This window comes from Dipodomys merriami, unplaced genomic scaffold, assembly GCF_024711535.1.
Source record: "Dipodomys merriami isolate MVZ:Mamm:240054 unplaced genomic scaffold, mDipMer1.0.p SCAF_900, whole genome shotgun sequence".
In the NCBI taxonomy this organism is placed as follows: Eukaryota; Metazoa; Chordata; class Mammalia; order Rodentia; family Heteromyidae; genus Dipodomys; species Dipodomys merriami.
The window spans coordinates 241,973-309,750 of NW_027206514.1; the positions used below are offsets into that span (position 1 = coordinate 241,973).

Sequence of the window (67,778 nt, forward strand, 5' to 3'; positions counted from 1 at the left end):
GGTAAGGGCTGGACCCTGACACCCCAGCCCCCATCCACCCCCCAGTCCCCCATCCCCCCCACCTCCTCACAGTCCCTCAATCCTCCATCTACCCCATCCTCCCAACACCCCCCAGCCCTCCGTCCATCCCCTCATTCTCTTCATCCAGACTTACAAAAATAGCCTCACACCAATTCCTGCCTAGAACCCTCTCTTGTACCCCCCTCTCTGACTTCCTGCCACCAGTCACAGAGCTAGGCAGTAACATGAGGAGGATAGACTAGTTGAGACCCAGGGCCCCAGGGCAGCATCTTGGCCTAGCAAAGAAAACAGATGCAAAAGAGCCACTCTTGGGTGGGGAAGGTGGCTCAGTGGTAGAGTGCTCGCCTAGCATGTATGAGGCCCTGGGTTCGATTCCTCAGTTCAACATACACAGAAAAGCTGGAAGTAACGCTATGGCTTAAGTGGTAGCCTTGAGCACAGAGAAGCTCAGGGACAGTGCCCAGGCCCTGAGGTCAAGTCCCAGGACTAGCAAAAAAAAAAAAAAAAGAGCCACTCTTTCAAAACATCTTGCCTCTGCCCCTCCCTACCCACTTCTAGTGACCCTGGAAAGAGGATCTGCAGAAGGACCTGATTAGGTATTAACAACCAATCAGGATGGTGTGGGCCCTAACCAATAAAATGTTACCTTTCAAAACACCTAATTATAATAGGCGCAACCAATCAGAGCACAGCCCAGGGTATAAAAACCCCTAGACTCAGCCACCTAGGAAGACAGTAGACAGAGTAGTGTATAGCAAGTCTGTGGAATTCCTGAGTTAAAAACCTGAGGCGGGACAGTGCCAGTGAGCTGTAATACTGACAGGCATTGTTCACCACCGAGCTGCAACGCTGGCCAGTGCTGTCTGCTTACAGGGCTGCAACTCTAGTGGTCTGTGTGCCAGGAGGGCTGTGTGGGATCTGCCCACTATGAGCAATGTAAACAAAACTCCCAAGTCAATCCCCCTGAGGTCAGGAGGTCACCGGCATTGTGCCAGAAGCTTTTCCTATGCCATCCCACCTCCGGTGACCCCGTACTTTAGATCGCTACCCCCATGTATTTTGATTTTTGAGAAATGTCATGCTGGGTAACACAGGCTGGCCTCAGTATTGACAACAGAATTCAATCTTTTAAAAATTCCAGCCTTAGGGAAAAAATTGTTTTCCTAGGCCAGGCGCTGGTGGATCACACCTGTAATCATCACACCTGTATTCCTCAGGAGGCTGAGATCTGAGGATCATGGTTCAAAGCAGCAGGAGCAGGAAAGTCCATGCAACTCTAATCTCTAATTAACCAACCTCCAGAAAACTGGAGTGGCATTGTGGCTCAGTGGTAGAGCACTAGCCTTGAGCATAAAAAGCTCAGGGACAGGGGCTGGGAAGGTGGCTCAGTGGTAGAGCGCTTGCCTTGCATGCCTGAGGCCCTGGGTTCAATTCCTCAGCACCACATAAGCAAAAAGAAAAAGCCAGAAGTGGCGCTGTGGCTCAAATGGTAGAGCGCTAGCCTTGAGCTGAAGAGCTGAGGGACAGCGCCCAGGCCCAGAGTTCAGGCCCCATGACCGCACCCAAAAAAAAAAAAAAAAAAAGCTCAGGGTCAGCACCCAGGTCCTGAGTTCAAGCCCCACAATCAACAAAAAGAAATAAATAGAGAGAGAGGGGTGGAGGGAGGGAAGTTCCCACCTCTGTGGGTTGATATAATCTTAGAGGGGCATGGGAGGACAGATCTAAATTAAGAACTACAGTTTGAGTCAGTAGATCTTCTCTGGTTGGTCAACTGTCTTACACCTCATTTGCATACAACAAATCAGACTCTAAGACCTGAGATTCTGTCACTGAGAGCTGCAGCTGCCTTTGGCCAAGTCCCATTTTGCCTAAATAAAGCTCTTTTCACTCATCCTTTCTTGTGGATCTCATCTTGGAGTTCACAAAAGAAGAATCCAAGAAAGCAGCAGCAGCAGGTGTCAGGGAAGTAGTAACGCTACACTAGCAAGCAGGGCCACAGTCGCTAGAATTTCTGTAACGCTGGACTTTCACCACCTCACACACAGCAGAAGATCTGTATCAATCGCACTAGTCCTGTTGCTCTCCAAGCAAAAGGCAAACCATTGGAGCCTACTCCCACCCAGCCAAATGGAAGGGCTGTGTCTGCCTCAAACAGCTGGGTTTCCTTTCCCCTGTACTTTTTGCACACGCGATTTCCTTTGGTGTATTTTTTGCTCTCTTTTCTCCTTCACCTCTAGGCCAGCCAGTAGCGGCCTTCTCTGAAAGATCTCGCATCTCTTCGGAGCTCACAGAAGACACCATACTTGCTTTGGGCTAACACCATCATCCTAGCCTGGTGACATTTCTAGCATGGTAGCCCCAGGGTCCAGTATAGATGGAAGAAGAGCTTGAGCCAGCAGGGGTCCTCAGACTTTCAGCAGCAGAAGATAGCTGGATCCTACACGCACTCTCAGAACCAGAGTCCCAGGGGATGGGTCCTTCTGGGACCTGAACTTTAAATTAGCTCCCTTCAGAGATTCTCTTGTGCTCTGTAACTGGAGAAACTCTGACCCAGCCCAGTGCTAGGTCCTCATCCTACTCTTGTAGGATCCTAAGCTCAGTTATACAGTTTCAGGACAAAATTCTTCAGACTTTGGTGTATTGGGACTTTGGGAGAAATGCTAAGGTATGCTGACAAAGATGCCCAGAGTTGGAGCTGAAAGATCTCTGCACTAGCCAGGCTCCATCAGTGTACATGATCAATATTGCAACAGTCCAGGAACCAATCTTGGGACTCTGACTACCAAGAGCTACTAGCAAGCTGCTAGCTCTCACTTCTGGTGCCTCTGGTCTCTGATGAAACGCAGTGAACTCTGGCACCCTAGCCAGCCAGGGCAGGAATAGCAGTGTGGTCTTCCACACCTTGGAACCATTGCCTATTGCCAGACATTGACTCAGAGTCTTCCAGCCTGAGAATCAGACAAGGAGGGTTCTAAGGATGCTCTGCTGGACTCCACAGGTTTCCAAGGCAACCACTAGGGTCCATCCCTTCACCTCCTTCTCAGGAGGTGAGACAAATAGTCAGAGGCATCAGTGAGCAGAAGCCTGAGCTCTCCCCGCCAGAAGAACACCAGGACCATGTGATGTTCCATCAGATCCTTTTAATTTCGTTAATAGCTTAATGGAATGAGTGGGGGAAGGGTTAGCAAGGCAACTGGGTACTCACAGCTGCTGGGAACTCAACCACCATCCTCCAAACCACTGTGACTTGCCAGTGCATTACTCTCTCTTGTGGGCACCACACTATCTGCAAACTGCTCTGGAGGATCGAAAACTGTACCCTACTAAACATTAAGGAGAGGTTGCAAGCTAGACGTTTCCTTACGTCATTGCATCTTTTATTAAGAAGCTGATAGGCTGAATGCTCCCTAGAGGCCAGGCTGGATAGGAAATCCATGAGACTCTTATATCCAGTTAACTACTAAAAAGCCAGAAGTAGAGCTGTGGTTCAACTAGTTTAGCGCCAGCACTGAGCAAAAAAAAAAAAAAAAAAAAAATGTTCAGGATCAGTGCCCAGGCTCCAAGCTCAAGCTGTAGTAGCAGCACAAAAAAAATAGGGGTGCTGTCCCTGTCGGGAGGGCCTCTGAAAGGCTAAAGTGCCATGGGTGAACCACGAGCAGACGCGATATCAGCCTGGGCTTTGCCTCCCCCTGTGCCACACAGGCCTTTCTACCATGGCTCCAACTCTGTTCCAGGCCATCGCCCTTTACAGGGAACAACAGCCCAGCTGGGGAGAAATCTGTGATGCACAAGCCATAGATAATGAATGAGAACAGACTCCGAAGTACAGCCATACCTGCATAGTCCTGCATAGTGCTGCTCGGAAGGCATGCTGGTGCAAAGGCTGAGTGGTGGAGTCGTGCTGGGAACAGAGGCTCCGGGAAGCCTTCCTGTGGGCTGAATGCTTGAGTTCAGCCAATGGGCGTGTGATGTTATCTGGCAGAGGACGAGAGGAAAAACAAGCCCTGCAAAAAGGGAGCCATGAGCATGGCTCTGGTGGCTCACGCCTGTAACCCTAGCTACTCAGGAGGCTGAGATCTGAGGATCCCCGCACAAAGCCATCCCAGGAAGACAAGTTCAAGAGACTCTCATCTCCAATTAACAAGCAAAAGCCAGAAATGGAGGTGTGGTTCAGATGGTAGAGCATGAGTCTGGAGTGAAAAAGGTAAGGGGGAGTGTCCAGACACACACACACACACACACACACACACACACACACACACACACAAACACACACACACGCACAGAGGATGAGGGCATGATATAAATAAGAGCAAGAGCTTGGATAGCAAGAGACCATTGCAACTCAGAGACTAGCTAGGGACTTCCCAACATTTAAAACAAACATCCTTTTAAAAAATGATAGACTTGGGGGGCTGGGAAGGTGGCTCAGTGGTCGAGTGCTCAGTTAGCATGCATGGAGCCCTGGATTCAATTCCTCAGCACCACATACACAGAAAAAGCCAGAAGTGGCGCTGTGGCTCAAGTGGTAGAGTGCTAGTCTTAGGCAAAAGAAGCTCAGGGACAGTGCCCAGGACCTGAGTTCAAGCCCAGGCCTGGCACCAAAAAAAAGGCTTTATTTTGTCGAGCAGGTTAAGGGTTCCAGCAAAATTGAGGAGGAAGTGGAGGGAGCTCCCATAAGGCCCCTGTCCATACTGACAGCCTCCGGCACCATCTGCTGCAGGACAACCTGCAGGCACACTGCACCAGCAGCAAAGCCCACGTTTACTCTAGGCTTGGCTGTGACACTCTACAGAGCTTCACATACGTACACGGACACAATCCACTATCGTAGTATCACACAGAACCACAAAACCCCTCTGTAGTCTACTGCTCCTTCCTCCCTCCCCTCAATCCTCAGAAACCACTAGCTTTTTACTATTTAAAAAAAAAAAAACATCCTGAGCTTGGCAACAGTGGCTCACGTCTGTCATCCTAGCTACTCAGGAGGATTAGATCTGAGGATCACCATTCAAAGCCATCCTAGGCAGAAAAGTCTTTGAGACTCTTATCTCCAACAAACTACCAAAAAAAAAAAAAAAAAGCCAGAGGTGGTGCTGTGGCTCAAGTGGTAGAGTGATATAGCCTTGAGCAAAAGAAGCTCAGGGACAGCACCCAGAGCCCTGAGTTCAAGTCCCAGGACCGGCACAAACACACACACATACACACACACACACACACATACACACACACACACACACACACACACACACACACACACACACACACACACACACAGCCATCCTGGCTACATAATAAGTCTGATGTATATCCAGCCTGGAATACTCATCAAGACCCCATCCAAAAAAAAAAAAAACTAAGCATCAGCAGGATGTGTAGCTCAGTGGTAGCACACTTGCTTGGCATATACAAGATACTAGGTTTGGGGGGCTGAGAAGGTGGCTCAGTGGTAGAGCACTTGCCTTGCATGCCTGAGGCCCTGGGTTCAATTCCTCAGCACCACATAAGCAGAAAAAAAAAGCTGGAAGTGGTGTTGTGGCTCAAGTGGTAGAGCGCTAGCCTTGAGCTGAAGAGTTGAGGGACAGCGCCCAGGCCCAGAGTTCAGGCTCCACAACTGGACCCAAAAAAAAAAAAGATACTAGGTTTTATCCTCAGAACCCCACACACTCATCCTTTGTTATGTAAAAATAATTTAAATAGATAGGCCTCTGACATAACAGTCACATTTTTAGAATCCACAGATTGAAACTATGTTAGATACAGCAGCACTTTGTATGTATTATTAACTTTAATGACCTCTGTATAAATTATTCACATTCCATGTTCTTGATGCTAAATAAAGACCAAGATGATAGTGCTTGGTACATACATGAATTCACAGATGGCACAGACAGGCAACCTGAGGTCAGAGATGCTGTAAGAACTGCAGAGCTCCAGGGATCTTCAGGTGGGCACAGGACTAGTCAGATTTGCATTCTAAGGTGATCTTGCTGGGGGCTAGAGGAGTAGCTCAAATGGTAGAATCATTGCCTAGCATGTAGGAGGCCCTGGGTTCAATCCCAGTACCGGAATAAAAAAAAAGCAAACCAAAACTTTCAAGCTGGGCACTGGTGGCTCACACCTGTAATCCTAGCTTCTTAGGAGGTTGAGATCTGGACCCAAAGTTCAAAGTCAGCCCAGGTGGGGGGTGGGGGGAACCACTTTTCTCCATTTAACTACCAGAGGAAATGAAGCTGTGACTCAAAGTGGTGGAGTGCTAGCCTTGAGCAAAAGAGCTCGGGGATAGCACCCAGACCCTGAGTTCAAGCCCCACAACTGACCAAAAATTGATCCTTCTGGGCTGGATCCAAAATAAGACACCAAGATACCCTCCCAGTATCCCTGGAAAGTTATAGCCAAGCACAGTCCCACACATTCACACACGACCCACCCAAAAGCCACAGTGCCATCCAACCAAAACCCTTACCCAGGTTATGCTTCCAAACAAAAGCATGCATTAGATATCAAAACTGAGTTGCACTTTGGGGAAAAGAAAAGGACACATCCAACAACATTATCCTTTCCATCCTGCCAATGAGCAGTAGGAATGCCTCCAACATGGAGAAAACATTTCCGGTTCCCCTGCTTCCGGCTCTGAAAGTTGACTCTGCCTCACTTTGGCACTGCAGGACCCTGGTAGCTGCAGGATGCTGCATTTACATACTGCAATGCTACTGGCTGAAGCCAGATGGCAAGGGATGCTGGGTAACTAACTGCTGGCCTCTTCCCAAGGAATCGGAAGTATTATGAGCCTGTAATTCAGGAGGCATCAGTTTGCATACAGAGCAGCTTTTCCAGATGTGGCCCGTGGCAGGTTGAAGGGAAGGTGGCCCCTGACAGCTGTGGGATCTCTGCCTGGTTTTTCACCCCAAATATCCTATTTTTTTTAAAAAATTCTGCTTTCTGCTTGCATTCCACAAAGATGAGTCTTGTTCATTCCTAGGCATAGCTGATCCTGCCAAAATGGGGGGGAAAAAAAAAACGCCCTGCTAATTCATTTTCCCTGTGCTGCAGAAACCAAATCAGAACTCCAGCAGCTATTCGAGGCTTGATGCAGACCAAGAGAAACTGAGTTGGCCAAACCAAAACCCTGAGGTTGAGACCAATGGGCCAGGTAGCCCCACAGGCCATAATATCCCTGAGAATGTCCACCCAGAGCCACTGCCTGTCTGCTTGGCAGAAAGCAGAGGACAGATCCTGGCCTTCCCAGAACACCTACAACCTCTCCTAGCACCTGGGCTATGGTGGGGAAGATTGTTAGCCTTGATCACTCACAGCCTGCCACCAGAAAGCTCGGCACAGCTCCCCTGCCCCAGAGCAGAGCCCACAGAAGTTCAAACCTACTCATCCTTCCTCGCTCATCCATTCCCTTGCAAACCACATAGGCTCTTACCTCCTCCTGGTGCTGCTGATAGGCCTTGGCTTCCAGGTGTGAGCCCCACCCCATGGCAGATTTCTTCCTGAGATCTGTGAGGTAATAAACTGTCCTTCACTAGCAGCCGCCTCTGATCTGTTGATCTTGCCATACCTAAATAATCACAGCTTCATAGTGAGAACAATTATTTATTACTCATTACAAAACTCTATTATTTATAATGATCTATAATGAACAGTAAAAGATATAATTGTAACAAATAATAATGCTGAAACAATGACTTCAGGCTTCGGCTCCACCTTCTTCTAGAACCGGCCTCCACCAGGTGGCCAAAGCTCCTAGTTGCCAGATCTAATGGATGCACTCATTTCACATCACCAACCACGTCCTCCTTAGGACACACCCATGTCTGCCACGTCACTTTCCAAGTTCCATCCCTAGGGGCAATCCCCAGACCCTTCCCTTGCAGATGCTCCTATAGATGCTTTATAGGGTCCTGTCCTGTTTGCTTCCAGACCTACACATGCACGCCAGGTGATCATTACCACCAAATCAGCAACAGCCACAGGACACCTGCCCTCTCTTCCACACACATCCCACAGGCATCTCAAACGCAGCCCAGCCCAATCCTCTCCCTAAAGCCCAGTCCCGTCTTTCCCTCCTTCAGAGAAGCACACCAGAAACCTGAGCACCCTCGTGGCATGCAGCTCAGGTGCACACTCTGCAGCTCACCCCTCGCCTGGTCGCTGGCAACTGCTCCTATCCCCCTTCCAACCCCACCCCGAGGCCCAGGCTCCCACTAATCCATCCTGAATGCTCCACCATCGTGCTCCCTGTTTTAGGAGAAACAGCCTTTCTGGCTGCACACTACTTTCTGGAATGTCTGAAATCTGAACCTTTTAAATCGCATCTGGTTTATGATCTGGCATTTCTTCCTTCCCTGGCTGCACCTCTGGTCCTACCCTGTCCCTCTGCGCATTCTCCAGCCGCACTGTACTTCATACTATTACCCTTGCTTCTGAGATAGATAGATCTTGCTTATAGATGATAGAAAGACTGGTATTGGATAGGTAGGTGGACAGGTAGATAACAGATAAATGGATCTGTAAATTTCATAAACTAGTCACATTTCTAAAAGAACTCTGAGGACCAACAGAAAGTAGCTGTTTTTCCTTTGCCAAGTAAAGACATTCCCCCCCACACACACACACACAATCAACCATCATTAACTTCAGAAAAGTGAAAAGAAAGGTATAACCTGAGAATGGAAGTCTAGGAAGGCTAGAGGTGTGGTCTCAATTAACTGAAAATTAGGGCTCCGTATTATGTGTTGTCTTGACGTCTGATAAAATCAGAAAGGCCTCAAATGTCTTGACATCTGATCAAATCAAACCTCTCCTCCCTGATCCGCTGATAAGGTCCCCAAACAACCTTCTTGATCCTGAGGACTCAATTCCTGCTAATCCCCCAAGGCGTGGGTTTCTGTTCTCTGGCATTGTGCAGAATTAGTCAAACTGCAAGTCACAACCTCCTACAGAAAACAGCATCCCACCTTCTGATGCTACGAGGCCTGCCTCCCACAGGTCCCGGCTGTTCACACTGCTTCCAGTGTGAGTCCTGTGTGTGTAATAACTCACTGTATGCAGTGGCCCCCACCTGGGCCACATTTGTGACCAGTAAGCTGTCACTGATCCCATCTGTCTGTGGTTACTTTCTGTTCTGTCATCCCCATGATCTCCCTGGAGATCCAAAGGAAGTGGCTACCTGGCACCCCCAACCACCTGGTGAGAGGAGGGAACAGAGGCCTGAGGAGCCCTGGAGAGCCCGGTGTCTTGAGTCAGGAGACCTGAGCATCACAGCTGTGACAGGAGGGGTAGCTCTAACTCTGCCAGCTGTGTGACTGTCTGATGGGATCATGAATGGGAAGTGATGGCTGGTCCCCTCGGCTGTCCTAAATACACATGCATGTTCAGAGAAGTTGATATTCCGCGCATGTCTCTAGCTGGAGCAGCAGACGATGGTGGGAGAAGGAACTTGGAGGCTAACTAGGCAGCCTGTCTTGGGAAATCTTGCTTCGACTGAGTCCTTCCTGCTTTGGGTGCTCACCCCTGTCCATCAGTAAATGGGAGTTGATAAATCTCCTCCTGTGTGCCACTCTGTGTCCCTTTCCAAATCCCCGACTGTCTCATCTGGGCCCTGAATTCCAACCACTGCACACCTTGCTCTAGCAGGCACACCACCGCACATTCTGTTGGGCCACGTTCCCCCTCCCCTTCCTGAAGGCAAAGTGCCTGGGGACCCCGAAAGTAGGCCAGGTCCTCCTAACCTTACCAAAGTAGCACAGCTAGGCCCTCCACTCAGAGACAGGGCTTCAGGGAGGGAAACGAAGCATCCAGGGCCTCAGCCAGCCAGAGCCCCAACATCTGCTGCAGGTAAGGGGCTTCTGGGTATCTCCAAAAGAGAGAAAGAAAGGAAGGGGGAAAAAATGGAAGGGAAGAAAAGAAAGAGAATAAAAGAGAGGAAGCTGGAAGGACATGGCTCAAGTAGTAGAGCGCCAGCCATGAGTAAACCAGCTGAGCAAGTTGGAGGCCCTAAATTCAAACCTAAATGCTAGTAGAAAAAAAACTATGGCAATGAAAAGCCAGGTAGGCTGGCCTATGGTGGGGGGTGGGCTTCAGAGCCCTTAGCGCTGCTCAGCCCCCAGGACCTGACAGCTCCCAGGCTCCATGACCGGAAGTGTGGGTGACCAGGGAGGCAGCTGCATGTTCTTCAGATGCATGAGGAGCTTCCGTGATTTACTACAACTATGGGAAGGGCCCCTTTGGGTTGGACCTTGCACAAGACCCATTCCAGTTAGAATGCCCTATCACTTTAAGTGCTGGGAGACCCCCTCCCCCCCCCCCTCCAGCCCTCCAAGGAAACAGACAAGTGAACCTCCACTGGCCAGCCCAGAATGGGTTCCAGTGGAGCCATTACAGTACCAGAAACTGCAGCCACTGTGCCAGGACCGACTTTGATGAAGAAACAGGAGACTGGACAGGCAATGGCTGGGAGGCAGGGGTAGCCCACAGGAAGCCCCCATCAGAACGCCACCAGGCAGGAAGATCAAATCCAATACACTTTTCGTTTAAACAAAAATCACTGCTCCTGCCGGTATGAAGGATAAGCCATCTAGAACTAGCTGGTTAAAAAGAAAAACAAAAGACCCCTGGTGACATCAAGTTGGTGGGGTAGATAGGATACCCCAGGAGACCAAAAGCAGCTGGCAGATGATCAGCCCCAGGCCTTCCCCACGGCTCCCCTCTGCACTGGGCTCCGGGAAGGAGGCCAAGGCTCAGCCCTGGGGGCCTCTGGCTCTTTCCGGGTGAAGTTGCAAGGGCTGGGGTGGGGAAGAGCCAGAGCCAGTTGTCCCAGGGTGACACAGCCCTGCGCTTCGCCTGACCAATGCAATTGGTAGAAATCTGCACGGCTCCTTCCTTGGTCTGGCGACCGGTCAGTCCTCTGGAAAAGTGAGAAGCTTCTAGCTGCTGGGAAGTGGGAAGGTGCCAGCCTAGGAGCTGAGGAAAGCGCCTGCGTGTTCCTCTAAAGGGGAGGAGTGGGGTTGGGGGCCAGGGAAGGCCCAGGTGGGGGTGCAAGCCTGCCTTGCTTTCCCAAAAGGCTGCTCCAACGTGGAAAGCACCCAGGCGGCTTCCTTTGGAGAAAGTCGGGGATGCTCTGATGTCAACACCCCTCAGGAGGGGTGGATCGGGAAGAGAGCCTTGGCTCCCCGCCGGCATTCCTTGTTTGTGGGTTCCCACCCTGAAGACGGTGGGAAGAAGGGGGTGCAGCTTTAGGACGACAGCAATCACACGGGGCTGAAGAGGCAGCTGATGGGGGTGGGGGCCACCCCGAGGGCTGCCCCAGCCCTCCCCTCCCTCCCGCGCCCACCCGCCACCGGGCTGAAGTCCCGGTTGCTTGGCAGCCCGCCGCTTTCCCACACCCAGATGCAACCTCAGCGTCCTCCTCTTCCCCCTTCCCCCCTTCTCCTCCCTGCCTCCCCCTCCTCCTCCCCGCTCCTCCGTGTCTTCCCCGCGCCCCCCCCTCCTCCCCTCTCCATCCTTTCTCCTCCGCCTCTGATTGGCTGAGGCCCGGGCCCTCCTCGCTCCCCCCCCGCCCCCACCCCGGGTGAAAACTGCGGGCTCCGTGCGGGGCGCAGCTACTGGAGGCGGCGGGTGGAGCGGAGGCTGCAGCGGCGGAGGACCGGGCCCGAGCCCAGGTGAGAGGTGGGGCCGGAGGGGACCCGGCCCTGGGCGCCCCGAGTCGGAGGCGCACGGAGCGGGGCGCGGGGGGAGCTGCCTCACCTGGGCCCGGTGCTCCGCGGGGCCCGTCCGCGCCCGAGGACGCGGGGCCGAGGCTCGGGCTGCGGAGGACAACCGGAGGAAGGACACCGGGACAGCCCGTGACGGCGCCCCACCTGGCCGAGCCCCAGTGCGGCTCGCCGGGACGGGGAGGGGGCGGAGGGCCGGGTGGGGGTGGGAGTGGGCGCGGGCGGGCTGGAGGGAGCCCCCTCCCCTGACCCCGCGGGGAGCGGCGTGCGAGCGCCCGCACCCGGGCACCCGAGCCTGGCAGCCGCAGTGTGGCGGGCGGGGGCCGGACGGGGGAGGGGACGGCGGGGGGGGGGCCTCCCTTGGGAACTGGGTCGGGCGGGGCCGGGGGGGAGGGGCTGGTGCGGGGCCCGCTGGCGGGGCGGCGCTGGGGCCGCGGCCTGCCGGAAAACGGGGCGCCGGACCCGACCAGCGTCTGCCCCGGGGCCCGCGCCCGCCACTCCCTTCGGCCCCGCGGCGCCCAGCCCCGCTTCCGCCGCCCGTCCTCGAAATCCAAGCCCCGTGCCAACCCCGGGGCCCGGCCACGGCGGCCGGGCATCCGCCCCCGAGGACGCCGGCGGCGGCCGTGGCGCGGCCGCGGGGACCCGGGCCTCACCCACCCCGAGGCGGGGCGCCCCGGGGCGCCGGACTCCCCCGGCGCGGCGCGCGCGGCCTGCGCACCGGGGCGCACGCGCTCTGGCCGGCGCCGCTCCGCTGGGCCACCGGCTCCGGGTCGCCCAGAAGGGGGTCCAGCCCAGGCCGGGAGGCGGGGGGCGCTGGAGAGCGGAAGAGAACGGAAACCTGCAGCCCCCGAAGCCCCGAGACCCGGGCGTGCCGAAGCACGGTTGGCTCGGTGCAGAAGGCTGTGGCTTTTCCTTGCACACGTGTCCCGCGCAGGCCCGCGGGGGAGGGGGGAGGAGGGGGGCTCCTCGGCTGACACACCCCTGACGTCATCGCCGGCCGATGACGTTAACTTTGGGGGGCCGTGGCCCCGCCAGATGTTTATCACGTGTCGTTTTTTAATGGCGGGGGACTGGTGTCAGGCTTTGAACTCAGAGCCTCCAGCTCTCTCCCCTTCCCGCTTGCTTACAGCTGGCGCTCTTCCACTTGACCCAGGTCTCCAGCCCCATTCTCCTCATTTTATATTAGCATCGATTAGTTACACTTTCATTTTTCTTAATCCTCACCGCCACCCCGTAGGAATCTACAGTTCAAAAAGCTTCATTCATTCAATAGCTCTTTTTCCCAGCACTCATTCTGGAGACAGAGGCAGAAATCTTGAGTTCCAGGTCAGATGGGGATCATAAAATAAAATTTAAAAAATACAATAAACAACCGAAGGTCCACACATTCAGGAGATGGAGATGGAGAGGATCTCGGTTCCAGGCCAGCCCTGGGAAAAAGGCTGCTGGACTCCATCTCACTATGCTGGGCCTGCTCAGGCCCCAGTCATCTGAGCTACAGGAAATAGAGGAAGAGGAAGATCCTGGCCCGGTTTGCATAAATGGCTCGGGTGTGGCTCCAGTGGGAGAGCAACTGCCTAACTAGTGTAAGGATATGAGTTCAATTCCCAGTGCCGCGCGAATACAAAACAAATTATAAATATCTTTTGGAAATCTATTAGATGCCAGAAACTTTTCTAGACACTGAGGATTCTCTTCTAAACAAAATAAGAAGTTCCTGAGTGAGTGAGGATTTTTCTTAATGAGTACAAAATGTGTGTTTTGAGAGATAAGCTGGGCACCGTGGATCCTATGTAAAACCTCAGCATTTCAGGATAAAGAGTTGGGGGCAGCCTGGGCTACATATTGAGTTCTAGGCCAGCCAGAGCTGGTGAGACAGACTATCTCAAAAGAGAGAGAGAGAGAGAGAGTTCTGAAGATTAATTGCACAGAAATGGGAATGCAACAACACTACTGTGCACTTATAAAGTGGTTAGGACAATAAAAGTGTATTTTTTAACTTTTATTTTTATTTTTGTGATACTAAGGAATCAAACCCAGGGTCTCTTGTATGCTAGGCAAGCACTTTACTGCTAAGCCACACTCCCAGCCGATTTTACCAAATTTAATTTTACCAAATTAAAAATTATGAAGCAAACCAGGCACTGGTGACTCATGCCTGTAAATGTGTTTTATCAAATTAAAATTTTTAAAGCAAAGCCAACCCAGGAAGAAAAGTCTGTGAGACTCTTATCTCCAATTAATCAGCAAAAAGACAGAAGCAGAGCTGTTGCTCAAGTGATGAGTGGCAGCCTTGATCAAAAGAGCTGAGTGAAGGAGCACAAGGCCCTGAGTTCAAGCCCCGGAACCAGCACATAAAAGCGTTCAAAGCACAGTCCCTGCTCTGACAAAGAATAGTAGATGTAATCCCTTAAAGTCACTCAGCTAGGAAGGGCTCGATGGCCACACACACACACACACACACACACACAAACACACACACACACACACACACACACACACACACACCATTCCATGGTATGCTTCCTCTTCCCTTGCTTTCCCTGCTGGCAGAGCAAATAATACCAGTGTTATCTTCAAAAACAAGTGGTGCCAGTGGCTCACGCCTATAATCCTGGCTACTCAGGAGGCTGAGATCTGAGGATCCCGGTTCAAAGCCAACCCAGGCAGAAAAGTCCCCATGAGACTCTTATCTCCAATTAACCACTCAAAACTGGAAGTGGCTCTGTGGCTCAAGGTGATAGAGTGCTAGCCTAGAGCAAAAGAGCTCAGAGACAGAACCTAGATCCTGAGTTCAAGTCCAATGACGGACAACAACAACAAAAAAAGCGATGGAGGGAAGGACTTTGGTGCCCACCATGTGCTCCTGGGCTTCAAGTCCATGTGGCCCATGGGGGATTCCTAACTGTTCCCATCCCAGATCCGGAAGGAAGCTCCTGCACCATGAATCCAGCCATCGGCATCGCTCTCCTACTGGCAGGTACTGGGCAAGGGGCGGGGCAGAGCAGCCTCTTCCTCACAGCCTCAGAAGTGTGGGGACCAAGACAGTGGGCTGTTTCTCATCCCAAAGTCAGCTCTGGCCTAGCTGGCTGGCCTGCCTGGGGAGGACTTGAGGCACAATTTACTGAGCCCCGCACAATTTCCTGTGCAAAGGAACCTGAAATGTCCATATGGGAGCCGAGAACCCCTCCCCACCCCCTTTCCTCTCCTGTCCCAGGGCCCCAGCAGACTAAGGAAGGAGGCTGGGGTCTGCAGGGAGCCGTTGAGCCCTCCCTCCGGACCCTGGGGTGGGAAGAGATACTCATGCAGCAGTCAGACCCCATGCGAGGCCTGTGTCCACTCTTCTGGGGGGGGGTGGAGAACCCTGTTCCAAAGGCTCTCCCCCAATGCGGAGGAGGCACCGCTGGTGCCAGTGTTACAGGCATCTCAAGGGCAGAAGGTGACCAGCCTGACGGCCTGCCTGGTGGACCAGAGCCTTCGCCTGGACTGCCGCCATGATAACACCACCAGCTTGCCCATCCAGTACGAGTTCAGCCTGACCCGTGAGAAGAAGAAGCACGTGCTGTATGGCACGGTGGGCGTGCCTGAGCACATGTACCGCTCCCGGACCAACTTCACCACCAGGCACAACATCAAGGTCCTCTACCTTGCCAACTTCACCACCAAGGACGAGGGCACCTACACGTGCGAGCTCCGCCTTTCCGGCCAGCCGCCCACCATCTCCAATCAGAACGTCTCTGTGCTCAGGGGTGAGATCTGTCCCCAGCAAGGTCACCCGGGCCAGGAGAGACAGGGGCAGGGTGGTGGGGAGCAGTCTGGGTGCACAGCCAGCGGTTCCCTTAGCTGGGCCAGAGGAGAGAGGCCCATATTTCTCTCTGTTCCCTGGACAGCTGTCTGGTCCCCTGGGGTGCCACTGTTCAGCGTGTGCGTGGAGGAAGGGCCTGTCAGGCCGAGCTATCACACCCTGATTAGAAGCATGTCTCTGTCCTTTTCTCCAGCCGAAAAACAAGGATGTGAGCTCCACCCTTGCTTAGCTTTCTGAGGATGACGTTTAGTACAGTTTTTGTAAGCCGCATGGGCCAAGGCTCAGGAACATGTAACATGAGAATGAGGGTTGGAGGTTGGTCCCAGCCTGAGTTCCCGTCCTCCCTCCCTCCCCCTTATTCTCTCTCCACAGACAAGCTGGTCAAGTGTGAGGGCATAAACCTGCTGGCTCAGAACACCTCATGGCTGCTGCTGCTCCTGCTCTCGCTTTCCCTCCTCCAAGCCACGGATTTCATTTCCCTTTGACTGGTTGGGCCGACGGAGGATACAGAAAGCCTCCAGGCCCTGTGCAGAGACCCTGCTTCTCTGAGTTGGCTGACCCCCTCCCCTCAGTCCCTCACACAACTTGGGGAGAAGTGGGGACCCCACCCCTTATGAGAAATCTCAGTGCTGCATGCCACCATCTTCCCTGCCACACCGCCACTTCCCTCTCCACACACCACTGGCTGTGTTTTTGTAGTCTTTCTTCCAGAGCTGCTTCTGTCTGGTTTATTTAGAGTTTCTCCTTCCTTTCCGTTGGGAGTTGATGACCAGGGAAGCCAGGGGACCTAATGGCAGTGAGGTCACATGGCACACAGGAGATGGCAGTGAGGTCACGTGATGCACAGGAAAGGGCAGTGGGGGGAGGGGAGGGGTTATCCTGGCCCACCAGGCCGAGGGAGAGTCCCCAGGGATGAGGGGGGCACTGGGGTGTGCGTGGGCCTAGCACATGCCCAAGATAGGAAGCATGCCTTGAGACCCCGAGGTGAAGGGATCACCAAGTGCTTGTGGCCTGTCACCAAAGGGTAAGGACAGAGTCCCCAAGAGACACAGACCAAAAAATAAAACCAAAAAAACCCTTCTTGCCACTGCACAAGTCCGTGGGGAGCTTGGGACGGCTGGGCCGTGAGGATGCAGCTAATGGAGGCTGGGGGAGGGGAAGGCCCTCCTGCTCACCCATGCTAAACACCAGCCCGCCCCTCGCTGAGGATGGGGCAGGGGACCAGCCCCAGCCCCAGCAGTCCCAAGCTTCAGAACTCTGTAAGTGGGGGAGTCCCACAGCTATACAGCTGTACCCCGGTTTCTAAGGGAGGCTCTTCCTTCTCCTGCCCTGCAATGCCTGCACTCTGGCTGGGCCTGAGTCCTACACAGCTCTGCCCCGCAGCCTGCCTCTGGGGTCTCTGAGGGACCCCAGGTAGGCCATGGAGACCCCAGGGCCATGCACCCCTCTGGAGATTGCTTTTCCAAACCCTTCCTTTCCCTCCTTCCCCCCCCCACCAGCGACTCTGCCTGTCCCTTTGCCCATGTGTGCTGCCCCCACAGCTTCTAGCATCTCATTGAGGAAAAAGAAAACCACACAATAAAGCCAGGCCTCTGGAGTCTGTCTGTCCGTGTGTGCCTCTCTGTTCTGCTCCTCTGAAATCCCCAGGCTGCCTGGCTGCGTGTCTATGGCAGAAGGTGCCAAGAGCGGGGGCGGGGTGGGGGGCAGGCAGCCCTTCCTCTCCCGGAGCCTTCACCCCTCCCGTGGCACACTGACTTGTGCCCAGATGCGTGAGTGTGACCACTGCTGACTCACTCCCGGCCATCCAGGCCCCGCTCATCACACGTGCTGAGGCCCGCCTTGGCCTCTCGGCCCTGGTGGTTCTAACACGCCCACTTACGACTGGGAAGACACGTCCTTCCAGTAGCAATGACCACAGGACCAAGGCAACAGGGCAAGAATCCATGCATCCTTCCATCCCAAAGCGGGGGCCCAAGAAAGGGCTGGGACACATACTGTCCCCTCAGAAGTGGTGGGGGAACACTGGCCCCATCCCTGGCTCTCGTCGCTGCTCAGCAAGGCGTGGAGGGTCACTGTGAGGTTGGCTAGATGGGGATCCCAGGGTGGGAATGAGTTCTAGTTGTGTGAGCTGGTAAACAGCCTAAGCTGGTGGCCTGCAGCCTGGGAGCGTGGGGGAAGAGGCTGGCGCATGCATTCAGCTCTGGGCAGCTGAGTAATTTCTCTCTGCTCATTTTTCTAGACTAATGCCACTTGCTCCCTTCTCTTCCTGCCACCGCCTGACCTCTGCCTCACACTGGCCCCTGTGGTGGCCAGGCCCAAAGAGGACAGGAGAAGTCCACCAGAAGCACTGCCCGACACAGAGCAGGAGGCTGACAGCCATCCGCTGCACTGGTGTGGCCAGGCTGGGACGCTCAAGGAGAAGGTTGGGATCCTTGCTGGGCCCCAAGGCTGAGGAGCCCCGCCCTTGAGGCAGTAAGAAGTCGAGCTCCAATGTCTTTCTGGAAGAAACTAGGAAGCCAGGTAGGAGCCTGGCACCTCTGCGATACCGCCCGTGTGTCCAGCGTCTTACTGGACGGATGGGCAGGGTAGACAGGCCGAGACAGTGCAGACAGCATTGAAGACAGGCTGAACACTGCTCCCACCATCGGAGACCACCTTCCATGGTGATCTTCCACGGCAGCTGCCCACCCGCCAGCACAGGTTTGGCTCGCCCTCTCTGGGCCTCTGTGTCCTCACTCCAGGCCCTTTAACCTACACTTAACACTAATTAAATGGAAAGGAAGGAAAACGACCGTTCCTGGGTTGCACCAGCCACATTTCAGGACGCACTGGGCAGAGCAGCACTGTGGACTAGATCACAGGCATGAACTGTCTGAACGAACACACTTGATGTGTCTGAATTCGGGAAGGGGAGGCAGAACACACAGATTCTGGAAACCTCTCAGTCCATCCACCCAGGGTGAGGGTAACTTCAGCCCAGGAATGCTTTGCGCTGACACCTCCAAGACCAGGTATGGTGTCCTGCTGCCCAGAGAAGGTGAGGCTTCTCTTCATGGATAGTCAAAGGCCTGTCATCCATCTGATTCTTTTCTTTCTTTCTTTTTTTCTTGCCAGTCCTAGGGCTTGAACTCAGAGTCTGGGCACTGTCCCTGAGCAGCATTTTTTTTTTTCTTACAGCTAGCACTCTACTACAGTGCTACTTTCGACTTTTTTCTGGTAGTTAATTGGAGGTCAGAGTCTCATGGATGTTTCTGCCTGGGCTGGCTTTGAACCACAGTCCTCAGGTCTCAGCGTCCTGAGTAACTAGGATTATGAGCATGAGCCACTCGTACCCAGCTACCCCTCTTCTCCATTTCCTTCTTCTACTTCCTTCAGAAGAACACAGATACCCCATCCACAGGGCTGGGTATTGTCTTTCACCTAGCAAACCACCCACATGCCCAGAGCACCGGTAGCTCAGCATCTCCTACGATCTATGTGCTGGCCATCTAGGCAGGGTCCCAGTAGGCTGGCTCCCCACTGATGTCCTTCCCCCTTCTCCTCTTTCCTCATCTCTATCTAAGCATCTGCTAGGTTGAGATTCCTGGGTGACAAATAAAAAGAATGAAAGAACACAGAACTTCCATGCCCCCTACAGGAGCAGAGGAGAAAAAGACAGGAGGTCAAAACATTGCTTATAATTAACAAGTGTCCATTGGATTTAGCAGCTAGGGGATCAATCACGGCTGTGGAAGTTTCCTGAAGTCTGAGAGACAGAAGACACATAGATGTTGCATGGACTGGGAAGGAGGAAAATAGAGCACATAATTCTGCCAACAGAACCATAAAGAAGAGAGAGATGGACCTTCACTTAAAGACTGTCATGGTGACAATATGGTGGTACATACCTATAATCACTCAGAAAGCTCCGGTAAGAGATTGAAGAGTTTGAAACCACGCTGTACTACATAGCAAGATGGTGTCTCAAAAAAAAAAACAAAAAAGCCTAGCACTAGTGACTCATAGCTGTAATCCTGGTTATTCAGGAGGCTGAGACCTGTGAATCTAGCCCAGGCAGAAAAATCCATGCGACTGAGAGCACTCTGAGCATCCTGAGTTCAAGCCCAGTACCAGAACCAAAAATAAATATGGTTGTCTCAGCCATTTCCATCCCTCTCCTCCTGTTCTTTCATGAACTCATCCACAATCAGGCTTTCACCCCAGTCTACCCCAAGTAGAGATCGAGGTCGCCAACCTTTGAAATCAATTTTCAAACTCATGTCCCTTGACCTCTCCTCCTTGGTGAACTCCCTCCCACCAGCATCCAGCACACAGCACCTCCTGGGACTCTTCCCCACTACACTGGCCATTCCTCAGTTTCCCAGATGGTTCCAGTCCAAGCCACTTCATCTTGGAAAGCTCTCTGATCGAGGCCTCACCCATCCCTCTGTCTATACTTGCTCCCTTGGCAATCTCTTGTAGTTTTAAATAGCATCCATATGCTGATGATTCAATTTTGTATCTCAGCTCAGACTTGAACATCAACTGCTTTCTTGGTATCTAATTAAGTGCCTAACAGACATCTCAAATTTATGATGTATTCAACCAGGCTCCTGATCTACCACCACCACTACCACCACCAAAACTCGCTTCTTCCATGGCTTGCCTCTCCTCAGTTAAGGTTCAGGAAGAAACTTCCTCCTTTCCTCTCATACAATGATGCATAAGAAAACCCTGCAACTCTTGAGTCAAAACACATACAAAATACAATCCCTTCCCCACTTTTTTTTTTTTTTGCAATATTAGGGATTAAACCCAGGGCCTGTCACACGCTAGACAAGCACTCTACTACTGAACTACATCCTCTTGCTTTTATAACCCAACCACATCTGATTGCCTCTCCTGGTATCCCAATAACCCAAGGCCACCGCCGTTTTTCCCCAGATAAGTGTCAGTGGCCTCTGGCTCTGTTCAGATCTGTTCTCCACAAAGTACCTAAAAGGATCTGGTTAGAAACAAACATCAGGTCCACATCCCACTCAGCTCAAAACCTTCCAAGCCAGAGTAAAAGCCAGTGTCAGGAGAATGACTTCAGGGCCCTACAAACACATCCCTCACTTATCTCTTTTTTTTTTTTTTTTTTTTTTTTGAGTCCAGTCGTGGGGCCTGAACTCTGGGCCTGGGCGCTGTCCCTCAGCTCTTCAGCTCAAGGCTAGCCCTCTACCATTTGAGCCACAGTGCCACTTCTGGCTTTTTTCTTTTTGCTTATGTGGTGCTGAGGAATCGAACCCAGGGCCTCTGAGGCATGCCTTCTACCACTGAGCCACCTTCCCAGCCCCCTCACTTATCTCTTATTCTCTCCCTGCCCCACCCCTTTGCTTATCCCAGATCAACTCCATACAGTGTGTGAGACTGGCCCAAGGTACAGAGAGACTAAAGAAAAGCCAGCAGATATGGAAGTGTACATTGTACAATTTATTAGGAGACTTACTGACAGAAGCAGCAAAAAGACCAGGTAGAGCCCAGCAATTTAAGTCCAGAAGGGAGATATATTTATGGATTAAGACACCAATGACTTCATTCTGGCTGGAATAACCCTGGTTTATCTTTTCATCATACTCTTTGTAGAGTTAACATATGCTAATAAATGTTTTAAAAGAAAGAAATAATATCAAAGAGTCAAGTGTCTCCCTGAAGCCAGTGTCTGATTATAAAGCTCTACAAATGACTCTAATAGTTTTATTCTATTTATAGTTTGCTGAGAAACCGTGCAAGAAAAATCAGCTAGAGTGACTCAGGGGGCATATGTGGTGGTTACAACTCAAGATGGCATGGGGTGGGAATGTGACTTAGTGGTAGAGTGCTTTCCTAGCATGCATGAAGCCCTGGGTTTGATTCCTCGGTACCACATAAACAGAAAAAAACAGAAAGTGGCACTGTGGCTCACGTGGTAGAGTGCTAGCCTTGAGCAAAAGAAGCTCAGGGACAGACCCTGAGGACAGCCCCAGGACTGGCAAATAAAACATAAAATAATACAAAGATGGCTGCAGTGGCCAGGCACCAGTGGCTCACACCTATAATCCAGCCCTCAGGAGGCTGAGATCTAAGCATCTCAGTTCAAAGCCAGCCCAGGCAGAAAACTCCCTGTGAGACTCTTGTCTCCAATTAACCACTCAAAAAAAAAAAATCAGGTGGTGGAGGGAAAGGATAGTGGGAGAACAATAAACGAAGGGGTAACAATGCTGGACAAGAAATGTACTCATTACCTTACTCATGTAACTGTAACCCCTCTGTACAGCATCTTTACAATAAAATAAATTTTAAAAACATAAAAAAAATCAGGAAGTGGTGCTGTGGCTCAAGTGGTAGAGCACTAGCCTTGAGCACACAGAGCCTCAGAGACTACCGAGGTCCTGAGTTCAAGGCCCACACCTGACAAAAAAAAATTGGCTGCAGTCAGGTCAAGCTGTATTATTAACTGCTTCAGTAACACCAACCTTATTCTCCCTCAAGCACAGCCTTTAAGTTCCCTCCTCAGGACCTTCTAAGTTACCTTCCTCTCTGTCTAGAACATTCTCTGGGGGCTGATATGCACAAGGCTCACTCATCTTCAGCTCATTCCAATGTCACTTTCTCACCAGGGTGCCTCTGACTATACAAACTCCACATCACCCTCCATGCTTGGCTGTCCTCCTCAGCTCTTAATGCCTTCTAATGTGCTGTCTTCTCTACTTCTTGTTGACATGCTGCTTCTAGTAGAATGTAAGTTCCTGGAGTGGCTGGACAGCCCCGTCCCCTTTTTAGAAGAGGGTCTGTCAGGTTCAGTCCGTTCCTGTTAAATGAAGTGATAGAACGTCGGCTCAAGAAATCCTAAAGGGTGAGATCCCCAAAGGAAGGGACTTGGACAAGCAAGACACATCCTTCACGGCGCTTGGGCAGAGGCAAGGACGGATCCTGATAGGTTTGGAAGTAGAAATGTAAGTATTCTGCTCCTGCTTGCCTCGGATTTCTTTGGGAAACTGAGGAGAGGGGCTTGGGAGGGGAGACCCGTAGGACAGGTGGGGGTGGGGACTGGGAGGAGTGGCCCAGGGCACCTGCAAGGCTCCTTCCCGGCCGCTTCCACGGAAGCTGACCCCTGGGCGGGTCTGAGGACCACCCGCATCTGGTCTGCGCGTGGGGCGGAGCAGCAGCATCTCCGCGTATTGGCTTCGGCTTCTTCCTGAGAGTCCAAGAGCACTCCTGCCACGCCTCCGTGCCTCGGTTTACCGACGCTGGCAAGCATGGCCTAGCCTCTTGTCCAAAGGGTGGACAGTGAGCGGGGCGCCCTTCACCTTGAGGAAAAAGAGGCTGAGGAGCAGAAGCGCCCCAAAATCTGAAAGTCGGTGCGATGCGCCCCGGGACGCACGTCCCGGGCCTTCTAGAAGCCTGAGCCCGCCTCGGTCTCCGTCCCTGCCAGCGGCCCGGGCCGGTCACCCGCCCCGCGGCTGCTTTCCCCGCCCCACCCATTCCACACCGGCGTGCATTCCCTCCACGTGGTTCTCTGTGTATATCGGTTGCCGGGGAGACCCGTGTCGGGCGGGGCTCAGGTGACGTCACAATCGGAACAAGCCAATCGCGTGTCAGTGATGCGAGACGCGGGGCGTGGTTCTGCGGGTCCGGGCGCAATGAGGCGGCTGCCCGCTGGGTGGCGCCGATTTCCCGGGAAGGTCCTTCCTGGGCCCCCGGCGGAGGCGGGGGAGAGGCGGGCAGGAGCGGAGCGAGGCCCGGGAGCCCTCTGCGTCAGCTGCTGCTCGCTGCGCCGCGCCAGGACCCGCCAGGACTCACCCGCAGCTCCATGCTTGTGCCCGGTTCGACTCGTCCATCCTCCGAGAAGAGGCAGGTACGGTGCCACCACCTGTCGGAGGTCTGGCGAGCGGGGAGGGGGCGGGGGCGGGGAGGGCCGGGCTGTGCACGCGGGGGTCGGGCCGGCTCCGAAAGTGAAGTGTCAGCCGCGGTCTGGGCAGGATGGGCGCCGGGAATATAGGGCGAGGGCCGGCAGCGCGGGGGAGCTCCAGCTGTGGGCGCCAGTGTGCGAGGGGGGCTGCCAGCTGCCAGCCCGGGGTGCCAGGAAGAGCCATCTGTGTGCGGATCGCTGTGTTCCCAGGAGCTGCCGCTCGGGCGGCCCCGGGTCGCGGTGCCCTGTGCGGTCCGCGGCCGGGAGGACGATGGCTGGCCCGCCCCCTCCCCACGCGTGCAGGGGGCTCCCTTCGCCTCTGCCCGGGGGGTCGGGGTGTGGGGGTCCTGTCTCTGGCGAGTTTGCCGAAGGGGGAAGGGGGCTTAGGGAGAAGACAGCAGTTAAGCGGAAGGAGAGATTTTTCCACCAATCCCGAATCAGAAAGAGGCAACTTTGAAATTCTCACCAATCCTACAGCGAAAGTAGATGTGGGTGCTCCAGGCAAGAGCCACTTGCCATGGGAAACCCTGCCCCCCCCCAACCCTGGCTCGTCCCCTGACTGGAGAGCCAGTGGGTGCGCCAGAGTTGGGGCATCCCTGACTCTTTGGATGCTTCAATGCAACGCCGGACAGGAATGAGGACTGGAATGAGGGCGTCCTCAAGTGCATCACCAGGTCCAGGCTGAGTCAGCCGTCTGTGCTGAGACAGGGTGGAGGCACCAGCCTGGGTCCTCCTAGTCCTCAGGGAGAGCCATCGAGCAACAGGAAGATCATCCTGGGAGCAGACAGGTGCACAGAGGCTAGAGAGGCCGAGAACCCTGCTCCTTCCTCTAGTGGCCCTGCCAAGCCCAGCCCTCCACCAGGGAATCCTGAGCCCTCCAACAGGTAGAGTGGAACTACCCCCCCCCCCAGGGGCCAGGCATGCCGCTGGTCTCCTGGGGGAAGCTACTTTCACCATATTTTTCTAGGTAAAGGGGAAAAGTAGCCCAAAAGGACTTGGCCTGTCTTGCCTTAGTGGGCCAGATATAGAGGAAGATGACAAATTATAACTGCTCTTCTCCCTTTTGGAACACGAGTAGTTCAAAAACCCACGGGGATGTAGGGTGGCATTCAGACAGGGCACTCCTTGAGGGTGTAGCCTGAAGCCCTTTTCCTCTAGAAAGGGTTGCCTGATACTACCAATTCTGCTTCTAGTACAAATAAGTATTCAATAGGATTGCCATTTGTTGAACTCTTATTCCATATATTATTTCATCCTCAAAACTATAAAGTATTATTATATATTAATATTATATTGTTATTATAGTTATATTTTTATTTCCCTGATTGACAGTTGAAATAACTAAGGTTCAGCCAGTATAAGTGACTTGCTTATTGCCTGAGATCTAATAGAAAAAGAGCTAGAATTAGGACTAGACCTGAATTCAGTCCATTATGAGAAAGTAGTGAACAAGGGCATCAGTGGTTTACACCTGTAATCTTAATTACTGGAGAGGCTGAGATCTGAGAATCATGGTTCAAAGTCAGCCTGGGCAAGAAAGTCCATGAAACTCTTATCTCCAAATAATCACAGAAAAGCCTGGAAGTAACAATGTGGTTCAGATGGTAGAATGCTAGCTTTGAGCAAAAGAGCTCAGGGTCAGTGGACTGGCAGAAAAAGAAAGAAAAGAGAAGGAAGGGAGGGAGGGAGGGAAGGAGAGAGGGAGGGAGGGAGGGAGGGAGGGAGGGAGGGAGGGAGGGAAGGCGGGCAGTGAGCTAAAACCTGGGTGCTGGTCCCAACTTTCTATGAGCCCTGAAATTAGGTCTGCTCTATCACAAAATGCCAAGGGCTGGATTTACTCTAACTCCAAAGAATCCATCTTCTCCGTATTCTGCTCTGGAGTTCCATGCCAGCCCTCTGCCCTCTTTCAGTCCTGTTTCCAGTTGGACTCTCTACTGTTCTGCTTCAAAATGTTGGTTCCCAAGAGCCCTGGTAGCTCTCCTTGGCAGACTTCAGCCAGCAGAGAGTGGGCCTGCCACTGCCCCTTTAAGTCTCCCAGGGCTTGGAATGCAAGTGAGTGGCCATCTCTGCGAGGTCAGATAAGATACTAAATATATCGGAGCAGTAACCTGAGCTCCGGATTACCCAGCCCGAGTCAGTTTCTGGGCTCCACTGCTGTCCCTGCCCTGCTGGGGAAGAAGCCCCCAGGTCCCCTCCGGTGCCCCCATACAGGTCAGTAGCTGCCCCTTTGGTATCTGAACTTCATGGGGTGGCTGTGGAGTGGACAGACATGAGCAAGGCTGGGGGGCATGTGGGAGGCCACCTGCTGGGCCTGGGGAGTGCTGTCTGAAGCTCCTCCAGAGGTGGGGGCAGAGGAACACCCCAGGGGAGAGAGAGGGAGATAGCACTGTCCCCAGGAAAGTGCCTGGGCAGAGTGGCTGGAGAGGAGAATCAAGGGGCACAAGTACTTCTGGAGGTCCATTTCTTTTGCCTTTTTCTTAGACCTGGAGAGATGCCCACCCACTTCTCCACCAGTCAGGATGCCTGCCTTCCTCTCCATTCTTTTTTTTTTTTTTTTTGGTCAGTCACGGGGCTTGAACTCTGGGCTTGGGCACTGTCCCTGCGCTCTTCAGCTCAAGGCTAGTGCTCTACCACTTGAGCCACAGCACCACTTCCGGTTTTCTGGTTGTTAATTGGAGATAAGAGTCTCATGAACTTTCCTGCCCGGGCTGGCTTTGAACCGTGGTCCTCAGATCTCAGCCTCCTGAGTAGCTAGGATTACAGGTGTCAGCCACTGACACCCGGCTTCCATTCTGTCTTACTTCCTCCCCCTCCCACCCCGCCACATGGACACACACACACACACACACACACACACACACACACACACACAACATGCTGGTGCCTACTAGGAATGAGCGAGACAGACACCAATTCCTTCTAATGCCCCCTAACAAGGAAGACAAGCCGATCGTGTACTAAGCTGGTGCTACTGGGACTTAGCCCCTCACAGAGAGTGACAGGTCAGGGAGGGGGCTCCGGGGACCAGAGCAAAGGCTAAGTGTGCCCCACCCCCACCTTCACCCCCATTCTGTATGCCTGCCAGTGTTGGGTGTTTGTGCCCAGACAGTGTAGTGGGGATGGGCGCAGTTAGAAGGAAGGGTCAGAGAGTGGAGGCTCAGGGAGCCAGGGCCCCTCTGTCTCCCCTGCCCCCTGGGTCAGCACATTCTGATGTGGTGAACAAGCAGCTTTGGGAAGCTCTGAAGTCACCACTGTGGTGGTTCCCAAGCACCTGTTGAGACTGACTCCCCACTCACCTGCCCAGAGCAGCTGGGTAGGAGGGACTTCACCCTGACTGGGTGTGCCCACAGCCCAGCTCGTGGTCCTTAAGCACAGAAAGCTGAGTAGATCTGGGCAGGGAGGTGAGGGAAGGTGGCTGGGATGTAGGGCTCCCCCCTCCCCCATCCCAGGGCCAGGAGTGCCTGGGATTCTTGGGGAGCAAGTCCCTCCCCTGGCCGGGCAGGTTAGGGAGCCCTTCACGTGAGCCACAGGAAATGACAGTGGTTGATGACAGTGGCTGACGCAAGGAGCTAGACTGCCCCCCAGGGGACAGGGCTCCTTTTGGCCCCTGACTCACCCAGTGTCGGACCTGGGGAAGTGGGGGGGGCTGATCTACAGCCAGAAAAGGAGGCTGGGGCCCAAGCCCCTGAGTATAGAGGCAGAGGCCAGTGCCAGGGGACACGGGGTTGGCACAGCCTATGAAACGGAGGCCTCCCAGAGCCCGGTGAGGCTGATCTGCGTTGTCGTCGGCTCAGGTTGCACCTGGCTTCCCTTTCATTCATCTGCAATGGAAAATCCAGAGGGCCCATCCTGCAGGAATGTGTGCTCCCAGGAACTCCCCGATCCCATGGGTCCTTGACCCCCGCCCCCTGCCTACCCTACTGGGCCCCAGCCTCAGAGGGGTCCAGGAAAGCATGGAGTGGGAGGCTTGGCTTCAGAGTGACTTCAGAGTGGACAGTGTGCAGGTCCCCTCCCTAAATCCCAGACTTAGGGAGGTCTACGTCACTCTCAAGAGCCTCTTCTTATCTGCCGGCGGGCATCAGAAGAGCACCCATGGCTGAGAGTTCAGAGCTACTGGGAAACTTAAGTGAGTTAATATACTGTGTCCCAAGTCTTAGTGTACTTTTGTTGTTGTCAGTTGTAGGCTTTGAACTCAGGGCCTGGGAGCTGACCCTGAGCTCTTTCAAAACTAACACCCTAACACTTTGAGCCACAGCTGCACTTCCAGTTCTCTGGTGGTTATTTGGAGATAAGAGTCTCACGGACTTCCTGCCCAGGCTGGCTTTGAACCTAGATCCTCAGATCTCAGCCTCCTGAGTAGCTAGGATGACAGGTGTGAGCCACTAGTGCCTGGCCTTAGTGCACTTTTAAGCTCTGTACTCTGTGTGAGTGTGTGTGTGTGTGTGTGTGTGTGTGTGTGTGTGTGTGTGTGTGTGTTATACTGGAATTAGTAGTAGTACTAGTAATACTCTACTACTTGAGCCATACCACCAGTCCTAACTAATGTCACCAGCCTTTAATACCATAAGAAATATGAACCTTAAACACTTCATTTGAGGCCAGAAATATTTTTTAACTTACTTTGAAAGTTTTACTATTAGCCAGATGTGGTTGCGAATAGTTGTTCATACCTATAATCCTAACCCTGGGCAGGCTAAGGTACAAGGATCAACTTTTTAAGACCAGCCTGGTCTATATAGCAAGACTCTGTTTCAAAACCCCTCATCCATAATAGCCACTATTTAAGCTTTGGAGTTTGTTTTGTTGTTTTGTTAGTTTTTATTTTGTTTTGTGTTTTTAACTCGGGGCCTAGGGGCTATCCTAGGCACTCTACCCACTTGAGCTACAGTTCCACTTCTGGCTTTTCTTTGTGGGGGTGGAGGGGGTTAATTGTAAATAGAAATCTCATGGACTTTCCTGCCTAGGCTGGCTTCAACAGTTAACCCTCAGATCTCAACCTTCTGATGCCCTAGGTTTATAAGTATGAGCTGCCCAGCACCTAGGTTCTATTTTGTTGTTAGTGGTGGTGGTGGTGGTGGTCCTGGGGCTTGAACTCTGGGCCTGAGCACTGTCCCTCAGCTCTTCAGCTCAAGGCTAGCACCCTACTACTTGAGCTACAGTGCCATTTCTGGTTTTCTTGTGGTTTATTGGAGATGAGTTTCACAGACTTTCTTGCCCAGGCTGGCTTTGAACTGCGATCCTCAGATCTCAGCCTCCTGAGTAGCTAGGATTACAGGCATGAGCCATCGGCACCCGGCCTGGCTTCTATTTTAAGTTCCTTGTACATTTACTTTTTTAATTGTAGAAACTTTTTTTTTTTATTAAAAAGCAGTTTCCTCTTTCATTGGGATGTTCATAAGTTTGAGGCACTTCATTATCTGAGAGACGTCCAGTGCTCAGTTCTTCCTGGATGCTGAGCCCACAGCGCCCAACAGACGCAGGATGTATGGATGGCCCTGAACACTAGAGTCTGGCTGCTGAGATGGAATCAGCCACTAGACCCGCTTGGAGTCTGGTCCATAGGTGTGCAGCACCTGCTGGCCAGGTGCTGGCTGCTTGTCTCAGGTGTCCTGACAGGAAGCTGAGTGCCTCTGTGTGGAGGAATGCTGGCATCCGCCCAGGAGGGGAAACCAAGCAGAGGGATGGGGAATCTAGGAGAGAAGGGAAGAGCGGGCACCTGCGCAAAGGCGGCATGAAGGGAGAGCAGGGGCAGGGACTGTGCAAGGTGGCGGGCACCTGGGAGGCACCGCCTGGAGCCACAGGCCTGGACTTGCCAGCTCTGGGCAAACAGTGAAAGGAACCAGCAGCAAGGGCCCCACGCCGGGCAGGGAGGGGTAGGGGGAATCCCAGCCAATCGGCTGGCCTCCCACTGCCCCATGAAAGAGCCATTCAGTCCCGGCCGTTCCTGTGGCAACAGGGAGACTCCGCAGCCATGTGAGGGCCTGGCCTGTCCCTGTCTTGCGCAGCCAGGGCCCCAGCTCCAACTCCTGCCTGTGGGACATTCTGCGACCTCCAGGGTCAGCCAGGTAACAAGGGGTGCCAAGCCCAAGCCGCCGTCTTACCTGGGAGGTGGCAAGACTTCACTGGAGGGGAGAGATGTTGGCAAGGCCTCAGCCCCAGCAGGGCCCCTCTCCCCACAGACGGGAACTGTTCGGGGCTCAGCAGCAGCTTCCAGGGGCTGTTAGTGATGGAGTCACTCCTAGGGCTGGGGGAAGGGTGGGGGAGGAGGCTGGCAGTTGCCTGCCAGATTGGAGCAAAGAGGAGGGCCAGGATTGGGGCGTCCTGGGGTGATTCTGGGAGCCAGGAGATGTGGCTCCACGTCTAGCCCCCAACCCTTCCAGGGTTGAATGTCTGCACTTGCTGCGCCTTGTTTGCCCCCAGAGTCTCTTGCGTCAACTGCGGGGCCAAGAGAGGTCATGGGCTTGGGCAACTGCCACCAGAATACCAATTCCCTGGAGTGGAGGAGGGGAGGAATGGGGGGGCGGAGCCATGAGCTCATACCCTGGGTTGGCCATGTATCTGATTGGCTGTTAGTTGTCCCAGAGCCCGGCTCCTGAGACTTGGAGTCTCTTTGACTTTGCATTATTGATGGAGTTCTCCAAAGTGAAACAGAGCAGGACTCGTCCCCTGCCCCCACCCCGGAGCCTCTGTCGTTTCTGTCACCCAGTTACCTCTTCCCAGAGCAGAGGGAAAGTTATGTCGGCTGTGGCAACCGGCAGGCCACAAAGTTAGTGTGCTCTGGGCCAGGCAAGAAGAGGGCAGACTGTAAGATGGACAAGCCTTTCTGATGCCCGCCTGCACTGAAACCGGCTGAGGGTCTCTGGCAGAGTTGAGGAATGCCTTGCTGGGGCCTACGTGGAAGTCGAGACCTGCTCATCTCCCACCCCGGCACCTTTCCCAAGCCTTATGTGGCTTGGGTTTCCCCAGCTTTCTGCCAGGTTCTCAGCACTTGAGGCTTGGCACCGGCTCCTCTCTGCCCAATGGGCTAGGCTGTTGGCCCTGGGTAGGCTGCCGGCTGTCCCAATGTCTGCCCACCGCCGGCTTATCTCACTGGGGGCAGTGAAGGCAGCCTGGCGCCTGGGCTGAGGTCAAGCTGGCCTGGCCAACCCTGCCATTATTATAGACTGGGAAGGGAGGAGCCAGGCTGCCCGGCGGGGACTGACCAGGAGATAATAACCAGTCATTGTTAAGTGTTTTCACGTGTTATGTCACTTATTCCTCACAACCACCGTGGGAGATGGGAATCGGGATGATAATTATTAGACTCGTTTACAGGGAAGGACACTGGAGCTCAGAGAAGTTAAATAACTGATGCAAAATTGCCCAGCTAGTCTCCCACAAGTCAAAATCAAGGCTTAGTGGGAAGATCGCTGGGCCAGATTCTGAAAGACTTGGATTCCAGTCTTGGCTCTGCAACCTTGGGCAAACCCCAGTCATTTTCCCCATCAGTACAGCATGGTCCTTTAGGGCCCTCCAAGCTCTACGTTCAGAGATTTCTGCATTTCTTCACCAGACCCTCCCCAACTAAAACGGACTTGTGGGGAGAAGGGCTGGCAGTGCCAACTGCAGTGTGGGATTTTGACCTCTAGGGGGCATGCTTTGCACAAGCTAAGTATCACCAGGCGGTAATTTGGCATCTCTATTGGGAGGGGACCTCTCCGGGGGAGCCACCAGCCCTAGCGCCACTTAAAACAGGAGGCTAAGCTTGCTGAAGAGGATAGTTCTAACAGGGGCCTGAAGCATCATGTCCAGAGATTGGAGACTGGAGACAGGTCCAGCCCCATTTCCCCATCACCTCCCCTACTCACCCAACCCTGTCACTTCCCCTCTGAGCCTTCTTTTCTTCATGAGGGATGGGACTCCATGATCTTTAGGACATTCTAGGAGACTGTGATGCCATAAACTCCTGCTCTTCACACAAGTCAGAGGGCGGGAAGGTGGCAGGGAGGAGGGTAGAGCACCTGCCTGGCAAACGAGGCTGAGTTCAAATCCCACATATACATAAATGAAGACAGGAAGCTGAATAGCATATGAAATACCCAGCACCCTCGGGCCAAAGGGCAGGAACAGTGAGACCCCCAACTTCAGAGTTTCTGCAGAAGCTAAGGATGGGAGCCAATGACAGTTGGCCCAAAGAAAGAGTGAGAAGGGGCGGGAAGGTGGCTCAGTGGTAGAGCGCTTGCCTTGTAAGCATGAGGCCCTGGGTTCGATTCCTCAGCACCACATAAACAGAAAAAGCCAGAAGTGGCGCTGTGGCTCAAGTGGTAGAGCTAGCCTTGAGCTGAAGAGCTGAGGGACAGCACCCAGACCCAGAGTTCAGGCCCCATGATCGGCAAAAAAAAAAGAAAGAAAGAAAGAGTGAGAAGCTAGCAGGGTTGGGCAGCCCCTGCTTGTAAATTTGGGTCTTTGAGAAGAAGACTTGTGCCCAGGACAGGCGGCTGCTGCTATTACACTAATGCACGAAAGCCCACGCACATACCCACATCCATCCATGCGTTTCTTGGCAGCCTTTGAAGACACGGGCTGGTCGGGTCCCTGTTGAGCCCTACCTGCGCAGCCCCGTGGGGACCCCCACCCAGCAGGGCCCTTTGACAACTGCTCTTCTTGTCTTTCAGCCCATGAGGCTCCCAGTTCCCACTGAGTACCGCCCTGAAGGATGTCCCAGCTCTCCTCCACCCTGAAGCGCTACACAGATTCAACCCGCTACACAGATGCCCCTTTTGCCAAATCGGGCTATGGTACCTACTCCCCCTCCTCCTACGGGGCCAACCTGGCCACCTCCTTCCTGGAGAAGGAGAAACTTGGTTTCAAGCAGGGTACCCCAAGCAGCTTCCTCCCCCGGCCACGCACCTATGGCCCCTCCTCCATCCTGGACTATGATCGAGGCCGCCCCTTGCTAAGACCTGACATCATTGGAAGTAGTAAGCGGGCGGAGAGCCAGACCCGGGGCTCTGAGCGGCCTTCAGGCAGTGGACTCAGTGGGGGCAGCGGATTCCCTTATGGAGTGACCAGCAACTCCCTTAGCTACCTGCCCATGAATGCCCGTGACCAAGGAGTAACTCTGAACCAGAAGAAATCCAACAGCCAATCCGACCTGGCCCGGGATTTCTCCAGCCTTCGGACCTCAGATAGCTACCGGACTTCTGATGGCTACCGGATAGACCCTGCAAACCTGGGTCGCAGCCCCATGCTCGCCCGCACGCGCAAGGAGCTCTGTGCGCTGCAGGGCCTCTACCAGGCGGCCAGCCGCTCGGAGTACCTGGTGGATTACCTGGAGAACTACGGTCACAAGAGCAGCTCGCCACAGGTGCTCACACAGGCCTCTCCCTCACGAGTCCCTGAAGTCCTCAGCCCCACCTACCGACCCAGTGGCCGCTACACACTGTGGGAGAAGAGCAAGAGCCAGACGCCTGGGCCCAGCCGCTCCTGCTCTCCAGGGCGAGACACCATGGTGAGTTTATCCTTGGGGATGTATGTGGTGATGGGCCAGGGAGACAGCCATCTATGTAGAAGAGCCAGGTTGGGAGCAGGACTGACCACGGCTGCTACCCAAGGGGAGGGGTCCCATGGCCCCCCAGGACCTGGGAATTCTGGGGTGCAGAGTCTGTGGAACGCTTGACTACCGCCACATATGCTGTTATTCTTACTGTGCCACCCAAAATGCCAGGGTTTCTGCAGACTCCAGACCGCCAGTGCTCCCTGTGGGCAGAGGGGCCTCCCAGCTCTGGCTGTCTTTCCCTCTGTCCAGGCTTCCCACCTGGGCAGAAGACATCAGGGGAGGCAGGACGTGCCTCTAATTGACACTGTCAAGCTCAGGCCAAGGGATCTGGACATCAAGATTTACCTGTCTTTAGGGCTTCCCATTCGCCCAGCCTTGTCTGGGCTGGTATAGGAAAGAAACTGTGCAGGAAACTGACCAAGGATCTAATCTCTGTACATGCCTCTCGGGGGCACCAGTTGCCTTCTGAATTTTTTTTTTTTTTAGTTGGTTGTAGGGCTTGAATTCAGGGCCTGGGCCTGGGTACTGCCCCTGAGCTTTTTCACTCAAGGCTAGTTCTGTACTTTGAGCCACAGTGCCACTTCTGGTTTTCTGGTGATTCATTGGCGATAAGAGTCTCACAGACTTTCCTGCCTGGGCTGGCTTCAAACCATGATCCTCAGGTCTCAGCCTCCTGAGTAGCTAGGATTCCAGGTGTGAGCCACCAACACACCATATCTTCTGCCTTTTTTTGTAGTTATTAATGTGCCCATTAGGTGGCAAGCTCCCAGAGGTTGAGAAAGATCTTATCTCTAGATCCCTCACCACGTGCCCTGGCAGTGCCCAGCTCAGCTGACCTGCTGATTGCCTGGATGGACAGGTGGATGGATGGATGGTCAGGCAGATGGACAGGTGGACATTTAAGCATGTGGACCAGGGGGGTTGGGTGCTGTGTGTTATCTATTTTCTTAAAGCCCCCCTTTCCCCCCCCCATACACACACACTGTAGAACATAGACCTTCTGTGACCAAGGGGAGCTGGGCCATAGCAAGCAATTTTGCTCAAAAGGGCTTGTCCAGACAGAGTGGGGAGGGGTTGTGGACTTGGGCAGGCTTTTGGACTGTAGCCTGTACAGTGCATATATCATAACTAAGAGCTTGAAAGGACAGCTTTGCTAACATTACTTAGGGAGGGCAACTAGGAAGTGCTATGCTATGGGGGACACAAGAGCTGTGTCTCTCAGGACATTCAGATGAGACAAGGCACAGCTGGCTAGCCTGGCGAGCTAGTAGAAGGGGAGAACGTGTCCACACAGCTGGCCTGGGAGGGAAGGCTGCGGGAGCACCGCAGGCTGTGCTTGAGTGGAACAGGAGTCACTCAGACATGCTGGGTATTCTTCATCCAGGGAGTGATCAAAAGCAGCTCCCAAAGAGTGGAGCTGTGGCTCAAGTGGTAGAGCACCAGCCTTGAGCAGAAAAAGCTAAGGGGACAATGCAGAGGCCTTGAGTTCAAGCCCCAGTGCTGGCACTAGGGGAAAAAAAAAAAGCAGCTCCCAATGGGGGGACTCCTTTCCCCTTCTCAGAAGAGAAGGGTTCTTTCTGGTGAACTTCTCTGAGTGGGGTCTGCAGACCACCCACCTCAGAATTACCTGTTGAGCTTAGTTCCCTGGGATCCACTGAGCCAAATCCAATCAGGAGGGGGGGGTCTCAAAATCTGTTCTTGCCACAGTTCTTTGGGAGATAGCTCAGCATGCTGAGGCTGACCGCATCCCCACCCACCCTTCATCTCCTATGGCAAGACTCCCCTAGGAATGAGTCTCATTCTTCCCATCCACACCCCAAACCTCTCTGGGGGTCTTCTGCCCTCCACCTCTTCCCCGGGGGCCACCTAGCCCCACCTCCACCCCAGGGCCAAGGAGAGGGGAACTTAGAGACAAGGCCTCAGAAGGGTGACACATCGTTCTGGGGCAAACACAGCCACCCAAACACCCCTCCCTCCAGCCCAGAAGCAGGTGAGACTGTCCGGGTTCCTTCAGTGCCTGAGCTCAGTCCTAGGGCAGTGGCCTAAGACCATTTCTTGACTTTGCTACTCCTGTGCTCACTTCTAGAAGTGACAGTGGAGAGCAACCCATGTTGGTCATGGGGCTCGAACTCAGGGACTGGGCACTGTCCCTGAGCAATTTTGCTCAAGGGTAGCACTCTACCACCTTGAGCCACAGTGCCACTTCTGGTTTTTGAGTGGTATATTGGAGATCAGTCTCACAGGGACTTTTATGCCTGGGCTGGCTTTGAACCATGATCCTCAGATCTCGGCCTGAATAGCTAGGGTTACAGGTATGAGCCACGGGCACCCAGCACTACCTACCACTTCTTTTTCAAACCAGGCCCAGTTTCCATTCAGATCTCCATTTGAGGGCCTTGTATTCCCATTCACTCACTTACAAGTGAAATCCTAGCTTTCCTGAGGCATTAACTTCCAAATCTGTTTTCTCTTCTGTAACTTGAAGATGCTCAGAGTTCCAGCTTCATAGATGGTTGGGAAAGAGCCTGACATGTGCTTGCTGCTGCTCCTTGCGCCTTGCAATGCTACGGGAGACGTAGGAGTCACGATCCCTGCCCTCGTGCCTTCACGGTTCACTTGGGGAAATGTGCTCTTAAATAATTCCAGTAGGAGGTGGCTATGGGTGTTAATAAGTGCCTGCAGTGGTCAGAAAGGCAGAGGTCACCTGAGGCTGCGGCAGGCTGCCTGGACCTCTGGGAGAGATGGTTTGCCTCATTCACTTTGGACACCTGTCAGCTGAACTTTGTTTCCTCATCTATAAAAGGGTACGGTCACACCTGCCCTGCCACCTCATGGCATGCCATTAGACCTAAAGCAAACAATGAATGTGGATATGTTAACCAGTAAAAGACACTGCAGAAGAGTTTGTTTCAACTTAAAAGGAAAACGATGGGGATGTAGCTCAGAGACAGAGCACTCATGTGAGGTTCTGGGTTCAATGCAAAAATAAACTTAAAAGGGTACAGAAAGGGCATTGAATGGGGAGGGCCTGTCCTGCAGGAGGGACAGGAGAATGTGTGTCCTGTAGCCCAGGGCTCTCAGGGTGACTGACTTGCAGTTGACTTTCATAAAGAAAGACACAGGGGGGGCTGGGAAGTTGGCTCAGTGGTAGAGCGCTTGCCTTGCATGCCTGAGGCCCTGGGTTCGATTCCTCAGCACCACATAAGCAAAAAGAAAAAAGCCGGAAGTGGCGCTGTGGCTCAAGTGGTAGAGCACTGGCCTTGAGCTGAAGAGCTGAGGGACAGTGCTCAGGCCCAGAGTTCAGGCCCCACAACCGGACCAAAAAAAAAAAAAAAGAAAGACACAGGGCTGGGAATGTGGCTTAGTGGTAGAGTGCTTGCCTAGCATGCATGAAGCCCTGGGTTCGATTCCTCAGTAGTACCACATACACAGAAAAAGCCAGAAGTGGTACTGTGGCTCAAAAGAAGCTCGGGGACAGTGCTCAGGCCCTGAGTTCAAGTCCCAGGACACACACACACACACACACACACACACACACACACACACACACACACACACACACACACACACACACACACACACACACACACACACACAAGATGCAGGCCCTCACCAGGGCAGAAGGGTTCCACCAGATCACATGTACTTGGAATATCACAGTGAGCACAAGTCAAGGACTAATTGGAGGTGGGGGATGAATTTGGAACACCCCTCTTTCACACCAACAAAATGCCAATCGGATGCCAGTCGGTGGGGGTGCAGCAGGGGGAAATGCCTTCACTGCCTCCCCTGGTGGGGATTCCAAGCCAGCCCAGGTGGCTTGGCCCTGTCGACAGCCAGAAGCCAGAGTACCAACCAGCCGCGCCCCTCCTCCCCCGCCCCACCTCTCCCGTACCCGGGGCCTATGGAAGGACAAGCTGTTCCCACTGAGCCCTGCCAGGGTTCTGCTTTAACCCCTACAATCCTTCCTAATCCTCCTCTGCTCCACCCCTCCAGCTGCTCCCTGGCCAGCCCTGGCACGCTGCCCGCTGGCCTGAGCCCTGCACTCGCGCTGGCCCCGCCCAGACCTTCCCCTTCTCTCCCAGGCCCCTCCCAAGCACCGATAGCGGGATGGGCAGGCACCTGCTCCTCTCACAGAGCTAGCTAGTCACCCAGGCTCCGAGGCTCCATGCCTGGCCCAGCCTCTTCTCCCACACGCTGCCTCTCTCACACCCTTGCCCTCTGCTTGGGGACCTGTTTCTGGAAGCAATCAAACTTGAGTCCCTGGGTCCTGTTTGTCACTAGGGCTGCTGACTCATCTTCTGAAGCCTTGGGTTCCAGCTGTTCAGTGACAGGGAGATTATATAAACTCAAGTCATGTGACTTTCCTCTTGGGGGGGACTTTGAACTTGAAAGCTGCCCTGCAGAGAACAAGTGGAGGATGGCAGGAGCTGCCCTGAGCTTCCGATGAGACGCTGACCTTCCTCTTCCATCCCTTGCCTGTCTCGCGTCTGGCTCAGCCGCACTGGACTGCGTGTCTGTTGTCTTCTCACTCAGCCGCACTGGGGCCTGTCCTCGCCCATTCCCACTCCCGGCCAGCCAGGACCAGGGCAGCCATGGGGGTATGTGATTATAGTTAGCAAGATGCTGCTGGTGAGGATGCACTTGCTGTGGGCTGTGACCTGCCTGGTGGCTTTGGCACAGTCCCTAGCCAAGCTGTGTTTCTCAATTAGTGCCCAGCACCCTCCATTCTCCCTGCCCCTCCCCTCCACCCCCACTCCAGGACGACTCCGTGAGTTAATGTGGCGCTTGGTGGGGCTTAGCAATGCAGAAGTTAATCCGAGCCTGGCTAAACGTTCCCTGCCCCTAGGGAAGCCGTCCCCCTGACCACCAGCTTCGGAGATGAACATCATGTTCAGAGCTAGAGCTGCCCACGTGGCTCCCTGTCCCCTCTTACCTCAATGCGTGCGTAAAACCTGCATCCCAGACAGAGGTGGAAGCAGGAGAAAGAAGTGTGTGGGCTTCTGGAATCTGGCTGGTTCAGGCCAGATTGCCTGGGGCTTGGAGGAGTTTAGAGTTTTTCCAAGTCATACCAGGAAGCAGGGCTTCCTACAGCTGGTGGGGTCAGCTGACCTCCCCATGGCAACTATGGAAGGGGCCTCTACCCTGTTGTCTGCGGCCAGTCAAGCCACCAGTCTATCCATTTGCTGTGACGATGGCAGGCACATGCAGGGGGCCAGCCCACTGACCTCGAGTCATCTGCCTGAGCCCAAGCAATGTCATCAAGCCCTGGATGAAGTTGCCACTCAGATCTGGGAGAAGCAGGACATTCTCGGGTCCTGCCCGAAGAGGACCAGACTTGGCTTTAATGTATACTTCATGCCATGCCAGAAAGGATTTGAGGAGAAGACACTGACATATGCTTCAGAGCACAACTCTGAGAAATAGCAGTGTGGGGCTAGGAATGAGCTCCAGATAGTTGAAGCACAGAAAATCTCAGAGCCTGACTAAGCTAGATTTGGGTTCCAAAGACACTCCTGTTTGCACATAGCCCACTTGGAGAAATGGATCTTGGGAGAAAGGATCTTATAGAGACTTACTTGGCTACTAAGGAAGTAAGCCACATTGGAAATGGACCTGTGGCTCACATGGTGTAGAACACCAGCCTTGAGTGAAAAAGTTAAGGGACAGAGTCTCAGTCCTAAATTCAAGTCTAAGTACTGACGAAGGAAGGAAGGAAGGAAGGAAGGAAGGAAGGAAGGAAGGAAGGAAGGAAGGAAGGAAGGAAGGAAGGAAGGAAGGAAGGGAAAGAAAGAAAGAAAGAAAGACAGAAGAAAGAAAAGGAAACCTATGTCCTACAGCAGTCAGACATTGTGGACAAGACTGGACCTTGTGTGAATCTTTTCCCCACACCCCAGGCTTCTTAAAGTACTTATGTCAGAGCTTTCTCCATCTAACCTTCCAACTCTGAGACAATACCCCCCCACCCCGCAACCTCCTACATCCAGGAAGGAGGGAGAGCACGCTGGTAAAGTACCAAGGTATTCTGGGTTATGAGTATCATGTCTCTGGGTCATAGGGATATAGACCAAATGTTACAGTGGCTGAGCATCTCTTGGGCACTGTCCCCACCCACAGCACACTGGCTTAGCATGCAAAACCAGACCCACACCCTGCCCTCAGAGGCTCAGTGGGACTTTTCAGAATTACAGGCAGAGTCTGACCAGGCCCTCTTAAGACCTCACTAAGAGAACCCACAAAGGCTGGGCACCAGTGGCTCATGCCTGTAAGGCTAGCTACTCATGAGGCTGAGATCTGAAGGATCCAGGTTCAGGCCAGCTCAGTCAAGACAGCCCGAGGGACTCTGGTCTCCAATGAACCACCAGAAAACCAGAAGTTGAGCTATGGCGCAGAGTGGTAGAGTGTTAGCCTTGAGTGAAAAAAGATCAGGGACAGTGCCCAGGCCCTGAGTTCAAGCTCTACAATCTTCCAAAAAAGAGAGAACCCACAACTTTGTCCGGGAAAAGCCTTTGGTGTATTGGTACAACCAAGACAAGCCATATACCATCTGTTGATAAAAGTTTTCCAAACACTTATGAAACAGAGATAAAGATGATAAGTTAACAGTTAACAGTGTTGAAATGCAACTCCAGTAGACTGAGTACATGCAGTCATGGGGTGTTTAGAAATGGGTAGAGTTAATGGGAAAGGCCTCATGAAAGACCTGAGGTTGGTGTCTTTGTTGGTTCGTTTGTTGTGCTGGGAATCAAAATCAGGGCCTTACACACTCTAGGCAAGTGCTCTATCAAGAGCTACATGTGTACTAAGACCCAAATTTTGAATCTTTTTTTTTTTTTTTTTTGTCCATCATGGGGCTTGAACTCTGGGCCTGGGCACTGTGTCCTTGCGTTCTTCAGCTTAAGGCGAGCACTCTAACATTTGAGCCACAATACCACTTCCAGATTTCTGGTGGTTTATTGGAGATAAGAGTCTCACAGACTTTCCTGCCTGGTCTGGCTTTGAACCTCGATCCTCAGATCTCAGCTTCCTGAGTAGCTAGGATTACAAGCGTGAGCCACCAGCGCCCGGCTGAATCAATTTTTTAAATAAGTATTGACAGAGAAGGAAGGGCATCCCAGAATTTCTTAGGGTTTAGGTCTGGGTTCAAAGCTCTATATTTTTATTCGTTTTATGGTTCTGGTAGGTTATTTTGACCTCTGAGCATAAAGTCCCTCATCTGTAAAATAGAGGTAATAGATACTAGTTCATGATATAATTATGGCAACTGGATATATTTCTTTATATCTATATAGTATATCTACATATATATGTATGTCTATATACCTATATAGATATTTATATCTATGTATCTATATTTTATATATTTATACAGATATATACATTTATATAGAGATTTATATATAGCTATATAGCTAAATATATATTTGTATATATTTATGCCTAGCTAAGTATAGCTATATATATATATATAGCTATACTTAGTATATATATATATATATATATATATATATACTTAGAGATAAGTATCTGTTGAAAAAGAACTTGTTTAATCACTGGCAGTGGATTTGCTCTGGTTTAGTTTGAGACTTGTTTTTTGCTGTTTTGTTTTGTTTTGTTGGTTGTGGGGCTTGAACTCTGGGCTTGGGCACTATCCCTGTGTTCTTCAGCTCAAGGCAAGTGCTCTACCGCATGAGCCACAAGGCCACTTCCTTTCCTGCCTGGGCTGGCTTTAACCATGATCCTCAAATCTTAACCTCCTGAGTAGCTAGGATTACAGGCTTGAACCAATGGCACCCAGAGGGTTTTTTTTTATACAAGGTCTCACTGTGTAACCCAAGCTGTCTTGGATCGCCTCCTGCCTCAGTTTCCCAAATGCTGGGATTCTCAGCTACAGTTTTATTTTTAATCAGAAGAGCAGGTCAGACAGTGGCATAAGTCAAGGAGATGTGAGGATGGTGACAATAGAAGGTAGTTATGGGAAAACGGTCTTACTCTTAGACTGCATGTAAGATGCCCTAGTAGTTTCAGATCAAGAAAGATGCTTAGCCGGGCACTGATGGCTCACGCCTGTAATCCTAGCTACTCAGGAGGCTGAGATCTGAGGATTGCAGCTCAAAGCCAGCCTGGGCAGGAAAGTCAGTGAGACTTTTAGCTCCAATTACCCACCAGAAAACCAGAAGTAGCACTGTGGTAGAGCTCAATGTGGTAGAGCACTAGCCATGAATGAAGAAGCTCAGGGACAGTGCCCAGGCCCTGAGTTCAAGCCCCAGGACTGGCAAATAGATAAATAAAATAAAAAGACAGAGACCAGGAAGATCATAGTTTGAGGGTAGCCTGGGCACAAAGTTAGCAAGACCCCATCCCAAGCAGAAAGGTACGTGTAAGAAGATATTGGTGGCTCATACCTGTAATCCTAGCTGTTCAAGAAGCTGGATTCTGAGGATTGAGATCTGAGCCAGCCTGAGGGGGAAAGCCTGAGTGACTCATCTCAAACTAACTACCACAAAACGGGAAGCGAAACTGTGGCTCAAGTGGTAGAGTGCCAGCCTTGAACAAAGAAACTAAGGGACAGTGCCCAAGCCCAGAGTTCAAACCTCCATACAGCGAGGGAGAGAGAGAGAGAGAGAGAGAGAGAGAGAGAGAGAGCTATGTGTGGTGGCATGCGCCCATCATCCCAGCTATTAAGCAGAATGATAGTTCAGGCCAACTCAAGCTGGGAGGGGGTGATGCAAGGTCCCACATGAAAAAGTAACTAAAGCTAAAAGAACTAGACCACCAGTAGATCTACAAGATTACCAGACTAGCAGGGACAAAACCCCAGCACGGACAAAAAAAAAATATCAGTGATGCACTAGAGCAGCTTAGATAAAAGAACTGCTCGTTTGAGGCCAGCCTGTATTACATAGTGAGATCCTGTCTCAGAAAAACAGAGGGAGGAGGTGTTAGGAGGAAGAGGGGTGGCTGGGAGGGGGTAGGGGCCTGGGGATATGGTTCATATGATAGTGTCTACCTAGAAATAGAAAGCAGGAGGCCCTGAGTTCAAAGAATAATCATCAAGGGGCAAGGGCAAGATACAGGGTGGAGTTGTGAGCACTGTAGCAGAGTGCCGTAGCCCTGGGAGCGATGTGGCTGCAAAGCAGGAAGTTTCTTTTAAAAATAAAAATACAAACGTTACTGCCCTGGTTCCAGGCTTCGGGCCTGGAGTCGGATGATGCCCCTAGCATAACCTGACCTCAAGAATCGCCAGACACAGGTGGGGGATGCCTCCCCTGGGGTGAGGGGGGAACCATTTGGTCCCTGCCAAAGCAACCTCAGGCAGGACTGGACACCCAGAAAACCTAGGAGCCGCATAAACGTGCAGTGTTATAAATGCCCAGACGGCCCTTGACGGGGCGCGGGAGGGGGGGACGCAGGCCCTGCCCCCTCCCGCCGCGCCAGTCCGTGCGGCCGTGGTCGTGTGCGCGGGGCGCGTGTGCGCTGCGGGGATGAGCACGCCGGGAGGAACAGAAGGAGCCCGCAGATGAGTAACGGCACACGCTGCCGCCTCGCCGAGTATTTTTAAACGCTAAAAATACGAGCTAAAAATAGCCTGCCACGCTTCCCAACCAGAAACTTTCTCCCCGCAGATGGCTCCGCGCGCAACGCGGGGAGGGGGGGCGGGGCGTGGGAAAGAGCCCCCCGCCCCGGCCCGGCCGCCCCCCGGGCCGCCCCGTCCCCCGCCCCGCGGGGACCCGGCAGCATCCTCCCCACCCCCCCCCCCCCGCGCCACCTCGGAGGGGCCGGGTTGAGCAATTCCCAGGGACCAGAAAAAAGTTCTTTCCTGGAGCCCCGAAGGCCAAGGACCTATCGCACCTCCGTTTTGATAGTGGGCCCGACTAGGCCCGCGGGGCGGACCTCCATCGGGGACCACTGGCCCCCCCCCCGCGGACAGTGAGCATGCGCGCCGGCCAGAGGGTCGGGGGTCCCCCGGAAAGAAGACATTGGATCCCCAAGGGTTCAGCCTCACCCACCCCGCGATGAGGAGCGGCCCTCTCCTGGCTGATGCCAGCCTTGAAGGAGGCCTGCTCTGCGGACCCCCGAGATACTGCGGGGTCCCCCCAAAAGAGAATCCCACACCGAGGCCGGCCCCGGACTGCGGGCCCCGGCCTGGGCCCTCCTGCCACCCTCTGGGGCGGGGCAGAGCTCCGAGGGGACGAGCAGACCCGGGGCGCCCGGGAACGGCCACCGGGTAGGACGCACGGGGCAGCGGGCTGGCGGCCTCGCTCAGGTCCGCGTGCGGCCGCCCGGGGGCGGGGCGGGGGCGGGGCTTGGCGCCAGGCCACGCCCCTGCGCTGACGTCGCGCGGCTCCAGACGCCCGCGAGGCTGCCCGTCGTTCGGAGCGCGAGAGCCGGGCTGGGGCGGTTGGACGCGCGCCGTGGGGAGGTTGAGGCGGACGAGGGTGCGATCGGCCCCGCAGTAACGGTTACGGCCGCGGACGGTGTCCGGTGGCGGCCTCGCCGGCCTCGGTGTCCGGGCTGTGGCACGGCGCGGGGACGTCCTTGCGCCCCCTTCGGCCAAGCGTTGAGCGTGGGGCCGAGCCCCCTGCCCGCCCCCCAGCATGCGCACCTCGTACACCGTGACCCTGCCCGAGGAGCCCCCCGCCGCCCCCTTCCCCGCCCTCGCCAAGGAGCTCCGGCCGCGCTCCCCCCTCTCCCCGTCCCTGCTGCTGTCCACCTTCGTGGGGCTTCTGCTCAACAAAGCCAAGGTACGCGGGCTGTCTTCCCGGGGTCCCCTCCCCACGCCGAGGGTCTGGGGTCCTGCCTCCTCCGGGGTGCCCCGGCGAGGGACGACCCCCCCGCCCTGCTCGGGGTCTCCGGGCAGGAACGTCCCACACGCCCTCCCCCGTGGCCGCAGGCGTGCTCCGCCCCCTCCCCGGCTCGGTGTCCCCCGGCCCGGGCCCCGCTCAGCCCCCCGCTCCGCATCCCGGGCACCAGGTGGCTCTCGGGCACCCATCGGGACAGGTGCGGGCAAAGTGTAACCTTGACCGGGCTGGCGCGCGCAGCCCGCGGCCCCCGAGGGTCACCCTTCCAAGGCCAGACCCCCGCCGGGGAGGGCTGCCCCGGGGGTCGGGGGCGCCTCCCCTCAGGTCTCCAAAGGGGTCTCTTCCCACGGGTCGATGCCGGGGGCCCTTTGACCCTGTGAAGGGCAGAGGAGTTGCAGACAGGTGAGGGAGGGTGGCTTTCCTTCGGTCCCCTGCCCTCGGCAGCTGCGCCCGGTGGATGGGGACCGGGGGTCGGGGGGGGGGTCCTCCCGGGAAGCAGCTCAGCTCCCAGAGTGATGGCCAGGCCGAAGCTGGCCGCTGTCCCCTTGGGAAGGGAGCAGGGACCCGCGTTTGACAGGTCTTATGTAACAGGCACCAGTTCCCGTTGGCAGTGCGCGCCCTGCCCCGTGCCAGGGCCACACTACGCTCCTTGGCTGCAGCCAGGACACATGGCTGACCCTCGTGGTGCCGGTGAATCGGGCAGGAAAGGCCTGGACCGGGGTCTGTAGCCATGGCCACCTCAGATGGCCTTGTGCTTGCAGTCCCATCCCCAGATGCCACCTCCGCAGTTAACCAGGGACGGCTCTTTGAAAGGTGGCAGCTGCCCTCTAGAACCCTGCTTGGTTCTTAGACGGCTGTAGTTTTGCCGTGGCCAAGGGTTAGGAAGTGCCAGATTCAAACTTTGTCAACTCTTTGCACCTGAGTCACAGTCCAGCAGCTGGGGTCATTTCCTTCTGCTTTCCAGTGAGCGATTGGCTGCGCCCGCCTGGGTCCCACCTCCTCCAGTTCTAGCCTGGCTCTCTCCCTGCCAGCTCGGAGGTAGAATTGTTTGCCCTGTAAGAAAGGTCACTCCTGGGACATTTTGTTCCTCTCTGGAATGGAAAGTGCTGACTTTCCCTGGAGCTCCTGATTTCCTATTCATGGCAGAAGACTATCTGGCTGAGCAAGCTAGCTCTCCCCTCTCCCCTCTCCCCTCTCTCCCACCCCCACTTCTGTAAATCCCCTGTTTTCTTCATAGAGCCCGCAGAAAAGAGTATGTTGTTTTGAGCTCAGGAAAATGTAGACAAAAACATAACTCTCGACCTAAAAAAAAACACTGAAATTGACAGGAGGTCGCAATCCTCCCCTTCTCCCCACCCCTAGACCAGTAGAAGGTGTAAAGTAGCCCCAGGAAAGAGCCTGGGGAAGAGGGGGCCCTTCTTGATCCCTACACTGCTGGGTCCGAGTGAATCCAGGTGCGCCTCTGCAGACAGATGAACCCCATCTCCCCATCCCCGCCCCCACTGGCACTGAGGCCTTAGCTCAGGGTCCGCTTTGGTGGGCATGGTCACCCGTGATGGAATACTTTACATCTACAGTCTGTTCAGACAGATGTAGGCTGAGGAACAGGGGGTAAGAACCAATAAAGCACTGCCAAAAATAGGTGTAAGTGGGCATTCTGTGTGGGCACGCTTTAACTGTTGGTTCCAAATGGGCAGCATGGAGATTTCTGCAGCATTTTTTGTTGGACCATGGCGAAGTCTTTTACGGGTTCACCAGAGATAAATTCCCTGGGAATTCTCTCTGTGGTGGTCCTCTCACTGGACCTATTGGGGTTTAGACCGTAGGGTAAGATTCACATTGTGTTGGGTGTTGGGGGACCCTACACTGCTCGCTCTAGCAGGCTCCTACAGCGGGCTTTCTGTCCAGCAGCAGGTGTAAACCAGGTCTCTTTTCTGGGTATGTTTCCTACTCCTACCTGTTAGTGCTGGACCTGACAACTGGCCAGGGAAGGGATCCTGTTACCATGGGATGGGCAAAGCAGTGGTTGAGAAAAGCCCTCCTTCGGCCTGCTCCTCCCCCCTCCCCCCCCCCCCCCCAGCTGACAATCTCCTGGGCTTTGAGCTGACAGCCTATGGAGGCTGTCAGCACACGGCATGAGTAATTTTAGCTGAGTTATTTCAGGCTCCTGTTCTGATCAGGGTTGAGCTGGCCCCACGCATGCCCCAGCCAGTGTTGCTCCAGAGTTGCCTGCACCCAAATCTCCTTCCTGAGAACACGGGGTGGCAGATTCATCTACCAAACTGTTTCTTTAACCCTTGCTTTTCTGACTCCTGGGAGTGATCAGTATTAGCCAAAAGGCCTTACCTCAGAACAGTGCTCAGAGCCCAGATCTAGTATCTGTTCTCTCTCCAGCCCCCTCTCAGCCGCCACACCATGCAGAGCGGCGGTGGCACCTCAGCCAGGTGCTTCGGCTTGGTGCAATCTGCCCTCGCAGGGATTCCCAGCCAGTGGCTGGTCAGGATGTTGAAACCTGAGCCAGGCAGGGAGGATTCTCTCAGCTCTTAATCAGCCGCTGGAGCTGAGGTCAGCTGGAAGGAATTCCACCTGTCTCTGGCAGTTCAGAACAGCAGGCAAGCTTGAGTTTTTCCCGGCAGAAGATGGAAACTGAATCAGGGTGTGTGATCATTTAACTTTTCATAAGCTCCTTGAGGTGCCTATTATTATAGCTGCCTTATATGTTGAACTTGTACTAAAAATATAGGTCATTTGAGATAATGTCTGGATTTGGGACTTGAAATTTTCTGTAGCTTGGAGTCAAATATGTACCCAGATATTACCATTCCTCGTGTCTAGTTCTAATCTCCGGTATTCACTGTAGCAGAGAATGAAGAGTAACAAAGACGTAAGGGGAAATACATGGTCAATACAAGAAAACAAAGCCCTGAAGAGTATTTGGGGCCGAGTTGAAATACAAAGCAGTTCTCAGTTCTCTTTCTTCCCTGGTACAAAGACTGGGTAGAAGAGAGAGTATGGCTGTCCCCTGCCCATGGCCCCGGTCGCAGAATGTTACATGAGAGAGTCTAGCCAGGCCAGCCTCTGCCGTATGCTTACCTGCCACCTATTCTTGCTTTCAGAATTCTAAGAGTGCCCAGGGTCTGGCTGGTCTTCGAAACCTTGGGAACACGGTAAGTTCTTCTCACTCCTTTCCTGAGCCCATCCCCCACACCCCTGACTGAAGGATCTAACCAGTCTCCCACCTCCAGCTGACTTCTGACCCTCTAGGGCAGTTAGTACCTGTCCCTCCCGGCTGGTGCTTCACAGAATTGCTGGGCTCTGCCTCACCCATCCCCCAACAGGAAGTACTGCTAAAAGGAGGTTGGCCGTATAACTCCCAGCATGCTCATCTCCTGGATCCTCCTCCTCCAGGATTCGCATCACTTCCCACCCCCTCTGTCCACCCTTTTGCACACCTCTGTAGTAAATAACCAGTTACATCACCTGGCCCCATCGTAGAGATTGGCCTCATGTCACACTTAGGAAAAGAGGAACCTGAGGCTGTGAAGAGGGTTCATGAGAGGAACTGCAGTAGATGAACTGGAAATGGGAGCCTTTGGTCCTCACTAAAGGAAATGTCGGGGGGCGGGGTTGTGTGCATCTCCCCTATGGTGTTAGTCAGCTTTCCACCCCTATAACAAATAGATGAGGTAAATTACCTTCTAAGAAGAATCAGCACACTTGATTCCGCTTCGGAGGTTTCAAGTCCCTCATCCATTGTAGTGAGGTAGTTCATTGTGGCAGAAGTTCATGGGAGAGTGATAAAGGGAGGGACTGGGGCTCCAGGAACCCCTTCAAGGGCACATTCTCTCAGTACCTAGAGGCCTCCCATCAGGCTCCACCTCCTAAAACCTGTACCACATCCAGCCCCACCTTGGCTGGGGACAAGGCTTCCCAACACAGAGGCCGGTGGCACCCACTGCTGGTCCGATGGTGTCTTGCAGTGCTTCATGAACTCGATTCTGCAGTGTCTAAGCAACACACGGGAGCTGAGAGATTATTGCCTGCAGAGGCTCTACATGCGGGACCTCAGCCACACCAGCAACGCACACACAGCCCTCATGGAAGGTGAGCTCACGGACCTGAGTGGACACAGCCCTGCTCCCCCCTCAACACTTTATTTCGGTGGTCTCTGCTTCCTAGTTGTGGGGGGTCATGGGATTGTGATGTGGTGGTTTGAGGTCCTGGGGATAAGCCCAGGGTTTCGTGTGCTACACGCACCGTCTGCTGAGCTGCATACCCAGCCCCGCTTCCGTTCTGCATGTACATGTGCCTGGTTTTCTTTCTCTGCCTACTTCTTGTTGGGATTCTAGGTTCGGGGAGATTTGGTTGTTATTTTCTAAGACAGGATCTAGCTACATAGTCCAAGCTGGCCTTGAGTTCAAGATCATCTGGCCTCATTCTTCTGAGTGCTAGGACTTCAGATGTTTGCCAGAGTTTCTGTAGACACTATCTTACCTCTCCTCCACACCCTCTCTGTGATCTCTTCTTCCAACAGAGTTTGCAAAACTAATTCAGACCATATGGACTTCATCCCCCAATGATGTGGTGAGCCCATCTGAGTTTAAGACCCAGATCCAGAGATATGCACCACGCTTCGTTGGCTATAAGTAAGGGCCTTGCATGTATGTCCTTTTCAGGGTACACAGCAGCATGAGCAGGGTCTCAGTACAAATATGCTGCTTACTACTTCTTTGGGTTCAGTCAGCAGGATGCTCAGGAGTTCCTTCGCTTTCTTCTGGACGGGCTCCACAATGAGGTGAACCGGGTCACCGTGAGGCCGAAGTCCAATCCGGAGAACCTCGATCACCTCCCGTGAGTGCAAGGAACTTGAATTTTACCTACGTTGTTGGGAGTTCCAACTTGGGCAAGAGATTAAAGACCTAGAATGATAGACCCTTAAACTACCCATAGTTTTAGCTCTGACCCAATTGATTTCCTGTCTCTGATTCCCAGTGATGATGAAAAAGGGCGGCAGATGTGGAGAAAATACCTAGAGCGGGAAGACAGCCGGATTGGGGGTAAGTGCATGGACAGACGGAATGCCAGCTTTCACTGTTTTTGCCTGAGCAGAGCATGCAAAGCCCTGAAGACTCTTCTCTCAGGGAACTCTATGGGCCAGTGTGCCGTAAACCAGGCAGGAGCTGTAGAAGGGAGACCCGGTGCTCATCCTCCTGTGTCAGCATCTCCTGGCTTTCTTTTCCCAGATCTCTTTGTTGGGCAGCTGAAGAGCTCCCTGACGTGCACCGACTGTGGCTACTGTTCTACAGTCTTTGACCCCTTCTGGGACCTCTCACTGCCCATTGCTAAGGTACACACCACTGCAGCCACCCCTCCGGAGCCCCTTCTCCCGTTGTTCTGCATCACGTACCGCTAACCCCTTCCTTTCCAGCGAGGTTATCCTGAGGTGACATTGATGGACTGCATGAGGCTCTTCACCAAAGAGGATGTGCTCGATGGCGATGAGAAGCCGGTAAGTCCTTCTCTGGGAATGGCTAGAACATATTTCCATGGGACTGCTTTGGGGAATGTCCAGCTGAGGAGTTACAAGCTTGACCTATTGACTTTGCGTTTTGTGTGTGTGTGTGTGTGTGTGTGTGTGTGTGTGTGTGTGTGTGTGTGTGTGTGTGTGTACGCGTGTGTACACACATCGCTGCTGGTACTAGGGCTTGAACTGAGGGCCTAGACATTGTCCTTTTAGCTTTTTCACTCAAGGCTGGGGCCCTGACACTAAAGCCATACCTCTACCTCTAGCTTTTTGGTGGTTAAGTGGAGCTGAGAGTCTCAGATTTACCTGCCTGGGCTGGCTTTGAACCCAGCTCCTCAGATCTCAGCTTCCTGAGCAGCAAGGATGGCAGGCGTGAGCCACTAGCACCTGGCTTCATTGGCTCCGTTGACTTCTTTCTAGCCCCATTTATCTTGTCTTCCAGACCTGCTGTCGCTGCCGAGCCAGAAAACGATGTATAAAGAAGTTCTCCATCCAGAGGTTCCCAAAGATCTTGGTGCTCCGTATCCTTAAGTCCTTCAGGGCAGGGACCTGACTTGGAGGGTAACTGATGACCGGAGACTGACCAAAAGATAACAGGAGCAGTGGGGACTGGCTCCTGTTCTTTGCTGTTCAGCTTCTCCGGTGTAGAACTTGATCCCTCCACTTTGTTCCTGTTGCATTGCCCTTGACTCAACACCCCCAGACCTGAAACGATTCTCAGAGTCCAGGCTACGAACCAGCAAGCTCACAACATTTGTGAATTTCCCACTACGAGACCTGGACTTGAGAGAATTCGCCTCAGAAAACACCAGTGAGTATCTCTGAGCAGGCCCGAGTGTGTCAGACACAAGCGGGTAGAAATGAGGTTGCCAGCGTGAGTCGGTAGAGGTGAGGAAGGGGAGGCGGAGGGGAGGTAGTGTGGGGCCAAGAAAGACCTCCAGGGCTCCATGCCTGTCCCCTCTGCAGACCATGCTGTTTACAACCTGTATGCTGTGTCCAATCACTCCGGAACCACCATGGGCGGCCACTACACAGCCTACTGCCGAAGTCCAGTGACAGGCGAATGGCACACTTTCAATGACTCCAGGTGAGAGACAGCTCCACCGGGGGCTCCTGGCTGGCTGGCCACCTGTACCTCACTCATCTACAGGGCTTCCATCTTGAATGGACAAAAAGAGTCAGGGAAACCCGGCACCAGTGACTCACACATGTAATCCTAGCTACTCAGAAGGCTGAGGTCTGAGGATCGAGGTGTGAAGCCAGCCCAGGCAGGAAAGTCTGAGACTGTTATCTCCAATAAACTACTCAGAAAAAAAAAAAAAATTGGAAAGTGGTTCAAGTGGGTAGAGCACAGAGAAGCTCAGGGACAGCACCCAGGCCCCGAGTTCAAGCCCCAGGACCAGCAAAGAATGAATGAATGAATGAATGAATGAATCAGGGCCAGAAAGCAACAAAATACACCCAGGAGGTGCAGCCCACTCAGAAGCCTGAAAGGCCGAGGCTAGTGTTGGGTGGACCACAGAGACGTGAGAGACGGGCCCTCCCTCCTCAGCACTGCCTGTGTCCCCACCGCCGCCTCACAGGGCTCTCACTTGTCCATCTCTCCACAGTGTCACACCAATGTCCTCCAGCCAAGTGCGCACCAGCGACGCCTACTTGCTCTTCTATGAACTGGCCAGTCCACCCTCCCGAATGTAGCAGTGAGGCGCTGCTCCCCTCCCCCTCCCTGTGGTGGCCCCTTTTCTGTTTTTTAAAAAGACAAAAAAGAAAACCACAAAAAAAAACCAACATACACACACAAAATCCTGACAAATAAGAGAAAATAAATTAAAATAAAGCTGCCGAGCAGGAGTTGATGCAGCCTGGTCGAGGTCTGGAGCGAAAGGAGCCAGGTGCCCCGAGCCAGGCCTGGCAGGGAAGATGGACTGGACACAGAGACTGGAGTCGGCACAGTTACTCCCTCGGCTTCTCTTGTTTGCATTAAGCTTGTGGTTTTTTCCTGTGTGTCACAACAACAGTCTGTGGGGAGAGGATCATCATCCACCTGCTGCCCTCTCCAGCCCCCACGCCTTCCGGGAAGACAGCGCCCTCTGGAGCCCGCGGGGAGCATCGCTGCCTGGATCGCAAGATGGAGGACCCCAGTGTCTGCATGTACCTGCTCATCAGTCCACCCATGAGCCAAGAGCCCTCGTTAGGCTGCTAAGTCCAGGGGCACAGATTAGGGCACGTCTTTTGACAAAAGCTGGCTTGGGTTTTTAGAAGCCCAACTTTTTTCTTAATTACTGTAACGAACGAACTGGAGATGCTCGACTTCACACCTCTTCACAGCTGGGGCTGACTTGTTTTTCTTTTTAATTCAAGTACAATGTTGTTCATGCTCGCCCCCTGTGGTGGCTAGGTGGGTGTTGGCCAGGCCCAAACATAGCCACAGTAGACCTGGGATGGAAAAGTTTTTTGTTTTGGGGTGGTTTGGGATTCTTTTTTTTTTTTTTTTTTTTTTGCTTTTGTTTTTGTTATTTTAATGTTTTGGATGGAATCTAGTTGCCTCCAAGAATTGTGCCTTATAGCATTTGGGGACCAGGGGGTAACTGCCCCTCCCTGAGATATCCCTCAGCCTCTCCCATTTCCCCAGTGCCATGTTCGAGCCTGTGGGCAAGGAGGGCCCTCCCCTCGGCCCCGGGCACTTTGTACAATGCAGTGAGGTAAAGGGAAATGGACAGAAGGAGATTTCTTAAGATAGTGTATCAAGTTCTTCCTGCCCAACTCCTCGTCCTCCCCTGGTCTACTCCCCAGCTGTTTGAAGGGTAGCACAAGCCCCAGTCCCCAGAGCTGCTCTCACCTTTAATTTATTCTCTTTAGTCCCCTCTCCCCTAGGCTCCCTGCCCCGCCCCTTCTCAGAGCCGCCTAGACACAGGTCCTCTGGACTGAGTTTCTCAGGGATGCCCGTGCCGCGCCTCACTCACGCTCCTCTTGGCATTGGTCTTTAGTCCTTCCCTGGGAGCTGGAGCCTGGGGTCTGAGGACATCTTGCCTCCATCATCTTTCCATGGGCTTGCTATTTTTTGCCCTGAGTCCTTAGAACTCCGTGCTGTCCCAGAGAGCAAAGCTGTTGGGCATTAAGGCGTGGAGCACAGTGCTCCACACATCCCCACAGCCGGGCCTGGCTTGTGCCTTCACAGCCTGGAGGGCCCCTGCTCCCAGGCAGAGGCACCAGAGAAAGATCCCTGAGTTTACCTGGCCTGACACCCTTCTCTAGGGAAGACCTGTGAACCTGAGCCCAAGGGCTGGTGTACACTTGTTTACTGTGTAAGCAAGGGTAGAAGAATGTCTGATGTACAGTGGAACCTTGTACAGAATAAATAGTAGCTTTGAGGAAGAAGATGGCAAGTGGTGGAGTCTTGATTTGGGAGGAGGTCGAGCCTGCAAAGGGTCCCCAGCAGAGCAAAGGCCATATTTTTTTTTTTTTGCTTCAGCCTGCAAATGCTAAGTTCTGGCAAAAGTTGCCAACTTGTTCTTAGACATTTCACTTCTGGTAAGAAGTTGAAATGTTATACACATCAGGCATGATTTTCTTCTCAAACTCACGATTGTTTATATAGCCTTCATTAGAAGGGTGACAGGTCATGTCCCATATTCTAATATATTCTAGAGATAAATTCCAGTATATTCTGAGATTTCATACTTGAGAATGCTGACATCGCTGCTTGGTGTGGGGACTTTTGTGTATGATCAGTGGTCGTTTTGAACTACTACCAGCTTGGGTGATCTGCTGTTTTGCTGAAACACCGGGGTGCTGGTGCACAGCTGTGAGGGCAGGCCCAGGCCTCTGGCTCCTGGGGTCTTGGAGGAGGCATGGCAGGGGCCTGACTCTTGATTAAAAAGTCTCAGCTGGGGGACTGGGAAGGTGGCTCAGTGGTAGAGCGCTTGCCTTGCATGCTTGAGGCCCTGGGTTCGATTCCTCAGCACCACATAAAAAGAAAAAAGCCAGAAGTGGCACTGTGGCTCAAGTGGTAAGAGTGCTAGCCTTGAGCAAAAGAAGTCAGGGACAGTGCCCAGGCCGTGAATTCAAGCCCCAGGACTGGCAAAAAAAGAAAAAAAAGTCTCAGCTTTTCAACAAGACTTAAGAACAGCTATCTGTGATAAAGGTCTAGTCCCCTAAGGAGTTTTTCTGGTGGCTTGTGTTTGGCTCTGGGAGTATTTGGTTTTTAGGGTGCTGGAGATCAAACTCAGAGCCTATGCGTTCTGGGTAAGTGCTCTGCCACTGATTGATAACCTCTATCTACTAAAGAACTTGTTTGAAGGCTTCAGCTCTTCAGCTCTAACCCCTACATGCTCACCGGGGCATTCAGGGACATGGCCTTTCCATAGGTAGCCCTGCCCAGCTGCCATTCCTCCTGCTGATCTTAGACCCGAGAAACTGAGGTCTCCAGCTAAGCCTGCCATTGAGAGGGAGTCGGCTTGCCTTCACAGCTGTGAATACTTGAAAAATCAAGGCAAATCTCTCCCATTCTCACTGAGCCAGAAACCTACCTGCTGTGATTTAAGACCTGTGGGTTGTGTGACTCTCCTCGTGGATGGGTAATCGTGGGGGCATTTTTCTGGATATTTCCTGAGACAGGAGAAGGATTGAAAGTGGTAACACCATCACTGTGACTTTTACTGAGGGACTCACACTTCCCTGCCCACCCCAGGAAGGACCTGAACCAGGATATGATCAATTGAGATTTTTTTTTAAATTGTTATTGTAAAGGTGATGTACAGAGGAGTTACAGTTACATAAGTCAGGTAATGAGGACATTTCAGCATATGACTTTTTTTTCTTTTTGGTCGTGCGTGGGCCTTGAACTCTGGGCCTGCGTGCTGTCCCTTTTGAGCTCTTCAGCTTAGAGTGCTCTACGTGAGCTACAGGACCACTTCCGGTTTTCTGAGTGGTTTATTGAAGATAAAGAATCCCACGGACTTTCCTGCCTGGGCTGGCTTTGAACTGCAATCCTCAGATCTCAGCCTTCTGAGTAGCTAGGATTACCGGTGTGAGCCACCAGCACCCAGCTTCAGGATATGATTTTAAAAGCCAATTATTTCCCACACGCCTAAGATGAACAAAACCTCTTCAAAATGGAATAAGCTTGGAGGCGAGTGTTCTAATGCCTCAGATTCGTTTTGTGCTGGCAGTAGACGCGATTGTACATTTTTGTCTCATGGGGGATACGGTAGCGGGGACTCAACACAGGCCTGGCACTCTTGCTCCCAGCTCTCCCTTCGGTTCTTAACCTGTGGTGCTTTCTAACCGCCTGGGCAACAGGCCAAGGTGCAACACGGACCCTCAAACAGAAGCAGATCTGTCCTCAGGGTTCTTTGCCTCCTAGCAACTTGGGATTTCTTCTCTCCTCGGTGCTGGCATTCCTGCGGGCCTTGCCCGGGGAGGAGGTGCTCCCTCAACTCGCAGTTTCTCTTGTATAACCTTGAACTAGAACCTCCCCCTCCAGGGGCCTCTGTGCCTCATCCACAAATTGGCTAGATCTAGTGAGTCCTGAAGGCCTTGGCTCAGTTGTGTGCATTCTAAGTCATTTTTCCTCCAAATTACATGTTCAGGAGGAGATTCACACATCCACGGCTCCCTTGTTCCCATTTGAAGAACTGCTATTTTGAGTGATCAGTGCTCAGAGAAATTCATATTTCAGCCTCTAAAGCTTCAGAGCCAGAACCACAGCCGTCCCCTTGTCCATCCTGCACTGAGCTCATGGCCGCCGGGCCTGGGAGAGGCAAAGGCTGGATGGAGTTGGTTCTCTTTCCATCTGAGCACAGTTTCTAACTGCTTCATCACCAGCCTCGTGCAAGACGTTCTGCAGCATTTTCCCACCCTGCACCTATTAGGAACCCAGCTGAATAGCAATGTGACATTCATATACCCAAAAGACCCACATGAGCTAGCTACCTGTGCCGTAGCAGGTCAATCTGAGCTGGACACCTCTGAATGACTGTCCTGACCTTTCAAACCCTCCCAGGCACAAGCAAGTGCCTGTGCAGGAAGCCAAAGACAGCAGAGAGCAGCCAGGAATTAAACCCGAGATTACTTCTCTGAGCCTCGGTTTGCTCATCTGTGATGGGAACATAACTACCAGCTCAGAGTTATGAGTGGCTTAGTGGTAGAGCACCAGCCTTGAGCAAAAAGAAGCTCAGGGGCAGCGCCCAGGCCCTAAGTTCAAGCCCCAGGACTGGCACACACATACACACACAATAACAGTATGGCACACAGTAGGTACTCAACAGATACTCACTTTGCTGCAATTGGGCTTTGGGGGATTTGTTTGGTGTTTGGGATGCAACCTGGGACCTCCTGTATTAAATAAAGCACACAGTACTGGGGGGAGGGAGTCCTTGAAGCTATGTAAAAGGCTTCCCCTCAAAACCAAGCGCTACTAGACTCCAGGGAGAGGCATGAGCCCTAGATGGAAAGCAGTCCCCAGTGAGGAAGATGGAGAGCAACTGGGGGGTGGAAGCCGCTCCTGGGTGCAGAAGATCCACCTGGGATCACAAACCAGCCTCTCCTTCGGCTCTTCCTCCTTGCTCTCCCCTCTACCACTCTGCCCCTCTGCTCCTGTACCACACCTCCCCCCACCTTGTGGGTGAAAGTATTTGCCATAGGAAAAACACACTGGATCTGTTCTGTTCTGTGTTCAGCTCACCTCCGCATTTTTTTTTCAGTCTTTTGTAAAATGGTTATGGAAGAAGAGAAACGCTTGCCCAGGGCCCAAATTCCACAAATGGTAGCCAGCGATGCTGAGCTGCTTCAGACCCTCTTCCCTGCTTGATTCTGAGTGTAAGCAGGATTAATACAAAACTGACTCTCCTTTCTCCCCAAGGACACAGGGCCAGCCCAGGATTTTCCTGGATAGCTTCATATATGGGGAAAGGACAAGAGACCCAAGCACCAGTGGCTTATGCCTATAATCCTAGCTTCACAAAGCTGAGATCTAAGGGAATGAAGCTAGCTGGGCACTGGTGGCTCATGCCTTTAATCTTAGCTACTCAGGAAGCTGAGAGCTGAGGATCAAGGTTCAAAGCCAGCCCAGGCAGGAAAGGCTATGAGACTCATATCTCCAATAAACCACTCAGAAAACTGGAAGTGGCACTGTGGCTCAAGTGGCAGAGTGCTCACCTTGAGCTAGCTGAGGGACAGTGCCCAGGCCCAGAGTTTAAGCCCCATGACTGACAAAAAATTAAAATTAAAAAAAATAAAGGAATGAAGCTAGCCCAAGCAGAACAGTCCATGAGACTCCATATCCAAAACAATTGGCAAAAAGCAGGACTGGAGGCATGACTGAAGTGGTAGAGCACCAGCCAAGCAAACAAGTTGAAAGACCCTGAGTTCAAACTCTAGTACTGGCCAAAAAGAAAAACAAAAAAGGGGGCATGAAGTGATCCCGGCAGTACGGGCTTACAGCAGACCCCATGAAAGCAAACAGCACCAACGGCAGCTCTACCCCTACCCTGCCACATTACTTCTCCCTTGGGTCCTTTCCCCTGCAGGCTTGGGGGCCTGGGGCTGGGAAGCCAGTTCTCCCCACCCTAGCTCGTGCCGGAATGGCTTCTCTTCTTATTCTGGTCACATAGGTGGTATAACAGGGTCCGCCGAAGACCCAGGCTTGGCAAATGGCCACATCACCAAAGTAGTAAGGACCAGTGGGCAGCTGGTTTTGTCCACAGCCCTTAGAAGGCAGAGGCCTGGAAGCTACCAGTCCTACCCACCCCCCACCTTCTTTCCTCTCTCTGTCTCCCAGACCATTTGAGTCCTCCTGATGTTCTCTTCCAGTGCCCTAGGAGGTTTGCTCACCACATTGGGGTGAGGCATAAGGGGCTGGTGAGTGGCTCCCCTAGTCCCAGACCCCTGTGTGCCTAGCTTCCTCACCCGTATACCCAGGCGTTGCCTGTGCCTTTAAGAACTTCCACCCTTCGCTGGGGTCTGGACCTCAGCATCCTCAGCTGAGTTGGATTAAGGGCCCATTTCATGCCTTTGCAAATTCCTCCACACTTGATCCCCTCCCCGATGGGGACTGAGCAGCCAGTAGCCAGCCAGTCTGCCAAGAGCTGCTGGTCTAGCCTCGCAGCCCTTTCTTCTTTGGAAGTAGAAGCTGCCCCTTTGGTAGGGGGCTCGTGGACGGGAGTGAGCCCTCGGGGAGATCCCAGGGAGGGGCTGCTCTCAAGGAGACTCCAGAGAGCCATGCAGATGTTTGGGCCATGAAGAACCACTCAGATGCCATCCTCTACACAGAGGTCACAGAACTGAGCAAGGTAAGGGCCACAGAGAACACCACTCCCAAGACCCCCGCCCCCACCGGACACACGCCTGTCCTTGGCCCTCTCTACCTCTCTACCTCTAGCCTCTCTACCTTCCAGAACGAATTCTGCAACCCTGCCTTTGAACCGGAAGCAGGGCCACCGTGCCTCCCTCCAGCCTTCCAGCAGGATGGTAGATGCACCATCCAAGCTCCCTGGCATGGTAACTCGTGGGGACAGGACCCAGGGGACAGTAGAGGGATGTCCAAGACAAGTGGCTCTCAAACAACTCCCCCCCCATCCTCCCCCCCCCCCCCCCGCCTGCAGGCCGGCGTCCCCGAGGGCTGCGACCCGATTGTCACTTCTCCTGCCTCTGTATCCTCCTGCTCACCAGCCTGCTGCTCCTGCTGCTCGGGCTGCTGGTGGCTGTCATCCTCGCTCGTAAGTGCCCAGCACTGCTCAGGAAAAGGTCTTTAAACTGGGATTCTGTGAACAGCACCCCCCTCCCCACACACACACACTCCCCAGGGATCCAGCACCTCCAAATCACCATCCTCAATCCCTTGTCCCCAGAGTTGCAGGTTGCACCCCTATCTGGGACTACTGGGAGCCCATGGCCCACCCAGAGCCTCACCACCATCAACACTGTCTCTGCCACCACCACCACCAGCAGCACCGCTTCCCCAACAACGACAGGGCAGCGGGAGGCAGACTCCAGCCCTAGCGGCCATGCCAGTGAGTACCGGGGCGTTCCGGCAGCCAGAAAGCCAGGCTGGAGAGAGGGGGGGAAGGACCTCCCACCTTTTGACTTCTAAGCTCTACCTCCAACTCTGCAGCCTGCGGGGGTCTTCTTCCTGGCCCAAGCGGCTTCTTCAGCAGTCCCAACTACCCAGACCCTTACCCACCCAATGCCCACTGCGTGTGGCAAATCCAGGTGGCCAAAGACCACGCCATACAGCTCAAGATCGAAGCCCTCGGCATAGAGGGCATGGCCTCTTGTCTCTTCGATCGCCTGGAAATCTTCACAGAGCCTGAAGGGGCCCTCCTCAGGTAGGTCCTCCTCCCCTCAGAAACTCCACCCTGTCTAAAGGGTGTGAAGACAGAATAATCTAGACTGGAAGGGAGTTGAGAGACAGGACCCCAGGGACCTGCTCTGTCACTACCTGGCTGCGCAGCCTGGAGGAAACTCTAAAGCACCCATCACCCTCAACCTGGATTGTTTCAGGGTGTGTGGGAGGGTGCCTCCCCCCACACTCAACACCAATGCCAGCCGCCTCCGAGCGACCTTTGTCTCAGACAGCAGTGTGGAAGGATCTGGCTTCCAGGCCTGGTACCAGGCTATGGCCCCCGGACACGGTGAGTGTCTTTCCACCATGTCCCAGCTGCCTGCCGCCCATCCACTCACTCCCCCACCCCCCAAGTCCCCCCCCACACCCTCCCATGCCCACCAACAGCTCCCGCGACTCCCAACTCTCTGGGAATGGGTGGGGTTGGACTCCAGATGTCCCCCCCCCCCCAGGGAGCTGTGTCCAGGATGAGTTCCATTGTGACCAGCTCGTCTGCCTGCTACCGGACTCAGTGTGTGATGGTTTTACTAACTGTGCCGATGGTAGTGATGAGACCAACTGCAGTGCCAACATCTCGGGTATGAGCCCGGCCAGGCCCACGGGAGGGACTGTCTTAGGCACCTGACCCCAGGTGGGGCCAGGACCCGTGTTCCCAGTGCTTTTCCTTGCCTGGTCATTCTTCTGGCCAGACCTTGCTTGCTTAGGGACATGGCCTACATGCATCCTCTACCGTCGCTGAGGCCTTGCTGGGCCTAGATTCCAGCCACTCATGAGCCCTTCTGCTTCTCCACAGGGTGTGGGGGGAACCTGACTGGGCTCCAGGGCACTTTCTCTACCCCCAATTCTCTACAGCAATACCCTGTCCAACAGGTAAGCACAGGGCGCCGGTATAGGATAGCACACATGGTGACAGCAGAGCCACCAAGGTTAGGGTGCCTAGGAGCAGGATGGTGCACACTGTCCTGTGCTTGGGAGGCCAGAGATCAAGCAGGCAGGAAGGGAATATTATATTAAGGACTAAGGCATGCCCATGGGCAAACTCATCCATCTTGGGAACCAGACAAGTTAAAAGGCTGTGTGTGTGTGTGTGTGTGTGTGTGTGTGTGTGTGTGTGTGTGTGTGTGTGTGTGTGTGTGTGTGTGTGTGTGTGTGTGTGTGTGTGTGTGTGTGTGTGTGTGTGTGTGTGTGTGTGTGTGTGTGCGCGCGCGCGCGCGCGCGCGTGCACTGGTATCCCTCATTAAGCTTTTTCCCTCATGGCTGGCACTCCACCACTTGAGTCATACCTCGCGTGCACTGGTATCCCTCATTAAGCTTTTTCCCTCATGGCTGGCACTCCACCACTTGAGTCATACCTCTAGTTCAGCTTTTATTGTTGCTGATTCTCGTGGAGATAAAGTCTCACACACTTTTCTGCCTGGACTGGCTTCAAACCATGACTCTCGGGTCTCAGCTTCCTACATGGCTAGTACTACAGGCCCCTAGCTTCAAAGGCCCTTTGTAAGACCTAGCAGGGGCTTCCGTTAGGGCCCTGCCCAGCGTGGCCTGGGGGCCACAGAACCCCTCTGGAGCTCAGCACCCACGAATGTCTCCATCTGTTGCCTCCCCCCCAGCTTTGCACCTGGCATATCTCAGTGCCGGTGGGACATGGCATAGAACTCCAGTTCCACAACTTCAGCCTGGAAGAGCACGATGAGTGCCAGTCTGATTACGTGGAGGTGTATGAAGGGCGCAACCCAGGACCGCCCAGCCTCCTGGGCAGGTACAGAGCAGGGGAAGACCGTCCACCCCCCCCACACACATCCTCCATCTGCCAGGCCAGAATCCCTAACCCGTGACTTGCTCTTTCTCACTCCTGCTGTCCTCCCTCAAACCTCTCCTCATCCAGCCCTTCCCACCTTGAGGGGCCATCCTCACCTCCCACTAACCCACCCTGACTCTGTCCTGGCAGCTCAAGTGTGCACCCTCCTCCTCAGACCCCAAGTTCTGCATGTGGGGGACTGCACCCCCCCACAGCCCAGCTCAGAGCCTGGGCCCAGGACCACTCTGCTCTGAGCAGGTTCTGTGGGGCTGAGCCACCCCGGCACCTCATCTCCTCACACCACCAGCTGGCTGTGCTCTTCAGAACGGCTCAGGGCACCCGCAGCAGGGGCTTCTCAGCCACCTACCGGGCCTTCAACGCCACACAGAGTAGGTGCTTCTGGGAGAGTTGGTGTGGGCGGCGGCAGTGGCCCCCTGGAACAGACCAGAGCGGTGGCACAGCCCGGGTGCCACAATGCCTGTGTGCCTACAGACCCCTGTGGGCCGGGGGAGCTCTGCCAGGATGGAGGCTGTGGAGCCCTGCGGCTGGCGTGTGACTGGTGGAGAGACTGCACCGGAGACGGGGCCACCAACTGCAGCAGCCCCTCCTTCCCGCCCCCAGGTGAGGAGCCGCCCCTTGTGCCCTGGTCAGCAGGGCACCCCACTCAGAGGAACCCCACAGCCTATGTCCCCACACACCTCCTGTCTGAGAGGGGCTGGGCCCCCCGCTGGGGAGTGTCACCCCAAAGGGATGACACTGGCAACCCTGGGAACAATGTCAGCTATCTTGTCTCAGACAGTCCTGCTTCACAGCCCGCTTCAGACTTAGGGGAGCTTTTTGCACAGGGCAGGCCCTGGCCCCTTTGAGGGGCTATCTTCCCTGGACAGGGAGGGGTCTGCACAATGCCCAGGGTGACAGCACGCTTGGAGCTGGCTCTCCAGTAACAGTTCTCCATGTTAGCTCCTCCCACCTCGCAACCCCATCTGACACACCTGAAACCAGGAGCCCCCAGTGACCTTCCTCTCCCCCACAGAGCTAGCCTGCGAACCTGTCCAGGTGGAGATGTGTCTCGGGCTCAGCTACAACACCACTGCCTTCCCTAACATCTGGGTGGGCATGGCCACCCAGGAGGAGGTGGTAGAGGTGCTCAGAGGCTACAAGGTGCGGGGCAGAGGCCAGCGGAGGTCCTGGGCTCCAAGAAGGGGAGGGAGCCTGGGAACAAATCACTGAGGATGGCTCTCTTCTTCCCACAGAGCCTGACCAGTCTTCCTTGTTACCAGAACTTTCGGAGGCTCCTGTGCGGGCTGCTTGTGCCCCACTGCACACCCCTAGGCCGCATCCTTCCTCCTTGCCGCTCTGTCTGCCAGGAGGCAGAGCACCAGTGCCAGTCTAGCCTGGCGCTGCTGGGCACCCCCTGGCCCTTCAACTGTAACAGGCTGCCGGCAGCAGCTGGCATGGAGGCTTGTGCCCAGCCCTGACCCCAAAGCCAGCCCCTGCCCCTTTGCCTGCCTGCTCTCCTCTGCCTATATGGGTGGCAGGAGGGAGACACAAGAGGGGACCTTGCATGGGGTTCTGCCCATGCCCCCCCTCAGGGCTCAATCGGGGGCTCATGGGGTTCCTGCCCCCGCCCCCCAGCTTCCCTGCTTCCTCCCTTGTCCCCCCACTCCCCTGCTCCCCTCTGAGCCACTGGACAATCTAGATGGGTCCCAGCCGAGGCCCTGACCTGGATTTCCTATCTTCTGCATCCAACTTTCCATCTGCTGCTTCCAATCCCTTCCCACCTGCTCCTCTGCTCTTTCCTTTTAGTCAACAGCTCTGTTCGAGGGCCCGAGCAGAGCAGCGTGGCAGGCCTGTCCTCGGCCCGCGCTGGCCCCTTCCCCCACGGCTTCGGCTGCCCCTAGGTCTCCGGAGGAGCCCGCGTGTCTCGCGGCTGTTCGGCGCGGGCTCCGGGCTCCGACTCCCTCCTCCTCCTCTCCCCCCACACTTTGGCCGGCCGCCGGGCGACACCACGAGTTATTTCCCTGCTATTTCCCTGCCCAGAGTTCTTGGCCTGGGAACAACTGGTTTCCTCTCGGAGTCTGGGAGGGGCAGCGCGGAGCGGCCGGAGCGGAGCGGGGCGCGAACCAGGGCCGGGGACCCGCAGGGGCAGGGGCAGGGGCGGGAGTGGGGCCGGCCCGAGGGTCCGGCGTGGCAGCGAGCGCCCCCAAAGCCGACCGACATCCAGGGGGCGTCGGGAGGGGTGAGTCTAGATGGGGGAGGGGCCTGCGGGGAAGCCTGGGGGGAGGGCGACGGGGGGTGGGGCACCGGTGTGGGGGGAGCCGCCGACCCCTCCCCAGACGTGGGGGTCCGTCCCCCTCGCGTGGCCGCCCAGCTTCGGGTACATGGTGGTGGGGTGGGACCCACAGCCGGGTCCCGGGTCCTGGGGTTCCGGCCCCCCCCCCCGCCCCCGACTCCACCGCTGCCCGGCCCCCAGATCACCGGAGGACCCCAGCGTCCGGGCTCCGGGCTCCAGCACCATGAGGCCGCTCCTCGCCCTGCTGCTCCTGGACCTGGCGTCCGGCTCGTCCCCGCTGGACAACAACAAGATCCCCAGCCTGTGCCCGGGCCACCCCGGCCTGCCCGGCACCCCGGGCCAGCATGGCGGCCAGGGCCTGCCCGGCCGCGATGGCCGCGACGGCCGCGACGGTGCGCCCGGAGCGCCGGGCGAGAGAGGCGAGGGCGGGAGGCCGGGTAAGACGGCACCGGGCCCGGGTCCCGCCGGGGGGCGCCGCGCGCCGGCGGGGAGCGGGGCGGGTGCGGGGCGGGGGGGGGGGGGGGTCAGGCTGTGGGAGCTCTTCAGATCGGCGGGAGCCCCGCAGGAACGGGACGCGGGGGTCGGGGTGGAGGGCTGGGGGGGACAGCAGAGGGGAGGGCGCCCCTGCCGCCGCCCTCCCTGCACCTCCTCTTCCCCCCGCAGGGCTGCCGGGGCCGCGTGGGGAGCCCGGGCCTCGAGGAGAAGCGGGCCCCGCGGGGGTCGCGGGGCCTGCGGGCGAGTGCGCGGTGCCCCCGCGCTCGGCCTTCAGCGCCAAGCGCTCCGAGAGCCGGGAGCCGCCGCCGGCCGACGCGCCGCTGCCCTTCGACCGCGTGCTGCTCAACGAGCAGGGCCACTACGACGCCGCCAGCGGCAAGTTCACCTGCCAGGTGCCCGGGGTCTACTACTTCGCCGTGCACGCCACCGTCTACCGGGCCAGCCTGCAGTTCGACCTGGTCAAGAACGGCGAGTCCATCGCCTCTTTCTTCCAGTTTTTCGGGGGGTGGCCCAAGCCGGCCTCGCTCTCGGGCGGCGCCATGGTGCGGCTGGAGCCCGAGGACCAGGTGTGGGTGCAGGTGGGCGTGGGGGACTACATCGGCATCTACGCCAGCGTCAAGACCGACAGCACCTTCTCGGGGTTTCTGGTCTACTCCGACTGGCACGGCTCCCCGGTCTTCGCGTAGGCCCCGCCGGGGAGGGCGGCGCTGCGGCCCTGCGCCCGCCCTGCGCCCGCCCTGCGCCCGGGAGGGCCGGACCCCCTGGGACCCTGCCCGTGGCGCCCTGCGGCCGCAAGGATGGAGACCGGGGAGGAGACCGGAGCGGCAGCACGGGGCAGTGGCTGGATTTCTGCCCGAGACCAAAGCAATGTGCTGTGTTGGCAAATGTAGGTCCCCGGCTCCCCCTCGATTTCTCTGGCCCAGAACCCCGAAGTGGGATGCTCTCTTCCTGCTTCTCTGAGCCTCCCCCGTCCCTCGTGCTCGCAGGGCCGGCCCTTCTCTCAGAGGTCACTCAGTAAACTTTAAACCCTTCCTGCTGCTGGTGTCCGCCTTTCTGCAGTAGTGGGGGTGCCCTGCCTCTGAGCGCCGTGGGGGGAGGGGGGGCGGCAGGGGTCTGGTGTGGGCCTCTGATCATACGGAGAAAAAGGTGCCTTTTTCTAAAGGATGCCAAACCAGGTGGGGGCTGCCTTCACCGCGAGTACCAGGCTCTGCCTGGTCCCTGGGTGACTGGAAACGCTGAGTCGTCTCTGGGATGACCACCAGGGGGTGCGACGCAGCAACTGCTCTCTGCTTAAGCCTTAAGTTCTTAAGGGTGATTATGTGGAGGAAGGGTACTCCGGCTGCCAAAAGAATTCCAGATGGGGGGGGGGAGCAAGAAAAGAGGGGGAGGGTCTTCTGCTCCTGGCTCAGGAAGTTTATCTTCCCTGGTAAAATGTTTATTCCTACATTAAACAGAGACTGGAAGGAGCCAGCCTCCCCTTGCTCAGGCCCCTGTCCAGGATGGGGGGAGGGAAACAAAAGCCCAATCCTGCCTCAGGCCTCCCAGCGGGGGCCAAGGTGGGGAGCTCTCCCCCAAGGTGCTGCACACAGCCTGGGTGGGCCAAGCCTTGAAGTCTAAGGCTGGCCCCAAAGCGCCCCAGAGGTTCACCTCCTGTGATCTTCAGGGTCTAGCCTGGGACAAGTTAGTCAAGTTAAAGACTAACAAACTTGCTGGTGGTGTGCGCAGCCTCTCAGCCTGGGCAGGGCTCTCCTCAGCTTCTGCAGGCCCCACCATCTCCTCCCCCTTCCAGAAGGCATTACACTCCTAGACATAACATACAATTATGGGGCGGGGGGTGCTGCTGGTCATTTGAGGGCAGCTACAATCTAAGGGGGCTGGGGCCCAAGTGCACTGGAGACAGGCCCCAGGCCTCTCGGGCTCCAGCTCCCTGCCTCCACTAGGAGGTCCCACCTCCACGGTCCAGCCCAACACTGCAGCAGGCTCTCAGCCAAGAGACACAGAGACACGCACCAGTTCTGCAGAGATCCCAAGTCCTCTCCTGGGAAGACTGATTCAACGGGTAAGAAGATACCTTTGGCTCCTTGAGGGATTGACTCTGGCAAAAATGGAAGGTATAGGAGAGGCATGTCCAGACCCATGTGTGCAACACAAAGAACAAATCAGAGTTAGCACTAAGCCGGTCAAGCCTGACACAAGCTTTTCCTTGGCACAGCCCTGCCACTCTACCTCATCTTCCCCACCCCCAGTTCTACGGCCTGGTTCTTCAAGACACAACGGATGTGAGAGACCCTGCTGCAGCATCTGTCACCCAGACGCTGCTCACCTTTGCAGGGATGGATGCTGAGGCGGTTAGAGCTGTCAATAGAACTTTATTCATCAGAAACTGGCCCCTTCTGTTTGGACCCTAGTGAAATGTGCACAGTCTGCCCTCCCCACTAACAGGGAGAGACAAAGAGAAATGCCATTTTTCTATGCCATGTGGGGAGTGAGGGAATGAGTAGAAATTTGGTTTTTCCTCCTGAGGTTCCCTGTGGAGCTAGGGAGCCCCAGGGCATATGGTCCCAAAGCCAGGCACACACACACACACACACACACACACACACACACACACACACACACACACACACACACACACACACACACACACACACACACACACACACACACACACACACACACACCATAAATGAAAATTGATCCCAGCTTTTGGATTGAGTTTGGAGGGAGTCTCATCAGATCGTGACAGGCAGAAGCAGCTCTCAGAGCACCTGAGTCTACCCCCAAACCTAGCAGGACACAGGGATACTGGCTGAACACCAAAGTTCAAGACCATCCCAAGGCCCCTAAGTTATCAAAATACACAAATGACACTGATGTGTTGTGGCTGCAGAAGCTAGGAGGAAAGTGGCAGGTAAAGAATTGTAAATCACCAACAGAAAACACGAACAGGAAGCGAAGGATAGCCCCAGAAGCTGACATCTGGGTGGGCCCTGGGCAGACTTGAGGAGAGGCCACTGGGGACAGTCTCAGAACCCTTGCATAGTGAAATACTCACCACCCTCAGGATTAAGGGACCCACGGGGTTCAGCAAAGCCATGCTAGCCTGCCCCACCCAGATCACCGTTTTCCAGTGTATCCCATCTCCACAGATGTATGGCTTGATGCTTACGGAGAAGCCATAGCCACAGAGGTGATTCAGGCCATAACCTGGAGGTTTCTGCGTGGGAGGGTCTGCGAGGAGCGTGGAGGGTGGGTAGGCAGAGTGGTTTTCAGAGGTAGACATTGAGGGTCTGCAGGATGCCGCGGCGGCAGAGCGGGCAGTTGCGGTGGTAGACGGGGTGGCGCATCAGGATTTCAGTGCAAGCCTGGCACAGGCACAGGTGCCGGCAAGGCAGGAGCAGCACAGTCTTGCTCTGGTCCTGGCAGATGACACACTTTTTCCGCTCCTCTTGCTCCTTCAGCAACTTCCATGGGTCTTGTCCAGCCGTGGGTCCCTCCTCATTGAGTCTCTCCCGGCCCCGGGCAGGTGGATTTCTGATGGTGCTGACCTCCTCCTCTTCTGCATCAGCTCTGGGCCCCGCTTCAGGAGGTGTGTCCTGACCCTGGGTCCTGGTGGGGAACACTCTCCTAGGGCCACTCAGGGGGGCTCCTGGTGCCCCTCCCCGGTTCGGCCAGCTTGCCAGTTGTAGGCTACGGCTCCAAATACGGTGCCAGGCCTCCACGCCAAGTGCTAGGCGAGACAGCCGAAGGACATCCTCTCGGAGCCGGTGGTAGGATGGGCGAGTGTGAAGCTGGCTGAGTGCTCGGGTGGCCAGCCTCAAGATGAGGTCCGGGTGCAACACAGTCACAGTCACTGCCAGCACGCAAGCCAGCAACACCAAACCAGTGAGATTGACAAGCACAAAGCTGGCCAGGAGGCGGGCGGCTGAGGCCAGCAGCTCCAGGGCTAGTTGGCAGGGGGTCCAAAGGAGGATGGCCATGGCAACAGCACTGCTGGAAATGTGGGACAGGAAAGCGGCCATCACGTCTGTCATCCTCCACAGAGGTCCTGTCACGGCATCCCACAGGGCCAGCACCAGGGAGAAAAGGTTCTGTGTGCCAATGAGGCAAATATTAACCAGGCTGTTGACCACGTAAGCCACCAGGCTCATGGCAATGCCACAGATGTCACAGGCCTGGCGCAGCAAAGCGTGGCCATAGGAGATGACGTTGAGCACACCCCGGTGCAGGATCTCCCGGCTCCGTAGCGCCCCATGAGAGGCCAGGTGTCCCAGGAGCTTCAGGCTCTCCAGCCCAGAGCAGCAGCTATAGAGCAGGGTACCCAAAGCCTGTAAGCCCCCAAAGATGAACCGGACCAAGACTTCGATCAAGGCCAGTAGTGAAAGCAGGACACCTCGGCCCAAGTGCAGAAGACTCGTCAGTACCGTGTGTGGCAGGTTGTAGATGAAGGCAAGGAGCCAGGCCAGGGAAGCCAGGAGGGAAGACACCAGCAGGAAGTTGAGATCCAACACCAAGGTCAACACGTCC

General features: G+C 54.6%; 5 protein-coding genes across 7 annotated transcripts in view; 4 read left to right on the forward strand and 1 right to left on the reverse strand.

Moving 5' to 3' along the window:
- Nucleotides 1-11,584: 11,584 nt before the first annotated feature.
- Nucleotides 11,585-17,146, forward strand: LOC138821248 (thy-1 membrane glycoprotein-like). The gene is made up of 4 exons (XM_070013382.1): nt 11,585-11,690; nt 14,662-14,721; nt 15,155-15,490; nt 15,919-17,146. The coding sequence occupies exons 2-4, from the start codon at nt 14,685-14,687 to the stop codon at nt 16,029-16,031; spliced, it is 486 nt and encodes a 161-aa protein (XP_069869483.1). The 5' UTR covers nt 11,585-11,690; nt 14,662-14,684; the 3' UTR covers nt 16,032-17,146.
- A 6,057-nt stretch (nt 17,147-23,203) lies between these two features.
- Nucleotides 23,204-52,700, forward strand: LOC138821252 (ubiquitin carboxyl-terminal hydrolase 2). Of its 3 annotated transcripts, none has more exons than XM_070013385.1 (13): nt 23,204-23,404; nt 32,113-32,948; nt 46,915-46,965; nt 47,779-47,902; nt 48,333-48,444; nt 48,539-48,649; nt 48,791-48,855; nt 49,042-49,145; nt 49,227-49,307; nt 49,765-49,843; nt 50,026-50,133; nt 50,289-50,409; nt 50,933-52,700. In XM_070013385.1, exons 2-13 carry the CDS (start codon nt 32,154-32,156, stop codon nt 51,018-51,020), a joined length of 1,839 nt encoding a protein of 612 aa, XP_069869486.1. In that variant the 5' UTR covers nt 23,204-23,404; nt 32,113-32,153; the 3' UTR covers nt 51,021-52,700. The 3 variants fall into 3 exon arrangements, with proteins under 3 accessions (XP_069869486.1, XP_069869487.1, XP_069869488.1); XM_070013386.1 differs by lacking the exon at nt 23,204-23,404 and adding an exon at nt 25,604-25,669; XM_070013387.1 differs by lacking the exons at nt 23,204-23,404; nt 32,113-32,948 and adding an exon at nt 43,377-43,741.
- A 4,859-nt stretch (nt 52,701-57,559) lies between these two features.
- On the forward strand, nt 57,560-61,941 carry LOC138821249 (membrane frizzled-related protein-like). The gene is made up of 13 exons (XM_070013383.1): nt 57,560-57,613; nt 57,719-57,821; nt 57,926-58,039; nt 58,172-58,333; nt 58,435-58,648; nt 58,824-58,954; nt 59,118-59,243; nt 59,459-59,535; nt 60,276-60,424; nt 60,722-60,852; nt 60,956-61,084; nt 61,497-61,624; nt 61,717-61,941. Exons 1-13 carry the CDS (start codon nt 57,560-57,562, stop codon nt 61,939-61,941), a joined length of 1,743 nt encoding a protein of 580 aa, XP_069869484.1.
- Nucleotides 61,942-62,557: 616 nt separating this feature from the next.
- Nucleotides 62,558-64,281, forward strand: LOC138821253 (complement C1q tumor necrosis factor-related protein 5). Its single transcript, XM_070013389.1, has 3 exons — nt 62,558-62,702; nt 62,937-63,193; nt 63,420-64,281. The coding sequence occupies exons 2-3, from the start codon at nt 62,980-62,982 to the stop codon at nt 63,935-63,937; spliced, it is 732 nt and encodes a 243-aa protein (XP_069869490.1). The 5' UTR covers nt 62,558-62,702; nt 62,937-62,979; the 3' UTR covers nt 63,938-64,281.
- A 1,319-nt stretch (nt 64,282-65,600) lies between these two features.
- Nucleotides 65,601-67,778, reverse strand: part of LOC138821247 (E3 ubiquitin-protein ligase RNF26-like) — a 2,751-nt gene continuing 573 nt past the window's right edge. The window contains exon 1 of the mRNA XM_070013381.1: nt 65,601-67,778. This exon is cut by the window's right edge and continues 573 nt beyond it. Within this exon, the coding sequence (XP_069869482.1) occupies nt 66,521-67,778 (1,258 nt within the window). The 3' untranslated portion in view covers nt 65,601-66,520.

What these genes read in the sequence shown, in the direction of transcription:
- LOC138821248 (XM_070013382.1), top strand. Translation starts at nt 14,685, where the DNA reads ATGAATCCAGCCATCGGCATCGCTCTCCTACTGGCAG. An exon ending in CATCGCTCTCCTACTGGCAG is followed by an intron (nt 14,722 to 15,154) that starts GTACTGGGCAAG and finishes CGCTGGTGCCAG; the next exon opens with TGTTACAGGCATCTCAAGGG. An exon ending in GAACGTCTCTGTGCTCAGGG is followed by an intron (nt 15,491 to 15,918) that starts GTGAGATCTGTC and finishes CTCTCTCCACAG; the next exon opens with ACAAGCTGGTCAAGTGTGAG.
- LOC138821252 (XM_070013385.1), top strand. Translation starts at nt 32,154, where the DNA reads ATGTCCCAGCTCTCCTCCACCCTGAAGCGCTACACAGATTCAACCCGC. An exon ending in CCACGCTTCGTTGGCTATAA is followed by an intron (nt 48,445 to 48,538) that starts GTAAGGGCCTTG and finishes CTTTGGGTTCAG; the next exon opens with TCAGCAGGATGCTCAGGAGT. An exon ending in GGAAGACAGCCGGATTGGGG is followed by an intron (nt 48,856 to 49,041) that starts GTAAGTGCATGG and finishes TTCTTTTCCCAG; the next exon opens with ATCTCTTTGTTGGGCAGCTG.
- LOC138821249 (XM_070013383.1), top strand. Translation starts at nt 57,560, where the DNA reads ATGAAGAACCACTCAGATGCCATCCTCTACACAGAGGTCACAGAACTG. An exon ending in AGGTCACAGAACTGAGCAAG is followed by an intron (nt 57,614 to 57,718) that starts GTAAGGGCCACA and finishes TCTACCTTCCAG; the next exon opens with AACGAATTCTGCAACCCTGC. An exon ending in CCTGAAGGGGCCCTCCTCAG is followed by an intron (nt 58,649 to 58,823) that starts GTAGGTCCTCCT and finishes GGATTGTTTCAG; the next exon opens with GGTGTGTGGGAGGGTGCCTC.
- LOC138821253 (XM_070013389.1), top strand. Translation starts at nt 62,980, where the DNA reads ATGAGGCCGCTCCTCGCCCTGCTGCTCCTGGACCTGGCGTCCGGCTCG. An exon ending in AGGCGAGGGCGGGAGGCCGG is followed by an intron (nt 63,194 to 63,419) that starts GTAAGACGGCAC and finishes TTCCCCCCGCAG; the next exon opens with GGCTGCCGGGGCCGCGTGGG.